Below are 60,948 nucleotides of genomic sequence, written 5' to 3' on the forward strand. Positions count from 1 at the left end.
AAAGGGATTCTGGGAGTTGTAGTTCCTGACCTCTCTAGCCGGAGAAAGACACCTCAGTGGCATTGGAGGTGACGCCAAGGTGATTCAGACGGCCGGGCACAGTCCGCCTGGGTCCACACATATCCTTTTTACCCGTGTTTCACTTCCAAAAACAGGCAGTGAGGACGTCATGCCTCCACGTACCAGGAGCCAACGGGTCTGTCGATCCAACGGAGCCGCGCTCACTCTCTCCCCCAAAGTCCCATTTATCCCGGATCCTTTCTTAGCTCAGTCACAACTCCCTTAAATATCCAATCACATAAATGTGGGATCAAAAATACTTTGTGTTAGACAGAGAGGAGCGGAAAAAGGAAAGATTTTTTTTTAAAGAGAAAAACACTTCCAAGAGCAAGGCAACAGTGTTTTAAGAGCCGCCTCCCCCTGAAAGAGGCAAGTGTTTCGTTGGAACTGAAGCTGTCTCTGGGGAATCCCTTAAAAAGAAATGCATGTCAATCAAAACTGACTTGCATTTGTGCCTGCAGGTGCGTCAGAACACTGTCTTAGTATTTCCATGAGCAATAAAATGAAGTATCGTTTCCTTTAAAAAGGGGGGAGGGGGGACTGAAAAACGGCTGCACAGTCCTCCTTTCTGCAACTGGCCATGTGAGCATAACGGGAATTAGTAATGTCTGTTTGCTTTTCCATCACCCATTCTGTGTTTTCCTTGCTCTCGGCCAGCCCTTTGGGCACACGGTTCTTCACCTAGCAGGGTGACCCCAAGCCATTCTCTCTCTCTTTTTTTTTTAAATTTTTTAACGTTTATTTGTTATTGAGAGACAGAGAGAGACAGAGCGTGAGCAGGGAGGGGCAGAGAGAAGGGGAGACACAGAATCCGAAGCAGGCTCCAGGCTCCGAGCCATCAGCCCAGAGCCCGACGCGGGGCTCGAACTCACGGACCGTGAGATCGTGACCTGAGCCGAAGTCGGACACTTAACCGACTGAGCCACCCTGGGCGTGTAACATTGAGGGGCATTGCGGACAATACCCTGGGTCCCTCCTCTTCCGGTCTGCATTGTGTGATAACAATCTTCTTCCCCCTGATATCACCACCAATCACTCCGAAGGGACAGTGCCTGCCTTCTTGCCTGTGGGTTCAGTTGGTATGAGATTCCCCCCGCAAGGCCAGGTGGCAGTCTCCGCTTCCGGGTCGACAGAACCCCTGTTTGATTTCCTGTTAGAACCATTCTTCTCTTGGGAACCACGATCTCTAAGCCAGCAAAGCCCGACGTTGCAGGGACAGGAACGGAATTTGGGGGCCAGTACGACAGGGCAGCCCCAACTGTAGCCTTGTTTCTGGAGCAGGTAACCTTCAGAATGTCTGGGTACCTCCCTTTCCCCAGAGCACAGTGCCTGTGGAGAAGGCAAGGAAAAGCTCTCACCATATGCGTTTTTGGCAATGTAGCAGTGTCCTTCCTCGAGGGGCTCTGGGTCCGTGAGCTGGCTCGCTTCTAGGAACTGGTCAAAGGAGCAGGACCTCCTAGAGACGTGGCCCACGTGCCATCTCTGTCCGCTAAGAATTTTGTCACTTATGCAGACGAAAACCCTGAGAGTCGCCCAGCTGTATCAGTCCTAAGTGCCCCGTGACCCATTAACTCCTGCTAAAGATCGCTTAGGCCACGCCATGCTCTTTTCATGTTTGATCTCCGCTTCCCATCGTGCTGACCACAGCCACCTTTCAAGTTCTTTCTCTCGGCCTCCACTGCACCTGAGTCCCACCGTCCCTCCCCGCCCCCACCTCTACTGAATGCAGGGAGCGTATCTCCAAGACGGCATCTTCCACTGTGGTCCCCGGCCTGCAGAGAAGAACCACTACAGAGCCTTTCAAGGAGGCTGGGGTCCCTCTCACCACCGAAGCAGGAATGACGTTTCCAGGGGTCTCTACAGCATGTGGTTTGTTTGATGGAAAATGACAGAGACAGACGAAAGAGAACAAGGGGTTCTGGGGCTGCTGATGCCAAGCGTCTCGTAGCTTCTGTCCTCCAACGGTGAATTGCACCTGCCCCTGCCCCCCCCTCCCCGAGCGTTGCGGGGGGGGGGCGGGGGGGAGGGGTCACCTGAAAGCTCCAGCTGGTGTTGTCATTTCCCAAGCCCGGCACATCATCGCAAATTACGTCCTGTTAGGAACTTGTTCTAAAGACGTCTCCTCTCTGAGCACTCTGCGTGCTCATGAGATAATATTTTCGTCTTGTGCAGCTGCACATCCGCGCTACAGCTCCGTGCCCCCAGATGACTGCCGGGAGCGGGCTTTTCCATCCTCAGGAAGCCTCGCCGCGTCTCATCACACCAACGTCTGCGTCCTGCCCCAGCTTTATTAACCTGTGACTGACAAATAAGAAACGCGCCAAATCAGCTTGCACACGGTGGTCTTTAAGGTGTGCAAATACGGATGCTTCACTATGTGTGCCCATGATGGAAAGATCACCACAATCGGGTTCGTTAACACATCCGTGGCCTCGTGTAGTTTCTGTGTGTGGGTGCGCCCGCCTGTGGTGAGAACACTGTGATTTACGCTCTTAGCGAATTTCAGGTCTACAAGAAAGTGTTACTAACTACAATCACCATGCTATTCACTGGGTGCCCAGACCTTAGTCCTCTTCTAACTGAAAGTTTGTACTCTTTGACAAGTTTGTATCTCTCTTCGTTCCCCCCCCCCACTCCCCACCCTGACCCCTCAGCTCCTGGCCACCGCTCTCCCCTCTGGTTCTAGAAGTTCCGCTCTTGTAGACTCCACATATGAACAAGATCATAGAATACTTGTCTTTCTGCGTCTTCTGGCTTATGTCGCATAGCATAATGTCCTCCTGGCAGCATAATCCCTGCTGTCAAAAATGGCAGAATCTCCTTCTTTTTGTTTCCTTCTTTTTCCTTTTCACACACACTCACATGTATAATTACTTAGTGGAACATATATGGAGTGAAATCTATATATTGGTTTTTGTTATTTATATTGGGTTATTTGGGGGGGGGGGAGGGTGTTTTGGTTTTTTGTTTGTTGGACTTTGCTCCCGAGTTGTAACAGTTCCTTATATATGTTGGATATTAGTCCCTTATCAGCTACAAAATTTGCAAACATCCTCTCCCATTTGTGGGTTGTGTTTTCATTCTGTTGATGGTTTCCTTTGCTGTGCAGAAGCTTTTCAGTGTGATGTAGTCCCACCTGTTTATTTTTATTTATTTCATTTTGCGTTTATTTTATTTTAGAGAGAGTGCACGAGAGGGGGAGAGGGAGAGAAGCAGAGAGAGAGAGAGGGAATCTGAAGCAGCCTCTATGCTCAGTGGGGTGAGATCATGACCTGAGTCAGGCTCTCAACCAACTGAGCCCCCCAGGCACCCCCCCCCTGTTTAGTTTTGCTTCTGTTTCCTGTGCTTCTGGTATCAGATCCAAAAATGATCGCCACAACCGACGTCAAGCGCTTTTCCTTTATGTTTTCTTCCAGTTTTCTAATTTCAGGTCTCACATTTAAATCTTCAGTCTGTTTCAAGTTGACTCTCGTATATGATACCATCTCGTTCCCCCAAATGTAGACAGAGAGATATCAAGGATCCCACATCCGAAAAGAGTCACCAGCGATGGCGGCCAGATGTCCTCTCTGGGTTCTGCAACTCCTAATCATCCGCGACGCGACGCACTCTGGCATCCCTCCCCCGCCTGCCGCCCTCATCCCAGAAACGCGGAGCGGGGGGGGGGGGGGGGGGGGGGGGGGGGGGGGGGGGGGGGGGGGGGGGGGGGGGGGGGGGGGGGGGGGGGGGGGGGGGGGGGGGGGGGGGGGGGGGGGGAGAGATGGAAAGATCGTCATGGGGCGAGTGCTTGGCCACCTGGAAAAGCTGTGGTTCTTCCCCCCTCTCTCCCTGTGGGGAAGGGGGGTTGCTCCCCACCACCGCAAGCCGGCTGAGGATGCCTCCAGGAGAGCCACTGGTTGAGGCTGGGGGTGCCTGCGGGACAGGGAGACTGACGTGTTGCACCCCAGTTAGATGGCGGGGACCTTGCAGCTCTGCCTTCTGAACCGCCAACAAGGAGGAAAGAGAACCAGAGATGGTGGTGTGTGCAGTGGGGCTGTCTGTACCCCCCGTCTGGTGGATAACGTCCACCTAGACTCTAGGAAGGGATTGAGGTGGCCACCCAGAACCCACCCACGGGGACAGACCACTGGGTGAGGACGCCCCAGCAGGCAGAGGCCCTGGGGTATTCTAAGAGAGAGGACGGGACCAGAGGTGGGATGGGGACTCACTGAGTCCCTTGCATCCTCTCGGCGGGACCCCGTGTCGTGGAGATGTACCCACAGAGCATGCACCCCTTCTCCAAGAGAGGGCCCCGACAGCGGGTCAGAGCCGGCCCGAGAAGCAGCCACGAGTCCCAGAGACCAACCATCCGTCTGTGTACCCCAGACACCGGTAATGAGGTACACCCTTCTCTGGCCCTCCCACCCTAAGAGGTCAGAGAAGCTGGAAGCGTGAGGAGAGCAGTGAGAGGAACCAAGGGACCAAGACCCTCCCTGTCTGGTTCTCCCTGCAAGGGTTCGAGCCTTCAGGGAGCAAGAATAAGACTGGGCAGATGTGGCCTTTAAATAACAGACAGCGCGGGGCGCCTGGGTGGCTCAGTCGGCTGGGCGTCCGACTTTGGCTCAGGTCATGATCTCGCGGTCCGTGAGTTCAAGCCCCGCGTCGGGCCCTGTGCTGACAGCTCGGAGCCTGGAGCCTGTTTCAGATTCTGTGTCTCCCTCTCTCTCTGCCCCTCCCCTGCTCGTGCTCTGTCTCTCTCCCTGTCTCAAAAATAAATAAATGTTAAAAGATTTTTTTAAATGACAGAGGTCTAGAGAATTTGCCCAAGACATCATTAAGGGATGTGAAGGGGAGAGACCACATAGCTCATGAGGATGTCACCATGGGAGAAAATAAATCCGCCTCATGGGGCCCCCCGGTGGCTCAGTGGGTTAAGGGTCCGACTCATGCTTTCGGCTCAGGCCACGATCTCACAGGTTATGAGTTATTGTCACTTCCTTTCACAGCCTTAAAACAGGAGGAACCAAAGGTTTCAGGCTATGTGTGATGTTTGCTTTTGCGTGTGTGTTATTTTCTGTAATAAAACGTGTTGCATTTGTAATCAGAAAGTTTTGAGGGACCACAAAAAAGAAAAAAATCTTTACAATCAAGGGGAAGACGTGAATTGGATGAAAATATGGGTTGCTTCGGGAACCGTCCGTGCTCTCTGGAGAAGGGCAGATGCTGGGAGCGTCCCCAGGGACACCCCGCTCCCTTGCTGTCCCCACCACCCCCACGCAGACACCTCTTCCTTCCTGACAGCTCGGTGCTGCCACCCTGAGGCCAATGACGGACATCACTTCAACCCAGATCTGCGGGGACGGCCCCTCCAGCTTCAGTGTTCGGGTTTCATTTTATGACAACTGGTTTCGGGGCTGAGGATGAAACTTTGCGGGAAATTCCTGTGAAAAGACCAGACCGGAGGACGGAGCAAGACCGAACGCCTGTGTGTGCATTGGTAAAGCGTTTCAAAACCAGACCTGTGGAGCCCTACCCCAGGGGTGGGGCCCTTCCGATTCTAGGTTGTGTCCCCAAGAAGCCACCCCTGCTTGCACACTTGTATTTGGATGTGCGCATGTTAGCGATGCTTTCATACGCCGTGCATTTGCGTGTGTGTGTGCACAACTATGTGCATTTGCACTATGCGTCGTGTTGATGGGTACCTGCCTGTACAAGCGTGTGTGTGATGCAAGTACGTGTTTTCTTAGGTGATTCTGTGTATGTTTGAGCATGGTGTGTGTGTGTGTGTGTGTGTGTGTGTGTGTGTGACAGAGAGAGAGAGAGAGAGAGAGCAGGATTTTGTGTTCTGGGTCACGAGAGCCTCAGGTCTCCAGCTGAGGCTGCCGGGGGAATATGGCAAATGGCATCCATGACACGACCCCTAACAGGTGTTCTAGAACGGAAAGAACTCGCAGCATATAACAACTCCATCCAAACCCCTGCACTAGGAGACCTGACCAAGCTCTCACGTGGCTAATAGCAGCATCAGTCCGTGTCCCCAGGATGAGCCCAGGCTCCCACCGAAATGCCAGCCCGGGCAAGCTCAGGGCCGCCAGAACTTACTGTTCTAGCCAACACCTGACCATAGGGCCCTCCGCTCATTTTCTCGGAGCATTCACTAAAAAGAACTTGGACTTGTAGGTCTTTCTGTGGCCCCTTGGATACCTCTCTGGATCTCTTATGGCCCAAGAGTGTCTTTCTCTGGGACCTGAAAGCCATTCCTTTGAAATGCAGTCATCTGGGGGCGCCTGGGTGGCTCAGTCGGTTAAGCGTCCGACTTCAGCTCGGGTCACGATCTCGCGGTCCGTGAGTTCGAGCCCCGCGTCAGGCTCTGGGCTGATGGCTCAGAGCCTGGAGCCTGTTTCCGATTCTGTGTCTCCCTCTCTCTCTGCCCCTCCCCCGTTCATGCTCTGTCTCTCTCTGTCTCAAAAATAAATAAACATTAAAAAAAAAGAAAAAGGGGCGCCTGGGTGGCGCAGTCGGTTAAGCGTCCGACTTCAGCCAGGTCACGATCTCGCGGTCCGGGAGTTCGAGCCCCGCGTCAGGCTCTGGACTGATGGCTCAGAGCCTGGAGCCTGTTTCCGATTCTGTGTCTCCCTCTCTCTCTGCCCCTCCCCCGTTCATGCTCTGTCTCTCTCTGTCCCAAAAATAAATAAACGTTGAAAAAAAAATTTTTTTTAAAAAAAAGAAAAAGAAAAAGAAATGCGGTCATCTGGAAGGAGAAGCCTCTGTCCCCCGAGTCTCTGTGGGAGGACCGGATCCCACCTTCCCAGCAGACAAGCTGGCCCGGTGGCATTTACGCTGACCAGCCCTTTGTAACTTGTCATTTGAGCTCTTCCCTACACCCCCGATCTCCCTTTCAAAGTCTGTGTTTTCGCCTGTTAACTGATGTCTGGCGTTGTTCACCTCTGACACCACACCCCCGCCCCCTTTCCCATTCCGGGCCCTTGACCTGACTTCCGCCCCCAGGTCTGCGTGGCCTCCCAGGGACCTGCCGAAGGCTGCAAGTGCCAGGGAGCCTGCGCCCTGGGAAGGGCTCCCATCCCACGACCTCTGGTGGGATGATTCTGACGTCCGGGGTCCACACGGCATCCAGAGCTCCTTGGGGAGAACGAAGCTCCTTCCAGTCGTCGGAGCCGTAACTTACCAGATAACATACACTTCGTTCATTGGCTTCCTTCTCTCTCCCTTCCCCACCGGCCTCTCCCGGGAAGGGGCTTCGTAAGATCCTCGCCCCAAACTCTGAGGCCGCCTCCAAGGCTCATGCCCGCCATCAGGGCTCTGCTCCCAGGGACTGTTCTTGAGGTGTTTTGTGTTGGGTTTTTTGTTTGTTTCCAATGTCTCTCTGCTCGGCCAGCTGACGACGGATGAGGACTGCCCGGTATGTGGGTAATGTGTTTATGTGTCTCCTGCAGGCAAAGCCTGGCTCACACGCCAGACAAAGGGGGCCTGGGGATCCGATTTCTGACCTTACGGGCATCCTTCCCGTCCTCTCTCTTGGCTTTTCTGCTTCCCAACTGAAAGGGTTTCTTCCTTTTCTCCTTTCTTTGCTTCTTTCTTTTAAAAAAAAAAATTTTAATGTTTCTTTATTTTTGAGAGAGAGAGAGACATACACAGAGGGCGAGCAGGGGAGGGGCAGAGAGAGAGAGAGGAAGTCACGGAATCTGGAACAGGCTCCAGGTTCCGAGCTGTCAGCACAGGGCCCGACGCGGGGCTCGAAGCCACGGACCGCGGGATCATGACCTGAGCCGGAGTCAGACGCCTAACCGACCGAGCCACCCAGGGGCCCCGCTTCTTTCGTCTTTAATGATTTCTGGGAAGCAAGGGCATGTGGGCAAGAATAAGACAACAGCATTTATCGGGCGCCTCCTCTGTGCCAGGCGCGACCACAGGGAGCCACACTCAGGGACACTTCTGGCCCTTACAGCCGCCCTGGGCGGGAGGCTCTCTGTCCCATCACAGATGAGGACCCCAAGGCCGGGAGCAGGTTTAAGTAGCTTGCCCAGCACCTCACAGCCATTCTGTGGCTGAGCCGGCACCTGGAGGGAGACCCCTGAGACCTGGATCCCAGCGCTGCCAGACCCGAGCCGAGCGGGCAAGAGTCACGAGGTCACTGAGATACCACTTCACTGGCTATTGTGTGCCTCAGTTTCCCCATGCGTTAAATAAGAAGGCACGGGGTCCCTCGACGGCTTCCAGACTTCGTGCCCCGTGCTCTTGTTTAGGGAGGGAGCCCGTGATCTAGAGACTCCCAGTTCACAGTCTGGTCGCCCCCAAACGCCCCCCCCCCGGGGTGAGTTTTCTTCGCAGACACTGCCTGGCGCTCACTCAAACCAAAGGCTCTTCAGGTTTTCCTCCTCCTTCCCCAGCTTTAAAACATCGCTGGCGCGTCACCGTCGGGAAGAATTTAGAGACCAGCAGCAAATACTGAAAATCTCTGCGTGAGCTTCCTCGTCTGGATTCCTTATACGCACACTCCGGAAGCCTCGTACTCATCCTGAGAAAGCCACTGTTTACCCTTGCTCAGAGCACTGAGTCGGGCCCTGTGCCCTAGTGGCCAAGGGCATCGACTTCAGGCTTAGACCACCCAGATTCAAATCTCAGCGCTGGCACTTACTCGCTGTGTGACCTGGGGCGAATCACTGGCCCTCTCTGTGCCTCCACTTCTGGATCTGTAAAGTGGGGACAGTAAAGGCCCCTACGTAGGCTGCAGGGGTGCCGTGAGGGAGTCAACACAAGGAAAGCCATCAGTGCTGGTTACTATTCCCAGTGGAGCCACCTGCGGTGTGAGTCTCCAGTCGGGGGAGGTACGGTCTCCCCAGCGACTCAACTTCTCTGTGCTGGACATCTGCAACGGGGCCGGGGAATGGGGAGTTACCCTGGGTACTGGGGTGAAACAGACCCAACTGAAAGGCAAAACAGAACCTAGGGGAAATCCGTTAGGAGCCAGAGGTGGAGAGAAAGCGAAGGAAGAACCGTACAATCACAAGGGCTTGAGAGCCTAGAGAACCAGAGGGAACGAGCTGGGGCCCGTTAAAAAACAAAATGAGGGGCGCCTGGACGGCTCAGCCAGGTAAGCGTCCGAAGAGGTCATGCTCTCACGGTTCGTGAGTTCAAGCCCCGCGTCAGACTCTGTGCTGACAGCCCGGAGCCCGCTTCAGATCCTCTGTCTCCCTCTCTCTCTCTGCCCCTCCCCCGCTCTCTCTCTCTCTCTCTCTCTCTCGTCCTATCTCTCAAAAATAAATAAAGAAACCTCACAAAATTTCAGCTGAGTAAATCTCAAGATCTCATTGGCTTTATTCACAGATCAGCCGGCATCCCGGATGGAGGGGAGCTCTGGCGAGCTGTACAAAACGGAAGGGCTTTATAGGCGGAAACAGGGCGGGGGCAATTGGCAAAAGAGAAAGAAAAGTTCAGACAAGGTCACCTTCCCTGAGGGAGCAGAGCAGGTGCGCAGATGACATCTTCCTTCCGGGGGATGGAGAGGCCCTGTGACTGATGACCTCATCAGTGCTGACCAGAAGAGCCCCCCGGGGGAGGCTGGAACGGCGTTAAGTGAAGTATGAAGCGTCCCCCCGCCCCCCTTGGTGACTTGGCGTAAGTGACTCCATTTTGGGCCTGGGGTTTTCTTTTTAACAGGGGCAAATAAGCAGCAGTGGAACGCTTCACTTCGGACCTCCGCAAGGCCGGCAGTCACAAATCCCCTTCCCTCAGATCTGGAATGTTCTGCCCCACCAGGACCCTCACCCCCTCCTCCAGGGCTCCAGCGATATTCACCCTAAGTGTCCTGTGGCCTGGAGCAGGACATCACAGCTCCTGGGGGGCCTGCTCGTGCTGCGCCTTCTCCCCTCGTCCTGTCCTGACCCTCTCCCTCCCTGCTGATAGGTTCATCTGTGTCCCCCATTATCACACCTCAGCCTGGGAGCCCTCTGCACAAAAGACAACTCATAGCCATTTCTCCCATGGTGCCACACACCTGGCACATAGTAGGTGTTCAGCAAATACCAGCCCACTGGAAGGAGATTGGGAATAGGAGAGGCCCAAGCCTGCCTCCCGGCCATTGCCTGCGGTGGACCATCCTTTTGCTTGTAAACCAGGGAAGGTAGCAATACAGACCAGTGAGCAGAAGGCTGGGATAGCCCTCACTCAGCCGCCTTGTGCAGCACCGGTCGCAAAACTCGTCCCCCTTGTCCCGAGGACAGGCTCACTCTGATTACCTGATGACAGGTCGGATGCCTGCAAGGTTGGCCAGACGGAACAGGCGGCCAGGCCCTTCGGCGGCCACAGTTCTCCAGGAACCTTGACAATGAGCGTCTCGGTTCACACATCGGTCCATTTACCGCCACCACCCCCCCAAAACAGGGTTACTCTTTCCGGGCTGACTTCCCGGGTTTCTGAACCTGCAATTTTAATAAAATCGTTATTATCGTCACAGGTGTCGGTGGCTTGCTCCTTCTGTGCCAGGCACCAGGGGGAACAGGGAACCCTGCCTGCAGTAATTTGGAGCGATGCAATGAATTCTAGAGCATTCCAGGTTCTGAGAAGTCTTGCACAAAAGAAACCTGTTTAGCGTTATTTAAACCAGCATAACCCAAACTCATGTGACAAGGGGACACTTTTTACAGAACACCTATCAGCATGGTGCTGTGTTCCCCAAAACCTGAACCTGATGGAAAGAAAAGAGCGAGCATTGATTACATGCCACGTCCTGGGCGTGCATTTTCTCGGGTGATCTTTACACAGACCTCGGCTGCAAAGTCTCTTGTCGCCTCTGGACTACAAACCCGCATTTGGATTTTCCTCTGCATTTGCCGCAGTCCCTGCTGGCTCCTCCTTTACCGCAGAGGCCGTGAATCCTGGAGGGAGAAAGGGAAAGGTTCTGTCTGCCAGCCCGCGCCGCCTCTGACGGTTTGGATTTGCAAAGCTGGCCAAATGGACGGTTCGCTTTCAGATTGGACATATATCCACTCAACGGGGCCTCAGTTTCCTCATCTGCGAATGGAGCTGTGGGTAGGGGCAAAAGAGGCGTGGTTAGAAAGATGGAAGGAGCCTGATGATCTCTAGGTTCCTGGATTTATGAAGCCTAGGGGCTCGGCTTGCAATTTAGAGAAACTGCCACCAGGGGGCGGGCGGGACTAAGAAAATAGCTCTAGGAGGTCTTGGACTGGCTCTGGAGTGAAGAGCCTCAGAATTTGCTTTTTTAGGTCCTCCTTCTGGTTGTACTTGGATAGAACAGAAATTATGAAGATGGTTCTGAATCCCTCTGAGCAAATGAGACCGCAAGGATTAGAGAATGGATAACTTTTCCACCATGTGAATTAATGCAACGTAAGTCCTGGTCCCCGTACCTCCTTGAAACTTAAGAATCATTGTGAATGGGGGGCGCTGGGTGGCTCAGTCGGTTAAGCATCCGACTTCGCTCCGGTCATGATCTCACAGTTCATGGGTTCGAGCCCCGTGTCGGGCTCTGTGCTGAGAGCTTAGAGCTGGAGCCTGCTTTGGATTCTGTGTCTCCCTCTCTCTCTGCCCCTCCCCCGCTCACGCTCCGTCTCTCTCTCTCTCTCAAAAAATAAATACACATTTTAGGGGCGCCTGGGTGGCGCAGTCGGTTAAGCGTCCGACTTCAGCCAGGTCACGATCTCGCGGTCCGTGAGTTCGAGCCCCACGTCAGGCTATGGGCTGATGGCTCAGAGCCTGGAGCCTGTTTCCGATTCTGTGTCTCCCTGTCTCTCTACCCCTCCCCCGTTCATGCTGTCTCTCTCTGTCCCAAAAAATAAAATAAACGTTGAAAAAAAAATTTTTTTTTAAATAAATAAATAAATACACATTTTAAAAAATTCTTTTTTAAAGAATCACTGTGAATTCCACCGTCTAGGGGCCTCAGAAGCACAAAGAGCAGTGTTGGAAACAGCACCAGTGGGATAAATGCCTTAAGTAAAAAATAAATTTTTAAAAAATTAAGAAAACCCATGCATGTCTTATCTTGCCGGTATTACAGCTTCTCTGTCTCCAGAATATTCCATGTTTAATTTCAAAGAGTTCCTCTTCCTGATCTGAGGTGAAATCTTTAACTGAGGCTAAGTCATGAAATCTGTTACAATGTCTCGCTTGTGTCCAAACTGAAATTGCCAGCTTGCCTTTAAATCAGCTCCCCAGCATTCAGTTACTCCGCCACCCTTTCTAGCCTGTGCGTTCTCTTGGAGGGTGTCTCTTGCAATTACAGAAGGCAAAACTGGGCGCCTGGCCGACTCAGTTGGAAGGGCACCCGACCCTTGATCTCAGGGTTGTGAGTTCGAGCCCCATCTCAGGTGTCGAGATTACTGAAAAATAAGCTTAAAAAATGTTAAGCTATCCAGAAAGCGAAGCATCTGAAAAGCGCTGAATCAATACCATGTGAAGCTAAAGTCGCAGCATCTTTCCAACCCACCTCCCCTGCTCTTTGCTGAGTCCGTCAGCAAGGACTCACACGGTTCTGTGTGTACCTTTTGAAGGTCGCACAAATGATGTATGTCATACTGAAGGGCTCGTCCTGCAGACCGTCGTTTCCAAAACCCACGGAGACATACTGGGAGATCTTTCCACGCTGGCGTATGACGACCTGGGTCATGTCTTTCCCCTGCTATAGATCCCCCCATCTGTCCATTTCTCCTGCTGGCGGACGTGTAATGTGCACACAACGCAGCAATGGGTGTCTTTGTGTGGGGCTCCTTGTGTGCATGTAAGAGCTTCTCCAGGCTACACAGAAATGGGAGTTTCTAGGCTGTAAGATAGAACTTCAATGTTGCTAAATTCTTCCTTGCTGTTCTGTGCTCACAATTCATTGCGTGTATGAGGGGTCCCACCTCACCTACACTTGCTTTTTATTTTATTTTATTTTATTTTATTTATTTATTTATGGGAGAGAAAGAGAGAGAGAGAGAGAGAAAGGGTGCAAGCAGGGGAGAAAGGCAGAGGGGGAGAGAGAGAGAGAGAGAGAGAGAGAGAGAGAGAGAGAGAGAATCTTAAGCAGGCTCCACACTCAGTGTGGCACCCAATGCGGGGCTCAATCCCACAACCCTGGGATCATGACCTGGGCCCAAATCAAGAGTCAGTCAGTCACTCAACCAACCGAGACACCCAGGCGCCCCTACACTTGCTTTTTAATATTTGCCAACCCAAGGACTTTTTGTGCGTGTCTCTCTGATCCCTGGCGATATTCTTCTGTCTGGTGTCTTCAGTCATTATTAACCCTTCTGATCTGGCTAGACTGTGAGCTAATGGAGGAAGGGGCTGGGTCTCACATCTGAGCCCCCCTCCCCCCAGGGCGCAACCCCATCCGGGCACAGATTTCTCCGTCTGCCTTTCCCATCTGGCCTCTGTGCCCCACCTTGGGAGCCCTACCGTCCAAGGTTAATAAGACACCCAGGGTGTGTGGGCGACCCAGTACACCGTGCTGGGTTTCTATTCACACTGTGCCCTCCGTCTCGAACCCTGTGGTTCTTCCAGTCCACCTTTTTTTATTTAAAAAAAATTTTTTAATGTTTATTTTTGAGAGAGACAGACGGACAAAACATGAGTGGGGGAGGGGCAGAGAGAGAGAGAGGGAGACACAGAATCCGAAGCGGGCTCCAGGCTCCGAGCTGTCAGCACAGAGCCCAACGCCGGGCTCAAGCTCACAAACCACGAGATCATGACCTGAGCGGAAGTCAGCCGCCCAACTGACTGAGCCACCCAGGCGCCCCTCTTCCAGTCCACCTTAACGTACCTGTTCATGTGCCAAGACTCAAGAGCTACCTCCTCTGTGAAGCCCTCCGTGACCACCAGCCCCATCCCATCCCAAGCTCTCCTTTGTGCTTCCTCTGCCCCGTATGGACTTCTTGCTGCCCTGTGTAAAACTGCTAAGCATCCATATACTAACGTGTCTGTCTCCAGCTTCCTGTTGAGCTCAGACAATTTACTTGGCCTCTCCAAGCCTCATTTTTTCATAAAGATGATCGCTCTGAGGACTGGTGTCGGGATGAAAAAGATCGTGTGTGTAAAACACTTGACATATAATCATAGGCACCTGGCACGTCATAATTTCTCTGTCAAAATCGTATGGGGTCCGCTATCGTCGCAACACTCGGGATGGCTCGTATTTTTCAGCTGTCACATGTGGTGGGCAGATAGTCGCGACTCAGTAAAAACGAAGTCTGGTTTTCCAGCACGAGAGCAGTGCCTTGTAGAAATTCGGTACCCGGCAAAGAGGTTGAGCCGAACCCAGCACCGCGCACATCATTAGGTACCCAATCGATAAAATCAAGTCAAGTTCACTTCCGGTACAACACCTTGGTCCAATCTGATCTTGAAGAAGTCTCTCCCTTTTGCGGCCCCGCTCCTCCTGGCAGGGATCTGCTTTGCATTCGTCCAAAGCATGATGATCACTGAGGCAGTCTGGTATCGTGGTGAATCCCCCTGAACCTCTCCTGTCTATACCAATACTCCTGCACAGTCTCCTACTACGAGTCTGGGCTGGACCATATGTCCTTTTGACCACAGGGACCTTAACAAGCCTGTGCAAGACACGATAAGCTCTTACACATCAGGGTCTTGTCTTCTTGGAAGGCTGCTGCTTGGAACGCAGTCACCATGTCAAGAGGAAGCCGAAGCTGGCCACAAGGAGGGTGGCCCCCAGCGACGGCGCCCATCCCTGCTGAGGCCCCAGGCTCGTGAGAGAAACCGCCATCTCGCAGCAGGTGCCACGCGGAGCAGAAATGAGCCAAACTGCACAATCCCAAGCAAACAGATGAGCCTTGTCGTTTTAAGCCTCTAGGTTTGAGGGTGGTCTGGAACACAGCAAGTAATGGCCCAGTGGGACAGGTGTAGAGAGTGCACGTCAGTGGCATGCGGGGTGGGGTGAGCTGCTGGCTTGGGGACACACCAGGTAAAAAAAAAAAACAAAAACAAAAAACAAACAAACAAACAAAAACTTCAGGATCAGCTGGTAGACGTGCCTGTCTAACCTGCAACCCCATCTCGGGGGGGACTCTTCCTTGGGAACCCAATTCCCAGGTCCTCCGGGGATGGTGACTGGTTAAGGATGACTTTGGCTTAAACAATGCAAAGCTGCCCAGGCTCCAACGATAAGAAGCCCAGAGGCGGTGGCTTCCGGCCAGGGGGATGGGGCAGCTCAACGAGGTCGCGGACAACCCACATTGTGCCGCGGCGTCTTCGATTCCCCCCCACCCCGCTCCCAGACTGCCAGCTGCGGTCTGCCCTGCGTCTTCCTCCCTCTACGCGGAGGCGCCAGAGAGAGATGCTCCCCCAGCTCTCCCGGGGCGGAGAAAAGAATTTCCCAGAAGGCTCCGCGCGCTCCCACCTCTCCTTGCTTCTCATTGGCCCAAACTGAGTCATACGCCCATTTCTGAACCAATCAGTTTGTGCGTGTAGGGGGAGGGGTAAAACGTACCCTGAGACCAATCAAACCCACCCCTGCCTTGGAGGAGGGGCATGTCTGATTCTTCTCAAGTCCAGGGGCTCCCGGGGGAGGAATGGGTGTCTGGAAGTAATTGGGGTTCAGCTAGGGAAGGCATCCAAGGTTCAGTTCCCGCAGGGACCACTGTGAGGCCCCTCCCACAGGGTATGGGTGCCTACCGCTCGGCTCCCACATCCTGCCCGGGAATTATGAGGGAAGGGGTGCGTGTCTAAGGGGAAGGTCTGGGGTGAGTTTGGGCCCTCCGGGCTTCTCTCCTCCCTCAGCTGGCCTCTCCAGCACCGCACATCAGCCCCCACCCCAACATGAAACGGAGGCATCACAAAGAGAACATTCAGACGGGTGCCTTTCTTTATTCTTTGCCATTTCTTGGAGCGGAAGGCACCTCTTCTCGGTCGTATCTAGTACTTTGAGCTTCTGCTTTTGCCCTTCTCTCCGTATTTCTCATCCAGTGCTTTCTGTAAATTCATATTCATAGCATTTTTCTGGTGCCACCGGCCTGCAGAGAGCAGGGAAGGAGCCAGCTCAGATCATCCGGAGGATCTCTGGAGTGCCCCGGGGCCCCAGGGGTGATCCATGCCTCTTCCAGGCCCGACCCAGAGTTCTACCTGTTGCTGTGGCTTCTCTCCCAACCTTGGGGCCAACACACCCTGCCCAGGTAGGGGAGCGCCCGCCTCCCTCACCGCAGTCCTGCACATACCCAGATCATCCGTCTTCCTTCCATGCCAGTGATCTATGTCCCTCACTGATTTCTCAATCACCTCTGGGGTGTAGGAGGCCTTCATAAGGCTCGTCGTCTCCTCGGAGGCCCCTGTGGAACCCCATAAAGAAATCCCCAGAAGCCTCAAGTCAACGGAGGTCAGACACTCAGGGTTTCATACCTGGATGTCAGTTTCCCCAATGGATGGTGGACTGTGGAAGGTAGGGGTGTGAGGAGGCGGGCCTGGGTTCAAACACCAGCTCTGCCATTCATGGAGCGTGACTTCAGGCCAGTGTTTAACCTCTCAGAGCTCTGGCCTCTTCCTCTATCCAAAGGAATAACATTTTCCTGCAAGATTGGGAAGATCACATTACTGGAGATTCATTGGAGCATCTGGCATGGGGCAATCAATATGTCCATTTTTCAGAAAATGTATTTCTATGCGTACAGTTAAACCACACACACACACACACAAAAGAAATAAGTTACCATGATCAAAAGTCAGCAGAAACACCAAACAGAGGACCAAATCCCCAAAGATAGCAAGGATTCAAATGATCGGTCACAGGATGGGAAATACATGAATTTAATGTTTCAAGTCACGAGAGACAAAAAGAATAAGCAAAGAATAAGAAACTACCCAGAAAGAATAGATTAGGAAAAGAAGCAAATGGGACCTCAGAAAATGAAACATATAGTAATTGAAAATTAAGTTCAGGGGCGCCTGGGTAGCTCAGTCGGTTAAGTGGCTGACATCAGCTCAAGTCATGATCTCGCGGCCCGTGAGTTCGAGCCCCACGTCAGGCTCTGTGCTGACCGCTCAGAGCCTGGAGCCTGTTTCAGATTCTGTGTCTCCCTCTCCCTCTGATCCTCCCCCATTCATGCTCTGTCTCTCTCTGTCTCAAAAATAAATAAGCGTTAAAAAAAATTTAATAAAAAAAAATTAAGTTCAGTGGATGACAAGAGGTCTGGGATTATCTTTGAAATAACGCAGGGCAGGCTGATGGGTGGGTGGGAGAAACAATGGAACAAGATTGGCCACGTGTTAAGAATTGTCAAAGCTGGGTTATGAGTGTGACAGGTAGCCATTTCATTGTTCTCTCTTCTTCTAAGTTTGAAAATTAGCATCTGAATGTCTAAAGGCACATTCAGGGGACAGGGAAAATAGTAGATTAAATGCAGCTAAGACAAAATGGCCAGCGGGAAGATATAGACAAGGAAATTAACTAGAATGCAGCACAGAGAGGGGGAACCTTATCATAAAGCAGATGATTGCCCCTAATTTGAGGCTATAGATTTGACATACTTCCAGCTAAGATCTCAAAAGGGCTTTTGTTTTGTTTGTTTTTTGTAGAAATAGACAAGCTGCTTCTAAAATCTCTGTGGAGGAATCAAGGACCTAGACTAGCCAAGGCTTTAATGCTGGTAGTCGTGATGGAGAGGGGGGCTGATACCTGCCCAACCAGATACCGGACTACCTCTCATCGTTGGTCATTAAAAGCATAACATTGGACAGTGGGCAGGACGGAGGGCCTGGAAACTGACCCCTGCACATGTGGAAGCTTGGTGGACACCAGTGGAACCACTGTGGGTCACTGGGGGGGGAAAGGCGGGACTATTCAGTAAAAGGTATTGGGAGAGTTGGTAATCCACATAAAGGAAGAATTAAACAGGAATCCCTACTTCTCACTGACAACAGAAATCAACTCCAGGGGGATTAGGGACCCAAGTGTGAAAAGCAAAACTAAATATTTTAGAAGACTCTGTAAGAGATTTTCTTTAAGACTCACACGGGGTAGGATGTCTTCAACCCAGTCTTTCTGGAACTCTATCTCTCAGGAAATAGTAATTCCATCCTCCCAGCTTTTCAGATCAAAAACCTTGGAATCCACCTTCATTCCTCTCTCCTACACCCCAAATCCATTTATTGACATATTCCGCGTGCTCTAGCTTGCACAGATACCCAGGCACCTACTACATCAGGCCACCTTCAGCCTGGCCTCCCTGGGCCGCCATATTGCACAATGGTGCCTCCCAAGTTGTGCAGGGTCCCAGCCCTACTCCCTCGACCAAGCCACCATCATCTGCCCCACCTGGATCTTTATAGTCAATTCCTCACCAGTCTCCCTGTTTCTGCCCCAGCAACCCTGCCACAGTTCTCAACAGCAACTAGAATGGTCCTTCAACCCAAGTCAAAAACATGCCATTCTCCTGCTTGAGACCTTCCCAACCCCTCAAGAGGAAAGACTTTCTGGCGGCCTTCCCCACCCAGCTCTTTGCCTTTCTGACGTCCTCTCTCTCTCTCTCTCTCTGTCTCTTGAGTTTATTTATTTTGAGAGAGAAAGCATGAGTGGTGGAGGGACAGAGAGAGAGAATCCCAAGCAGGCTCCTCACGGTCGGCACAGAGCTCGATGCGGGGCTCGAACCCACGAACCGTGAGATCATGACCTGAGCTGAAATCAAGAGCCGGGCGCTTCACTGAACGAGCCAGCCGGGCGCCCCCTCCTCTCCCTCGCTCTTGTTCAACCACAACCTGGAACAGCTGGCGTAAGGCAGACAGAGTGAGTGGAAACGAAAGGGACACACGGGCAAAGCTCACCGGGAGTTGGTGCTGAAGGTGAAGCCCAACTGGACGGCCCTAGCCAATTTCCGGAGTATAGATAAATAAAATAGTAAAATAGCACTGCGATGCCAATCAGTTAAGGGAAATTTAACAAGGGACTCTTGTGAGCTGGTGCAAGCTGGTGGGAGCGGCTCTAGCACAAGCCCTGCCAAGGCTGTGTCTCTCAGGCTGGTGATGGGCGCCCGGAGGCTTTTGATACTATTCTTTTCCCTTTGTGTGGACATTACCCCACAAGGGTGTGTGTGCCGATGGGTGATTATTGTTACAGTGACGAATGGAAGGCAGGGACCCTGAGATCTGGAGCAGAGGACAAGCTGAGCTGTATTCTCTCTCCCTCCCCCAGCACCACCCCTCCTCCAGGCTCAAAGAAAAAGCCAGGAAGGCTTCCAGTGGCTGTCTGGTTCCTTGGGTGACGGGGATCGGAGCCAAGTGAGGAGGTCTGCCAGGCCCTGGGGACGCTGGAGAGGGCCTGGCGTGACAGAGGGAGGAAAGAAGAGGGCCAGACAGAGGTCATATGTGGCAGCGAGGCCGAACTCGAACGTGGGGGCAGAGAGAAGCCCCCTGCACGATGGCCGCGGAGCGGACCCTCGTCTGAGCAATCCATTAGCCCTTGGGAACAGGGTCCCGGTGGGGAGGGGACCTGAAAGACTGGGGCTTTGGAGGCAGAAGAAAACCGTGGGTGTGAGCTCTGATCTACCTCCTGTTACTGAGAGGTCTTGGGCAAACTTTCCGATGCACCTGTGAAATGAGCTAATAGTTCTTGCCCCCAAACAGACATGACTGTGGCTGTCCCTTAGCAGCCCTGTAAGATGTCCGGATCTCCAACCGGCCCTGTCCCCCTGGTGCTGCCACCACCCGCGCTGGAAGGAAAACTAATGGCCTGCCAGCTACTCACTTGGAGCCCCAGGCCAAGCGGCTTCACGCGGCACTTCAGAATCCTGTCACTGACCCACTGAGGGCCACAGCATCATTATTATCCCCACGGTGCCAAAGAGGTGACCGAGGCCGAGAGAGGTGAAGGATCTTGGCTGAGGCCACACCCAGGGAGTGGCAGAGCTGAGCTTTGAACCTAGGAAGCCCGATATTGTCGGCACTGTGACCAGATTAGGACACAGGAGGCGTCAGAGGGAGTGAGGGACTGTTTGCCAACTGGGATGGGTCGTCTGCATGGGGAGGACAGATGTGCCTGGAGCCTGGACATTCCCAGCACGCGGCACGGGGCCTGGCCTGGAGAGGGCCCTTGGTGGCTGTGAAATGAATGTCCCTGGGAATGAGTCCTAGGTCTCAGAGCCCATAGGCGTCCGGGAAGGGGTGAATAGCCCAAAGGTGAATACCCCTGCCACTATGCCTGGCATCCTCCACCCTTGCCCTTTGGCCTGACCTTGAAACAAGTTGGACCGCATGTTGTAGCCCAGATCATAGTAGTCTGAGAAGATGGCGTTGATTCCCATGGGACTCTGGGTCCTGCTGGGCCACGAGCTGGCCCTCTTCTGGCCCTCAGAGCCTTCACCGATGGCCCTTTGAACCTGCGCGGCGAGTGAGGAAAAGACCAGGGAAGCAGGGTCAGCCCCCTAGCTCCCCTCCAACTCCTCCTCCCTCTCACCCTGCCCTCGCCACCTCCTACCCCACCCCTACCCTGCAGCCTTCAACCAGGCCCGGGGCCAGGGACTGGGAGACCTGAAGGCCCTCCACCACTCACACGTCCCCGCGTGCCACACGGGCATCGGAGACGGTAATGATCACAGAGCCTCTTCCCTGCTTTGAGCACCTAGTGTATACATCGTCAGGAGAGGTCTTCATAAGGTAATGTTCTTCCTGCCTTTTTATACATGAGGAACTCGAGCCTCGGGGCAGGACTCGCCCTGCTGTCACAGTTGGCGAACCACAGAGCCCCCAGAACCGAGGCATCACCCAGGTCAGCTCTGGGTGGCCCCTTAGATTTCATCAGGGCCAGCCCCCTCCTGTAGTGTGGAACCGAGGCTCAGACTGGCTAAGGAACCAGGAGACCGGGGTGGGAGTCCCAGTTCTGCCATAACCCAGCTGCTGACATCGGGCAAGTCTCTGCCCCTCTCCGGGCCTCAGTTTCCCTACTTGTAAAAAATGGGGGTGGGGGCCAAACTGGATGGTCATCGAAGTAGCTTCCAGCTCTGATATTTGCTGGCTCAGTGACATCTGTGTTGTGTCAAAGCTAGACAGAAAAGCCAGGTCCCTATTCAGGCCCAGGACAATGATGACCAAAGGGCGAAGTGACGCCTTTCCGAGGCCGAGAGGGGCAGTGACAGGTAGTGATCATAGAGCCAACCTCAGGTGGGGGCAAGGTCCTCAAGACGCTTGGGATTGTGACTTCCCAGACTAGCAGGTGGGTGTGGGTACCACACCTTGTGATGACAAAGCAGAGGGGGGCCCGGCCCACAGCCTTTGTGATCCTTGTAACTCTGCTTGCTGATTGTGACCCCAAGTGGCTCACGGCACCTCCCTGAACTTCTCTTGTACCATCTGTTCAAAAAAGAAGCCATAACTCGCACCATATGAGGGTCGAGATGATGGCTTTGAAAAATATCTCTCAAGGGACACCCGGGTGGCTCAGTCGGTGAGGCGTCCGACTTCGGCTCAGGTCATGATCTCACGGTCCATGAATTCGAGCCCGGCCTTGGGCTCTGTGCTGATGGCTCAGAGCCTGGAGCCTGCTTTGGATTCTGTGTCTCCCTCTCTCTCTGACCCTCCCCCCTTCATGCTCCGTCTCTCTCTCTCTCTGTCTCAAAAATAAACGTTAAAAAAAGAAAAGAAAATATCTCTCAAAACGCCAGACCAGGAGAGCTCTTAGCGTTTGACCAGAAAGAGCAGTTTTATGTCAACTTTTCAGTTGATCAGTAGGGACTCCACTGAATGACGTGTCAGGTGGGGAACAGTGCCGGCATCGACTAACGATGTCTGCCGTGTGCAGGATAGGAACGATGTGGTATGCGTGTCACGTGTTTGCCAGCCCGATGTCGTCCAGCTGCCTCCCTTTACAGATGTAGGGACCGGAGCCCCGAGAGGGGAAGTAACTTGTCCAAAGTCACCCAGGAAGTAACCTTGTCCAAAGTCACCCAGCATTCAGGGGCAGAGCCAGGGCTCAAGCCCAAATCTTCTGAGTCCCAGCCAGTGCTCTCCATCCACTCAACGCGGTCTCCTTCAGGAGACTGGTCCCAGTTAAAAGCATCTAATCCGAACACCAGACTTAATGCTGAAAAGTCTGTAAGGGCCAGAACAGGCAAGTGCACAGCCAGCACTTGTTAATGATATTATTGTAGAGACTCTGTACTTGAGGGCAGGCTCCTCGGGGGTCCCCCTAAGTCTCCATGCTGAACCCACCTGCCGCCCTCAGCCTCTTGTGCCCGCTCTGATACCTGCTCCTCAGAGACCAGCTCGTCCACCATGTTGCTCCCAAACTTGTGACGGATGTTGTCAGGAATGACGCTGCTCTTCTGGTCCTGGGCTCCCGCGTTGGGACCTTCCTTCAGTCCCTGGCACAGCGGAGCCCCCTCTCGGATAGAAGCCCTGCTCTCCCTCGAGGAGGGTCTGTAATCTGCCTTCCTCGGAGACCCACACTGTGGGTCCCACCCCGAAGACAGAGAGTCCCTACTGATGGCCGTTGGGGGTGGAGGCCGGACCTCCTCCAAGTGGATCTGCCTTAGGGGGCTGCCTCCCCGGTACAGGCTCTGCTGTGGGGAGACTGGGGCCTGGTACTTGAACTTGGAGGTGCCCACAGGGCTGCAGGCAGTTCTCCAGGGGTCCGTGTCCTGCTGGCCTCCCTCGCTGTTCAGATGGGCCCTGGTCAAAGTGGTGGTACCTGAACAGGGGGAGAGAGGGAGGGGAGGGAGGGAAGGAGACAGATAAATGCAGAGTGGGGGACAGGGAGGAAGACAGTGATGGGGCAACAATGCTCCCTCTCCTCTCCTTTCCGAGCCTCCCAGACACTGTGTCTGCCTCTGCATCTCTCTCTGCATCTTCAATAAACTCTGGTCTCACTTCCTCTCGGCTTGGGTTTCATTTCCATCCTGTGCAGAGCCAAGGGCCCTCTTGGCTGGCCCGGCGGGACCTCTCCGGGTCCTCGGACCTAGCCAGCCCGTGTCAAAGGGACGGTCAAAGGGACGGGGACAGAGAGCGGTCACAGCAACCAGCAGAAGCACAGGTGAGAAATCAGGAGAGACCAAGGAAGACAGTGGCTCCATTGGCCAGGCCTCCCACGGGACAGGATCAACCCACACTGGTTTTGACAACAGGAGCTGCAGCCCTGAGGCCTGGCCGCGTGTGACCTTGACCTCTCCGCGCTTTGGTGAACCTAGCTCTGTTTGATCAGTTCTCTTCCCGGCTTTGAACCCCACAGCGATCCAGTGAAGAAAGCCAGCAGCTTGTCAGAGGGCTTCCTTGGCTTGGCCCAGTCATGGAGCTGGAGGGGCCAGGTCCTTGCTCCCCATTCAGAGCGGCCCCCCCCAACCCCCACTTCCTTCTGCTGTTTTCACTCTGCAGGTGGCATCACCCCAGCCATTTCAGGCTCTCCCACCAGCAGCCGCGCATTCTGGCCCGGACTTCTAGTCCCAGCCCGCCGGCCCGCATTCTCTTCACCCACCCCTGGCTCCCACCAAACGGCGGCCCCTGCCCCACCCCCACCTTGTGATACCCCACCGCCCAGACCCCGCCCCTCCTCGGGCTGGTTCCGCCACCTGGAAGGCCTGCCCTTCCTTCTCCCGGAGTCAAAACCCTACCCTTCGGTTCCTTCAAATGCTGTCTCACCAAGAATCCTCCCTGACACCCACCCCAGGCTGGCCTGGCCGCAGGCTGCACACACGTCTCACCACCCTGGGCTTTTCCCTTTCTCCACACAGCCTCAGCCTCACCCCTGCTCCCCAGTCTTCAATCCCAGGTTAAGGCTGCAAATGCGTGCGGGGAGCTTCCCTCCAAAGCATTCTAGACGGCTCCTCCAGCCCTCCTAAGGATACATAGTTTTGCTTCGCTTTTGTTTACAAAGGAGACCATATTCTCCCTGTTGCTTTGTAACTTGCTGGTAAAAAACGCACCACTCTGGCACAAAAACAGACACATAGACCAATGGAATAGAATAGAAACCCCAGAACTAGACCCACAAACGTATGGCCAACTCATCTTTGACAAAGCAGGAAAGAACATCCAATGGAAAAAAGACAGCCTCTTTAACAAATGGTGCTGGGAGAACTGGACAGCAACATGCAGAAGGTTGAAACTAGACCACTTTCTCACACCATTCACAAAAATAAACTCAAAATGGATAAAGGACCTAAATGTGAGACAGGAAACCATCAAAACCTTAGAGGAGAAAGCAGGAAAAGACCTCTCTGACCTCAGCCGTAGCAATCTCTTACTCGACACATCCCCAAAGGCAAGGGAATTAAAAGCAAAAGTGAATTACTGGGACCTTATGAAGATAAAAAGCTTCTGCACAGCAAAGGAAACAACCAACAAAACTAAAAGGCAACCAACGGAATGGGAAAAGATATTCGCAAATGACATATCGGACAAAGGGCTAGTATCCAAAATCTATAAAGAGCTCACCAAACTCCACACCCGAAAAACAAATAACCCAGTGAAGAAATGGGCAGAAAACATGAATAGACACTTCTCTAAAGAAGACATCCGGATGGCCAACAGGCACATGAAAAGATGTTCAGCGTCGCTCCTCATCAGGGAAATACAAATCAAAACCACACTCAGGTATCACCTCACGCCAGTCAGAGTGGCCAAAATGAACAAATCAGGAGACTATAGATGCTGGAGAGGATGTGGAGAAACGGGAACCCTCTTGCACTGTTGGTGGGAATGCAAATTGGTGCAGCCGCTCTGGAAAGCAGTGTGGAGGTTCCTCAGAAAATTAAAAATAGACCTACCCTATGACCCAGCAATAGCACTGCTAGGAATTGACCCAAGGGCTACAGGAGTACTGATGCATAGGGCCACTTGTACCCCAATGTTCATAGCAGCACTCTCAACAATAGCCAAATTATGGAAAGAGCCTAAATGTCCATCAACTGATGAATGGATAAAGAAATTGTGGTTTATATACACAATGGAATATTACGTGGCAATGAGAAAAAATGAAATATGGCCTTTTGTAGCAACGTGGATGGAACTGAAGAGTGTGATGCTAAGTGAAATAAGCCATACAGAGAAAGACAGATACCATATGGTTTCACTCTTATGTGGATCCTGAGAAACTTAACAGGAATCCATGGGGGAGGGAAAGGAAAAAAAAAAAAAAAAAAAAAGAGGTTAGAGTGGGAGAGAGCCAAAGCATAAGAGACTGTTAAAAACTGAGAACAAACTGAGGGTTGATGGGGGGTGGGAGGGAGGGGAGGGTGGGTGATGGGTATTGAGGAGGGCACCTTTTGGGATGAGCACTGGGTGTTGTATGGAAACCAATTGGTCAATAAATTTCATATATATAAATAAATAAATAAATAAATATTGACCTTATATTCAGCCACTGGCAAAAAAATAAAAAAATAAATAAAATAAAATAAAATAAAAACGCACCACTGTGCCTCGGGGATTGACTTACGGTGGCAGACACAGACCTAACTGGGCAGGACTTCGCAGCTGCCCCACGGGTGGGCATTCAGAATGTTCCAGGCTTCTTTTCCAGAGAAGGCCGCTGGACAGCAGCGGGTTTTGACCCCTGGTCACTGGGGGGTTTCATTTCACTCTCGCGGGGCGCCGTCACCAAGGGGTGGTGGTGCTCTGTGTAAGCCCCTCTTGCCCCCACCATGAGGAGCTGTAGACCCTTCTCTGGGGCCACAGCGCCTTTAGAGAAAGCTTGCCTTCCTTCCTGCCCCCCACCGGTGAAATCAGATGCCCTTCCATTCTTGCTCTTTTGTCATCCACACAAAAGGCAGAGGGAGAACCTATTCCTGAGGCCGGACCAGATGGCCTTCCCTCCATCCTGTCCCGCTTCCTCCCCAGCCAACAAATGGGCGCGTCTCTGGGGACCGGCTGAGGATGGGGACCGGCACCCTTCTCAACAGAGCGGAGGCAGAGTATGGGGTGCGCTCAGCGCCCACCTCATCAACCACGGCCCCTCCTCCTGCCCGTGGGGGGGCCTGGGGCTGAGCACAGGATGCTGAGCTCAGGACTCAAGGGGCAGGGCTCCCCGTTTCTCCCAGGATGAGCCCCTGACTGCCTCATCTATCCGCAAGTTACAGCGGAACTGCCCGCCCACCCTCTGCCAGCCCTTTGGGGTGACGAGAGCTTGACTCGCCGGACCCTGGTTCAGAGAGCCGGTATTCACTAACCATCCACCGAGGGAGCACGGACCGCGTCAGGTGCTGGGTCAGGCGCTGGGGACACAGCAGTGAACTAAAGGGCCAACCCTTGTCCTCTTGGAGTTACATATTTGTGGAATGAATGAATGAATGAACGAATGAATGAATGAACAAACGAACGAAGGAACAAATGAATGAATGAATGAATGAATGAATGTTGCTGGCATTTCAGGAACCTCACTGCAACTCTACCAGCCTTCCATCCCTTCAGCTATAAAATGGGCAGAGTAAGGGTCAAATGGTCAGCGGTTTCCCAAGCTTGGCCCTCGATCAGAATCGCGCCCCCGCTTGTTACACATCTGCGGATTCCAGGGCCCTCCCGGCGCCTGCATCAGAACCTCGCTGGGAGAGGCTGGAATCCGAGCCAGACTGAACAAGGCCGGGGTCCTTGGATTTTTGGAGACAGCTTCCAGCAGGCGGGGCCTCCCCGATCTCACTGGAAGGCCACTCAGCATGGGGCGCCTCTCAGAGCTGACCCGACCCAGTCACGCCTGCATTGAAAGCCCTCCTCTTGTCCTGAGGGCGGAGCCCCCAGTGCAGGGGTCAGGCCCCCACTCTGCCTCTCCAGCCATATCGACTTCTCTAGGTTCCACCAAAGCACCAGCCCTCTGACCTCTAGACTTTTGCCCACACTGTTCGCCATGCCTGGATACTCCCTTCTCGCCTCCTTGGGCCACACCACTCCCTGGACGGGGCTCGCTCAGGACCTCCATGTACTTTCCGGACACCCGACCAGGCCCCTGCTGGGTTGTCCCTCAGCCCTGCCCTCGGGCTCACGCTCCCCACCCCCCCTCCCCCCAGCCCTGCAGACAGGACACGGCAGAGGGGTGGATGGGAGGGGCCAGTGATATTCCTCCCCCTGCCTTCAATTTCTGTCTTCAAACAGAATGCAGAGGGAGTCAGGGCCCCACAGGGGGTCTGGAGACCCAAGCAAGACCGAGGGGGAGAAGGGGCTGTTCCCTGCTGCCCCCGGGGTGCCCGAGCGGAACTCATCCCAGGCCAGCCTGTCCTACCTGCTCGGCGGCTCAGGTCCATGGACTCTTGTTCTGGGACAAGTAATTCCAAGCTTCGTCCTGTTGACCAAGAAACACATGTGGTCGTCTCAGATGACACACAGTCTCTGCAGAGGTGGGTGAGCTGGAGCTGAACACGAAGGCCCGCGGCCGTCTGTCCGGCCCCCACCCAGGGACCCCTCCATGCTGTTTCCAATGCTCTCTGGTACTCAGCGAGCCCCCCATCCCTGCTGGCCTGCCTCCTGGACCCCTGCCCACTCTGCCCTCTCTGGAAAGCCCGGTCACTTCCAATGCCGGGGCCCCAAAGACGTTTCTCAAAGAGCCTGGAGGCCCCGAGCCTCGCTCTTGCCTTTTGCTGCCCTTTCCTTCACTTCTCGCCGATCTGCAGCACCCTGTGCTCCCCTGGGAGCCCCCAGCGGGCCCCTGGTTGCAGGGTGCCTTGCCCCAGGCCCCCCCATCCTGGTGACCATCTGCCTCCCTCTAACGCGTCCATTTTAACAGCCGGTCGCTCAAGCCTGAGCGAAGGGAACCGGCTTGGCCAACACAGGAGAGCTGAGAGCAGGTGTTAGATTAATGCCTTCTGTCTTTTATTTTTTTAATGTTTATTTATTTTGACAGAGAGAGAGAGAGAGAGAGAGACAGAGCATGAGTGGGGGAGGGACAGAGACAGAGGGAGACACAGAATCCGAAGCAGGCCCCAGGCTCCAAGCCATCCGCACAGAGCCCGAGGCGGGGCTCGAACTCACGGACTGTGAGATCGTGACCTGAGCCAAAGTCGGACCCTCAACAGACTGGGCCACCCAGGGGCCCCTAGTGCTTTCTGTCTCATTCACACTCTCTCTCTATGGCTCTTCTCAGCTTCCTTGCTCTGCCGCAAACAGCTGCTATGTTTTGAGCTGCCCCGGGGAGAGGCCAACAGCTCGTGAGGAACGGAGACCCTTGGTCCTATGGTCCTCAAAGAACCACCTGACCCTTCACCCGAATGAGCATGGCCGTGAATCCTTCCCTGGTTGAGCCTTCATATGAGAACACAGCCCAGCGGACACGTCCATTATAGCTCGTGGGAGACCCTGAGCCAGAGGCCCCAGCCCGGCCACACTCAGGATCCAGACCCCCAGAAGCTGTGAGAGAATAAATTTGTACTTTTGTCAAGCACATAGTCTTAAGTGACTACGCCTTGTGGTCATTTGTCACGCAGCAATAGATAGCCAGCATGGATTCCGGTACCGAGAATGGGCCGCTGCTGTAACAAATAACCTAAAACTGTGGGAGTGGCTTCGGAACCAAGCGGTGGTTGGGGCGTGGGTAGAGTTTGAGGAACGGGATGGAAAAAGGCCTCAATTGCCTGAAACGGATAATGAGTAGAAACCTGGGCTTGGAGGATGTACGAAAGGATGTGAGGAACGTGTTCTTCGAACCTGGAGGAAGACGTGTCCCCGTTAGGTAGCGAAGGAAACTTAGGGACACTGTCCTTGACAGTTAGGTGGGAGGCGGGACATGTGACTGACGCACCAGGAGAGGTAGCAAGGGAGATTTCCAAGCAAAGGCACGGAAGGTGCCTCCCGGTTTCTTCCTGTTGCTTCCAGTGAAGTATCACAGGGGGAAGAAACACTGAAGGAACCACCGTTAAACACAAAAGAGGCAGAACTTGATGGTTTTGCAAAACCTCATCCTCTTCAGGTGCCAAAATTCAGAAGACACCTGGGTGGCTCAGCCGGTGAAGCGTCCGACTTCGGCTCAGGTCACGACCTCGCGGTCCGTGGGTTCGAGCCCACGCGTCGGGCTCTGTGCGGACAGCTCGGAGCCCGGAGCCTGCTTCGGATTCTGGGTCTCCCTCTCTGTCTGCCCCTCCCCTACTCGCACTCTGTCTCTCTCTGTCTCAAAAATAAACAAACATTAAAAAGAAAATTTTTTGGGGGGCGCCTGGGTGGCGCAGTCGGTTAAGCGTCCGACTTCAGCCAGGTCGCGATCTCGCGGTCCGTGAGTTCGAGCCCCGCGTCAGGCTCTGGGCTGATGGCTCGGAGCCTGGAGCCTGTTTCCGATTCTGTGTCTCCCTCTCTCTCTGCCCCTCCCCCGTTCATGCTCTGTCTCTCTCTGTCCCAAAAATAAATAAAACGTTGGAAAAAAAAAATTAAAAAAAAAAAAAAAAAAGAAAAATTTTTTAAAAGAAGGCATGTATATTATTGGGGCCTGGAGGGGCCACTGAGGTAGGCAGTCCACATGGCTCCGGGGGACCCTGTCCCTGGGTATTCACACTCTTGTATAATCCCTCCCCTGGCACGTGGGCTGGGCCTGTTGACCCGCTTCTAACCAAAAGAATAGTGGATGGGATGCCACTCGGAGAGTGAACGTAGAAGATTGGGACTCCATCTTGTCCACACTCTGTCAGGCTCTTGGCTCGCTCACTCTGACAGAAGCAGCGGCCATGTTGTGAGCTAACCTCAGGAGAGGCCCCCCTGGCAGGGATCTGAGGGAGGCCTGTTCAAGAATCCGTGAGCAACTGAGCCCTACCATATGAGTAGCTCTGGAAAGGGGTCCTCCTCTAGTTGAACTTTGATTATATACCGTGAATGACCTTGAGAGATGGCCGCCATGGGAGTGCATCTGCATTTCCGACCCAAAGGAGTTGTGAAATAAAAAAAAAATGTTCTTGGGGCACCTGGGTGGTTCAGTCCGTTAAGCATCTGATCTCACAGCTCGTGATGATCAGGTCATGATCTCACAGCTCGTGAGTTCGAGCCCCGCGTCGGGCTCTGTGCTGACGGCTCAGAGCCTGGAGCCTGCTTCGGATTCTGTGTCTCCCTCTCTCTCTGCCCCTCCCCTGCTCGTGCTCTGTCCCTCTCTGTCTCTCAACAATAAATAAATGTTAAAAAAAAAAGTTTTGTAAAAAAAAATGTTCTTAAGCCACTAAGTTTTGGGGTGATTTGTTACACAGCAAGGGATAACTAATACAGCTCATCTATTACGCACTCTTACATTTAGTAGATTAATCTGTCTTCATAAGGAAGCAGGTGTTCAGAGAAAGTATTAACTCACCCTCTTTCACAGATGGAGACACTGAGGCTCAGAAAAGAAATAGGACCTCAGCCAAGTGGGACGGAACCCAAGCCCGACCTCTTCTGCCTCCTTCCAGTGAGCCGTCTGCTCCCGTCCCCACCCCCACATCCCAGTCCTCCCCCGCCCATGTGCCCACAGCAGTGTCCTGTCTGCCCCAGGGACACCCCCAGTCCATAGCAGCCTGGACCGGCTGGAATAGAAGTGTGGACTCCCTGCCAGTTTCTGATCTGGAAAGAAAGGTCCCAAGAGACGTCAGTCAAGGAGGACGGGGAAGGAGGTCTGGTTGGGCCCGGGGAACTCTTCCCTCACGAGCGGCCCTGAATAGAGAGAGGGACGGCGAAATCCTGGGTCCCGGGAGACCCCCGGCCCACCTCACAGGCCCCTGCCTCACCTCTCCGCTCTCTCTCATGTCAGCTGAAGTCCAGGAGCACAGATCCACACAGCAGACCCGCTCCTGAAGACCACTGGCTGGGTGCCAGGGCGCCCCCCTCCCCCACTGTTCACTGGAGTCGCCATGGTGACCGCTATACATAGGGCTCTGTTACCTCAGAGGGCCTGCACCCCCCACCCCCCCTGCATCCCCACAGGGGAACAGAGGCCGGGGGGAAGCCAGTACTGAAGGGGAAGGAGGGGTCTTCAAGCATTGCTCTGTCTCCACTCAAAATGTTTCCCGAGCCCCGCACATGTGACACACGGAGGGCTCGGATGCCATCAGGTGGAAAGAAAGTTCTCAGAGCCACAGTGGATTAAGTAGAGAGATCAGTGTGGTCTGGAGAAAGGTGTCAGGGCTCTCGGAGGGGCCATCTGAGCTGGCCTCTGAGGGATGTATAGGAGTTTGACAGTTTAGAAGGGACTTGAATACTAAAGGCGTGAATGTGGGGCGCCTGGCTGGCTCCGTCGGTTGAGCGTCCGACTTCAGCTCAGATCATGATCTCCGTGAGTTCAAGCCCCGCGTCGGGCTCTGTGTGGACAGCTCCGAGCCTGGAGCCTGCCTCGGATTCTGTGTCTCCCTCTCTCTCTCTCTCTCGGCCCCTCCCCCGCCCATGCTCTGTCTCTCTCTGTCTCTCTCTCAAAAATAAATAATACAGGGGCGCCTGGGTTGCGCAGTCGGTTAAGCGGCCGACTTCAGCCAGGTCACGATCTCGCGGTCCGTGAGTTCGAGCCCCGTGTCGGGCTCTGGGCTGATGGCTCAGAGCCTGGAGCCTGTTTCCGATTCTGTGTCTCCCTCTCTCTCTGCCCCTCCCCCGTTCGTGCTCTGTCTCTCTCTGTCCCAAAAATAAATAAACGTTGAAAAAAAAATTAAAAAAAAAAACATATTAAAAAGAGAAAAAAAGAAGAGCGTGACGTTGGTCAAGTTCTTTGGCTGAACTTTCCTCACGTGTGAAACAGAGACAGCTCACCGCCAAGGGCAAGGTGAGGATTGAGCGAAGTCACTTTCGGGAAATGCTGGCGCATTGCCCGCCACAGAGAGACGTCGCCCGTAGCCTGGTGCTAACCTCATAAGCCACTCATCAGCAAGGCCTTCCAAGTACACCAGACTCGCACGCCCTTAGCCACCTCCACATCTCTCCCTGCCCCAGTCCAGACCTCTTGCCTCCTCCCTCGCCTCCTGGGTTTGCTCTCCTGCCTGTATTAATTTTCTTTTCTTTTCTTTTTTTAATGTTATTTTTGAGAGAGAGAGACAGAGAGCACAGGCAGGGGAGGGGCTGAGAGAGAGAGAGACGCACACAGAATCCGAAGCAGGCTCCAGGCTCTGAGCCTGACCCGGGGCTCGAACTCACGAACGGTGAGATCATGACCTGAGCCGAAGTCGGTGGCTCCACCGACTGAGGCTGCCTAACAGTATTACCACAAACTTAGCCGCTTCGCACACATTTATTATGGCAGCTGCTGTGGGTCAGGGCACCTGCCATGGCTTAGCTGGATTCTCTGGTCACTCAAGGCTCCAATAAAGGACCCAAAGCTAGCATGACAAGGATGACAGCATGGAGGGGGGAGGGGTCAGTCCCAGCCCTCTTCCACGCAGACTCCGTAGGCATCCGGCCTGACCCAGCGTGACACCCCAGTGTCCTCAGCGTGTACTGAGCACCCACCTGCCTCAACGTCAGGCTAGGGCCTGGGGTAGGTCACTGACAGACTCGGTCCCCTGGCCCTCCATGACCCTGTCTTTGCCCAGGAAGGCTGCACAGTGGCGGCAGGGAACCTCCAGGAGGTGAGGCCTAGGCTCATGAGGCTGTGAGGAGAAAACAGACCTCCTGTGGCTTGGTCGGTTAAGTGTCGGACTCTTGATCTCAGCTCAGGTCCTGATCTCAGGGTTGTGAGTTCAAGCCCCACGCTGGGCTCTGCACTGGGTATGAAGCCTACTTTGAAAGAAAGAAAGAAAAAAAGAAAGAAAGAAAGAAAGAGAGGGAAGGAAGAGAGAAAGGAAGAAAGGAAGAAGGGAAGGAAGGAAGGAAGGAAGGAAGGAAGGAAGGAAGGAGGAAACAGCCACCCTGAGGCACTACCAAGACAGTAAGACAGCTGACAATATGACAGCCCTCCTCACAGCCCGAGTCTGGACATTTAGATAAGGACCTGAGCTTAGGATTCCCGTGTCAAATTCCGCCTTTGCCTTTCCCGGGGCACATATTGAAATAACCACTTAGAGCTGAGCCCGTGAAAAGTGAGGACCCTCTGCCCCAACCACCCTGTGAGTTAATGGGAACTCGCTGCCCTGCTCCGTCTCTCCTGCCCACGCAGGACCTGGGACAGAGGACCGCCCTTCCCCTGGCTCATCACCGCCCCCACCCCACCCATGGCTGGGATCTGGAAGTAATCAGTCTTGCGACTTGATTTCCTCTGTGTGGGTGCGCTGAAACCGCCTTTAGTCAAAAGGACCACAGGGTTTTCTTTCACTTTTCCAAGAGGGGGCTCAGACGCCAAGGGGGCTACCGGTTGACCTTGTGGGGGTGGCCTGTGCCCCCCTCGTTCAGCAAGTCTGATTATTCTTTTAATTTTTTTATGTGTATTTACTAGCGTCAGCAGGGGAGGGGCAGAGAGAGAGGGAGACACAGAATCGGAGGCAGGCTCCAGGCTCCGAGCCGTCCGCACAGAGCCCGACGCGGGACTCGAACTCACAAACCGTGAGATCATAACCTGAGCCAAAGTCGGACGCTCAACCCACTGAGCCACCCAGGCGCCGCTGAGCATCGCCTCCTCTGAGAGGCCCCAGGGCCTGTGTTGTGTGACGCCCATTCGATCCCTTCTTTGGAAGGCCAGATGCCCCCTCCACCATTCTTACCCCCACCCCCCGGAGGGCTGGGCCTACACCGGGAAGGGGAGGGGGCGGGTGCCCGGCTGTCCTTGCTTTCACTTCTCTCCACCTCCTGGGGCCCCTTCCCAGTGGGTCCCCGCGTGCTCCACCGGACATGGGAGACAACAGGCGACTTCTTCTGCCAGAACTAAATAATAGAGTGGCACCCTCAGGGCGGCCTCCCCAGCTAGGGGCTGCTCGGGAGGTTTCTTGCCCCGATGGGCTCTAGGGAGTCCGGAGGAGACGGGCATAGGGGGCCGGGGTGGAAGCCAGAGAGAGGCAGGCAAACACGGCTCCTCAGAAAAAGCGGTTTATTCCAGTGTCTGGGAGGAAAGGAGAGCTTTGCCCGGCAGTTCTCAAACCTAGTCGGTCTCCTTTGCCGACGAGGGACGCGCTGTGTGTCAGACTTCGGTCACTGAACAGACGGGAGCTTCTGGCCACTGAGGAGGCCCACCGCTCAGGCCTTCCCGCGCTGCCACTGGGACACGCGGGTCTCCGGGGGGGCCCGGTGGAACCACTCGAACCAGGAGCCGTCGTAGACGGCCACGTCGGGCTTGCCGCAGAGGTAGGCGGCCAGGGCAATGTGGCAGGCGGTGACTCCCTTCCGGCAGGTGGCAATGAGGGGCTGGGCCAGATTCACCTTCTTGGCCTCGAACAGAGCACGCAGCTCCTCTGGGCTCTTCTCGAAGCCGTCCTTGGTCAAGAAGTCCACGAACGGCATGTTGACTGAGCCTCGGATGTGGCCCGGATCCAGTCCTGGGCGCAGCAGAAGGCAAAGGGGGGGAAGGACAGGGTTAAGGGCGGCCTGGGGGCCGAAACCCGCGGAGGCTATAAGGATAGGAGCTACACGAAGGAACGTAAGGCCTTTGCTCTTCTTGGAGCTCAACTTCCTCCCGGCCCAACCTACAGGCAATGCTTGAGACAGAAGCCAAAGGGCACTCTCCCCCCAAACCCTGCCTTGAAGCAGGGATGTCCGAAGTCATACCTGCTTGAGGGGACAGGGGTGAGTCTCACCTCTGCCGCTCACCAACCTTTACACTACCGTTTTACCTCGGACAACGCTTCACTTCTCTGAATCGGTTTGCTCGTCTGTAAAATGGGCCCAATGGCACACAGCTGTCTCGTAGGGTCGCTGAGAAGCGAACGCTACGAGCCGTGCTGATGGCGAAGAACACAGCGGTGGGAGAGATGGGCCGGCTCTCGGGGAGATCACAGCCAGGCGGGGAAGACAGACGCTAAACGGATAACCCCGTGATTCGTTACACGTAATGTCGCTCCATCTTACAGATGAATACGCTGAGGCTTGGCCACGCGCAATGGCTCAGCTGAGGCCACACAGAGAGGCGAAGGCAGACCCGGGGTTCCACCGGGTCCCCTGAGGTTCCCGTTAAGCACCGGTGTGGGAAGCACATGTGACCTGGTGCTAGACGTACACTTGAACCCCAGCTCTGCCACTTACCAGCAGGGTGACCCCCTTAAGTGTCACTTCTCTGGGCCCCAGTTTCCCCCAGGGCTTGAACGGGAATGAGAGTACTCACGGGCAGGGGCTGTTGTCAGGGGTAAGGCCCCGACTACTGAGGCCGGCCCACCCACCCTCAGAGGCCGATGCTCTCGCCACCTCACCGCCTCCCTTGGGGGCAGGTGAGGACAGCGAGGGGTGGTCCCTGCAAGGCCGTCCTAGCAACCCTGAGAGGCTTGGCTAGGAGCAGAGTGGGAGGTTTGAGCTGGTCGAGGTCCCTTCCGGAAGAGTCTCCCCTCCCAGTGAGTCTGAGACCAAATGTGGTTTCAGAATAGCCAGCAAGTGGGGCAAAGGGGTCTGGGCGGAGGCCTTGGTCCCACCCTTAGCGTGCCAAAGGTCACTCCTCTCTTCCTCAAGCACCCCACACCCTGGCAGTCTTTGGATGCTGGGAGCGGGGCCCAAGGCAGGTCTGGGCGCCTCTTGGAGCTCCCTTTCCTCCAAAATCCCCCACCCCACCCCCTTACCCTGGACCGTGGGACAGAGCAGGACCAAGGTGGGCAGCAGGGGGAGGGAGGGGACTGGAGGAAGACACACACTGGGGCAGGGTGCAGCCAGGAGGCCCTGCATCCCTAAGCCTCAGCCTCCCCACCCGTGAAATGGAGAGATAACCCCGCCTACGTCACAGGCCTATGGGGAAGATTAGCCACTGTAGGCAGAAGCCCCTAGTGACCCCGGGCACACAGTAGGTGCACAGTCATGCCAGCAATGCCCCAACCCCCATCCCCTGAAGCCAAAGAAGATTCCAAAAATTCACCGGCATGAGTCAGGGGTTCCTTTGACCGCACAGAGGTCTCCACTTATACATTCCGGGGAGTCTTTCCTGTGGGAATTTTATCTCTTCGTCTGGAAATTTTCATCGGAGGCTGGCCGCCTGCCGCCCCTACCAGGGAGAAGCCAATGGATCTGTTGGCTTCAAGGGCCTCCCGTGCCAAGAAATCCAACTTAGAAATCTCTGGGCATCCAGGCAGTGGGCTGAATGGAAGTGTATTTCAAAGCGCGAGTGTCTGTGGAGTTCTGAATGCCGTCTTGTTTCTTTCCTCTGGTCCCCGATGCCAACAGCGCCCCTGCTTTCTTGGTTGCATAAAAGGCACCTCTTGGGAGTAGAGAAGTCTGGGGGGTTCCGTGACTCTGGCTTCCCAAACTGGGCCAGCCCCAGGAGGCGGGGGTCCCCCTCGTCTCTGCCAGCGAGGGCTCAGGGCCTGTCCGAGGAATTTAAATGAGCAGGTGCTGACCGCCTGTGCATGGCAAGGGCCGGGACGAACCCAGCCCAGAGAGCCTTGGAGAACAGCCGGCAGAAGGACCCAGAAGCAGGGGCCTTTTCTCCTCAGCCTAGCTTCCACTGCAGGCCCGTGGCTTTCCTCCCCCCAGCGGGCCTGCCGCCAGGCCGACACCTCTGGCCCCAGGCGTCAGGCAGTGGGTTCGCTCCAGAACTTCCCGAATCCTCACAAAGCCAGGAGATGATGGGGAGCCCAGGCTCAGAGAGGTGAGGTGGCTTACCTCAGGACACACAGGCCTGTGGAGTCAGGCGTGTCCGACCCTAAAAACCTGTGTTCTTGGACCACCCTGAACCTTTCTAGGAAAGGGAGAGGAGGCAGGGGGAAAGATGAGATGACCCCTCATATTCCTCAGCTGCTCAGAGGCCTGGGACTGTGGGTTCCACCTTTGGCCAGGAGGAGGCCAGTCACTGGGGGAGGCCATCGAGAGGGTGTGACCGCTGGTTGCCCCACGAGCTGGACCCTGGCCCTCGGACGCCCCTCGTCCCCACCCCTGTGCTGGGAATGTGCATTCTGCCTCCTTTCCCTGCTCCCAGAAGCTGCCCCAAAGACATGGCCTGGAGATAGTCATGTGGCGTTGAGACCAGCTGCATGACGTGTATGGGACTCAACCCAGTCAAGGCCTCCGTATAAACTTTTAAGGCTTGGCAGGTGCATGCAGAAATCTACTCATCTTGCCGCCGGTCAAGACAAGCCTTGTAAGTAAGTTCCCTTGCTTCTTAAACCTGCCACCCACATATCTGGAGCCGTCTGCCCCTTTCTTCAGTCTCCCCCTGCTCTCTGCATCTGGGGCTGGTTTCGGATTACCCCGGGACCCGGCCAGGAAACTGAAGAAAGGGGCCTTGGGAAAAGGCAATGGGAAAGAGGCATCGGCGGGGGCGACCCTACGTTGGGCCGTGACCTCTATGGGGGGAGGGGGTGGCCCAAACGTTGGGTACCCGCGGACCTCGGCACGGGTACAGGGAGGTCCCGAAAACACCTGCTGCCTTAATGCGCTCGCTTGAGGGGCTATGCGCAGAGAAATGAAACGGATGGCTGTCACAGTGCGCTGGCCTCCACTGCGGCCAGTTCGTCCGGACACTGAGGCCCAGCTAGAGGCTGAAAGTCAAGTTGGAAAGTGGGAAGAGCTGAGGTTTGAGAAGGACGAGCGGACGTCTCCTACCCTGCCGGCTTCGGGGCCGGCAGCCAAGGTGGGAGAGCAGGGCAGTCCGTCGGAGGTGTTAGCGTGCCCTTGTGCAAGGTGAGGAAGGCACGAGATGCTGTGGATTGAGATTCAGGAGCCTGTGACAAAGCCTGATTAGGGCGCTGAGAGGGGAATCCTTGAGCAAGCGACCAGAATCGAGGATGTTGCGGTGGAGGAGAAAGTGGAAATGCCCCCATGCCTTCCCACCCCGAATGCAAAGCAGAATCTTAAATAGCAGTTGTGGGGCGCCTGGGTGGCTCAGTCGGTTAAGCGTCTGACTCTTGACTTCGGCTCAGGTCACGATCTCCAGGTTCATGAGTTCAAGCCCCACGTCTGGCTCTGTGCTGACAGCACGGAGCCTGCTTGGGATTCTCTCTCTCCCTCTCTCCCGGCCCCTCCCCTGCTTGCTCTCTCTCTCTCAAAAATAGAGAAATAAGCATTTTTAAATAAATAAATAAATAAATAAATAAATAAATAGCAATTGCCCCCAAACCTGGGGGATAATCCACATTCTTTCTCTGGAAAGTCACAGTTGCAAATTTTATCACGTCTTTGATACGTAAACACCCCAGGAGTTAACCAAAACGCTATCCACAGAGACTGAAGGAAAAAATCTGGGGGAGGGCGAGGGGAAGCGTACAGATTGCTCTAGAAGTTCCCTCGTCCAAAGCCTGGCCCACAGCCTTCCTAAGATTACTCATCAAAGGCTAAGTTGCAGGGTCTCTGTCTGTTTCTACGTTTACATATGTCTATGGATATGGGCTAAGTATACATGTTTTTCTACCTTCTGAAGGTATTACCAAAATTAATTTGTACAAGAGCTCTATTTAATCAGCTTAAAAATAAGCTATATATCAAAGTGCACTTAGGTGAAATTGAAATTTCATTTGCTCTCACCGCCATAAAGGATAACAGTTTCTTGAACTATCAGTCCGTTCTTGACGGGATGGTCAAACAAAGATACTGTGTTTTATCGAAATAATTTCAGGGCATCTGGGTAGCTGAGTTGGTGAAGTGTCCGACTTCGGCTCAAGTCATGATCTCACAGTTCATGAGTTCGAGCCCTGCGTCGGGGTCTACGCGGACAGCTCAGAGCCTGGCGCCTGCTTTGGATTCTGTGTCTCCCTCTTTCTCTGCCCCTCCCCTGCTCTGCCTCTCTCTCTCTCTCTCTCTCTCTCTCTCTCTCAAAAATAAACATTTAAAAAATAATAAAATAATAATTTCCTATACTTCATATAGTCTTGATCAGGTCTTTGATTACTTAAGAAAAAAGCAGAGTCTTCCCTATTAAAAGAGCTATGTTTTTGGTTTTTAGTTTTGTTTCTGTTTTTGTTTTTGTTTTTCTACAAGCATGCAATTTCTATACTTGCCTTTGAGGCCTTTAATTGTCATTTTGGTTAAGTGGATAACTGAATATTGTTTCACGACGACCCGCGATCCTATGCGACCGTGTATTTTAAAACCTTTTGACTGAAGTCTCTATTTTATTCACATTTCCTTACTTTTTATGAAATGCCTTTTCTGTTCCAGGACCCCGTCTAGGAGACCACATTATATTTCATCTTCCTGTCTCCTTAGAATTCTCTTGGCTCTGACATTTTTTTTTATATTAAGTGAATGGATGTACTGTACCTATAGTCATTAACTACAACAAATGCACCATACTAATTAATATAAGACGTTAATAACACGGGAAACTGGGTGTGGGGGTATATGGGAACTGTCCTTTCTTTGCAATTCTTTCTGCGAATCTAAAACTGTTCTATATAAATCTACAACCTGATATAAATAAATAAATAAAACCTTTTGATATTTTAGGCAAAACTCCCCTAAGTCAAATTCGCAATGAAACCTTACCTACCCTGAACTAACTTGGGGATTTTCCTGGACCATCTCAAAAGACTTGGGTTTTTTTCCTCCTTGTAAAAGAGAAGTATGAAACTAATTAGACTCATTTCCCATGTTAAATTACATGGGAAGCCAAGTAGGATGGTTATTACTTTAAAATATATACCCCCAAAATAACCGAACCCCCTTGTCAATTGCATTAGCATGAACTCTTACCCAGATTTACTGCTTCACTTCGGATGCTTTTGCAAAAGCGTTCCGTCCCCCTCAGGTGTTCCACCTTCGGGGAGATTCATGGAAAAGACGGAGAAATAGAGGTTTCTGATAACTAAGATCGTACCACTGACCTGAATGAGAATTAATTACAGAGAGAGGCCCCCTAGGATTTTAGTCGCAGCTCTGGAAAGGGGGCAAACCTCTGGTCACCCCCACAGAGCACCAGCTCCTGGCAGTGGGTGCACAGGGCTCCTCCGGATGGAGACTCTCGGGGAGGAGTAAGCCACGGCAGCCAGTGGGCTGAACTCAGAGGGCGGAGAGTCCCCCCCTGCACCCTGGACTTTTGCCCTTTTTGCACGGACAGCTGGCCTATTTTAAAGGGATCAACCCTACTGGGGTTGCGGAGGGGTGGATGACCATGAGTGGGCCCTCATGGGGTCAGGGCATATGAGGGAATATTTGGGCTCGCCTGCAAGAGTCTGAGGCAGTCCTCCCCTTCTCCATATCCCGGCTCACGAGGCACTGACACCCGCCTGGCAATCAGGAGACTGAGGCCCTAGCCCGGGTACAACCTTCGGCAGATACAGCAGATCGGATGCATGGAGAGAGCGGCCGCCAGCGTGCCCGGGGAAGGCTGGCCTATTGCCAAGGATGCTCGATTGCCCCTGAAATACAGTGATTTGGTTAATCCACCAACAGCATGCCCCGTGTATTGTAAGCAGCACCCAAGGTGACTGGCAAAGGGGCCTGGGGTCATCACGAGAATTCCCCCATTGACGACAGAGGGGCAAATTGGGTATATTGCCTCCTCTCTCCCTCAGTGCAGGTTTTCGCTATGCTTGCTTTGTGTAGACACCGTGTCTGGCCTAGCCCAAGCTTTCCCCGATCACCAAACCAGGCTGCCACCATTAGGGTATTAGAGAAACGAAATGCCATGTTTAGACACCCTCATCAACCAAACAGTGATTGGGGGTCATACTGCAAAAGGGGACAACAGAGGGGCGCCTGGGTGGCTCAGTCAGTTGAGTAGCCAGCTCTTGATTTCGGCTCAGGTGATGATCTCATGGTTCACGAGCTCGAGCCCGGCCCCCATCGGGTTCCATGCTAACAGGGCCAGACTTGCTTGGGATTCTCTCTCCCCCTCCCCTACTTATGCATGCTCTCTCCTCCCACCTGAAAGCGCTGTCCCCCCCCCCCCCCCGCCCCCGTCCCCTACACGTGGTGCGCACAACCAGACAGAGGTCCTAAAGCTGACAATCTCTGTCTCCTTGAGGCCAGGTGGGCACATGTCATTTCCTGATGGTACATCACTGGGCTGCTGTCTCGCTCCCCATCCTGGCGGATGTTCTAGCACACGCACCAGCCCTTACTAAATTCAACCAGCGAGCCTTGAATGATAGTCACCAAAACCTGTCCTTGCTGAACCCTGAAACGTCTTTAACGAGAAAAGCTACCCCCCGAAACAGGATGGACTTAGACGGTGGCGCTGCCTTAAAAGGAGGCCATCATCCAGACAGAATGCTGTGTGTTCATATCTGGTGAGTCTATTAGGCATCACCTTCACTGCATCACGTGAGAATACAAGTAAATGCCCTGAATTATCTGAACCCCAGCCCAGGGGACTTAATAAACCAATGGTTCAGATGACGGCGCTCTTGATGGAAAATGCCATCCCTGACTTGGGGATTCATTGTCTTAATTCCGTATTTTCTCTTGCATGTGCCTGTGTATTGTCGCTATGGCGCCTGCCTCCAATGCAGCCGCATAGCCTCCAAAGGAGCCACCACCAGGCCCCGTGAAACCCCTTGCTGACGCCTCAGGGCACAGTGCAGAAGAGGGGGCATGCGTGTGAGGTGGTGAGAGCTGATGTGAGGGGTAGAAAGTCGGGGGAGGTCATGGAGAGCACCAGTTGACCCATGAGCTGGACTGGGACAGCTAGAGATGCCTCTCCCCCTCCCGGCCTTGGGATGTGCGTTCTGCTTGACTTCCCGGCTCCCAGAGGCCGCTCCAAGGACATGGCATTGAGATAGCGATGCGGTGTCGAGACCCAGCTGGACCGTGTGTATGTGACTCAACCCAGTTAATGCCTCTGTATAAACTTTCAAGATTTGGCAGGCGGGTGCGGAAATCTACCCGTCTTGCGGCCGGCCACCCAAGACAAGCCTTGTAAGTAAGTTCCCCTGCTTATGAAAACGGCTACCTACCCATCTGAAGTGGCCTGATCTTTCTTAGGCTTTGCCCTGCCCTCTGCATCTGGGGGTAGGTTTCAGATTACCCCGGGGGGTGGGTGGGAGGCTCCCAGCTCCTGAGGAGGCTGTGAACTAACACAGGATCCCATGAAGCAACACTATACCGTGAGGCTGTGACTTCCCCTCCCCCGGCCTCCCCTCTCCCCCAGTCCCTGTTTGTTGACACAGCAGTGGCCTTGGGAAACAGCTCCACCCTGAGGCCTGCAGACTGGGGTCAAACCTTGGCCACTCTGCCTCCTTAGAGAACCCACTTCTCCCTTTCCCACCTGTAAACTGGGATCAGTCCTAACCCCCACCTTCCACCAGGAGAGAACATGTATGAAACACTGGGCTGATAAAAATGCCTACTAGGGGGTCGATACCCTCTTCACCCTCACTGCCCTCAAGGTTTATGAAGATAACTGGGCTGGATCGACCGTCCCCTCCTTCGCTGGCTTTCCCCGGCGCTCTATAAGGTGAGCCCATTCCTTTCATTAAGGAGGGAAGGGTTCAGAGGCCAAGGACTCGCGAGGCTGCATAGGGTATGATGCAAGCTCATGGGGTGTCTCAAGGCGCTGCTCCCAGCTCCTGCTTCAGGACCCTCCTTCTGGGTGTTGCATCTGGACCCCGGAGCTCACGGGCTGCCTCCCTGAGCCCACCCCAAGCTGGGGACCGTGAACTCAGGGAGCCTCATATGCCTTTGTGCCCCCAAACTATGTTGCCTGGGAGGCCAGCAACGCCTCTTAGGGAATGAGGGAGGGGAGTGCCACTCCATGCTTTCTGGGTGGCCCAGGGCTTTGCAGAGCTCCTCCCCCTTCTCAAAATACCCTTCCAGCCAGGTGGGGAGGGCTGGGCTTTCCTCTTTTCATTTTATAACGAGGGAACCCAGAGAGGCCAAGACAGCGGATTGAGATCCCCCCCACACAGGGGGGGGCTGACCTCTCCTGTGGATCCTTGCTCCCTGGGATCTGGAGGCGGTGGGAGGAGGGAGAATGGGGAGGGACTCTCCTCTGAGCCTCAGTGTCCTCATCTCTAAAATGGGAGTGAGGAGATTGGATCTGACACCTCTTCGCTTATTTCCAGCTTGCTTCAGGGCAAGCCCCGAGGCAGCAAGGGAATCAACTCTACCATTCATCTCCCAAGGGGCACTGAAAGTTCTAAGGAGACAAGACGTGTGAAACTGAGGCAAGGGTGGGGCTGCTGGAAGGGCCGGGCCAGAAGTCTCTGCATCTTCAACTCCAGACCTTCAGAGAGCAAGGGGGGGGGGGGGGGGGGTGTACATGGGACCTGGAAGAAGTCCAGGACTTTGCCACTAACTGGCCATGTGGCCTTGACCTGCCCCTGCCTCTGTGTGCCTCAGTCTCCCCTCTGTCCCATGAGGTGATCTTTCAGGACCTCCAGCCCGGAGAGTGTCCGAAACTGTTGTCACAGAGTCCTCTCCCCTCAGAGGCACAGAAAATTAGGAAAAATGTTGCACGGGAGTTAAGAGTCTGCAGACCCTGCCCGAGGACAGAGCCCAGAGCCAGGAGGTGCCGACCATTCTGAGGGCTCAGGCCAGCCGGGGCCACCAGAGACCCCCAAAGCAGTGAGGTCCCGGCCACCAGAGGTGCCCAGGCAGGGGCCGGAGGAAACCTAGCAGGGTGATGGTGAGACTGCTATGGTTCTCTGTTAGGAGGTTCTAGAACTCAGCATGTCCTCTCCTGAGACTCCCCCACCTCCAGCAATGTAGAACCCCCCAGGCCTGCCCTTTGTCCGCAGCAGAGGATTCGCGAGCCACCTCCCTGTGGATGCCTGGCTTAGAGCACTGGTTTCAAACCAGTCGGCACTGGGCGGAATTCCCGACTCTGCCATTTAACAGAGCCAGTAACTTAATGTCCTCACTTCTCAGTTTCCCCCTCTCTAAAATGGGGATATTAGGCCTTCTCGGATGAAGGACAGGATGAGATAATGCAATGTGAACTACTCAGCACGAAATGGCAGCTACTCTTAATAGCTCTGCAAACAGGCTGCAGCTCTTTGGAAAGGTCAGGGGGTCCGGGAGGGCTGGAAGGAGGGAGGGGGTGCTGCGGGAAGGGCAGGGTTGATGTCCGTGGGGGTTTCCGGGGAACCGGAGCGGCCCCAACAAGCTAGGTGTCCTTGGGAGCTTTGCACAGAGATGCACGTGTTGGCTCATGGGCATACTTTTGGGCATGTGGGGGAGGAGTGCCTGGGCAGGGACGTGGGTGGAGATGTCACCAGTCACCTCTGCTGATGCCACCCCATGCGGATACCAGGTCGCTAGTTAGCACGTGGCTATGGGAACACGTATGTAGGTCCAAAGCTTTTGGTTTTGGCTCTATTCTCTCATTTCACAGATGCAGACTGGGGCCCACGTATGGGAGAACTGAACGCAAAAGCTGGGAGAGGGTCCCTGACATCCCTGCTCTCCATCATTTCATTGGGCAGTACCCCCCCACCCCCACCCAGGGATCACCCACCCAGCAGGACACGTACCTACTGCATCTGGCTCTGGCTCGGTGCCCAGGTACCGTCCTTGGGACCGGGCATCCACCAACTGGAACCTCTTAGACTCAAGGTTCTCCAGCACCTGCTCGTAGGTCTTGAGCAGGGAGCGGTCCAGTGTGGCTTCGAAGTTAGCCGGCTCTGGGCGTGAGGGCTCAGATGTCACCGGGTGGCCCTCCTTCAGCCAGTTCCGGAAGCCGCCGTTGAGCACCGACACGGTGCGGTGGCCGAACACACGGAACATCCACCAGACCCGCGGCGCATAGAAGGAGCCCAGGTGGTCACCATCGTAAACCACCACGTGGGTCTGGTTGCTGATGCCCAGGCGGCCCACGTAGTGGGCGAAGTCGGCCTCGCTGGGCAGCATCATCTCGTAGGGCGACGCCGCGTCCCGGCACTCCTCCATATCAAAGAAGGAGGCGCCGGGCACATGGCGCTCTAGGTACTCCTTGCGGGCCTCGCGGGTGCCCGGCGAGTACCAGGACGCGTCCAGCACCCGCAGGCCAGGCCCCAGCTTGCCAGCCCGAACCGACTCCGCCAGCCACTTGGTGGAGACCAGCGCCCGGTAGAGCACCTGATGGACCATGGTTTCAGCTCTGCGCATCACCTGGCGCGGGTGGAAACCAGGAAAAGAGAGCAGCGTGTGAGGGCCGTGCGTGCAGGGGAGCGGGACCTGGGAGGAGCTTTTTCCCACCGCGCTCCCCGCAGGGCGGCGTGTTTGCAGAGGCCCAGCCACCCGGCAGGGCCCGGGCACCCAGTGGGAAGGTTTGCATTCCCTAAGGAAGGGCTGCTCCGCCCCTCCCTGGGGCCCCCGCGCCGAAGGGGGCGGGGCGAGAGCTCCCCGGAGCCCCACTGGGGGAGCTGGCCCGGAGGGCATCTGGCTCCGGAAGCTACCATACAGGCGTTGGAGATCCTGCCAGAAGAGAGAGGCGAAAAGATGGCCAGGAGGAGGAAGGAGATGACATGTGGAGCGGAGAAGCCCCCTTTGGTGGGAGGGTAGGGGAGTGGGCGCCTGGGGGGAGGGGTCGCTGGAACCCGCAGAGGCCCTCGCTCGCGCCCCCGGCAAGCGCGCCCGCGGCAAATCTCGGCAGCCTGGGCGGACTCGCCCGCCTCCAGACTGGCCCGGGCTCGGTACCCTAGCTGGGTCGGAGGCTCCCAGGGCACCCCGTCCCGCTTTCGCCAGGGGGACCCTCCCCTGGGTTGCCGGGGCCAGATCGGAGGCCCAATCCCGAGCGGCCGGGGTGCCTGGCCGCCGCCCCACCCGGCCGCACTCACTCGCCCTCGCCGCCGCCCTGGCGCTCGCCCCCGACCGCTGGAGAAGTTGGCCGGTTCAAACCCAGAGCTCACAACTCCCCGGCCGGCCCGCACCATCGCGCCGCCGCCGGAGGGGGGTACGGCGCGCCGCCCGCCACGCCCCCGCCTCGTGCAGGCCCGCCGCGGCCGCCCCCCCCGCGCCGTCCCACCCAGCGCAGCGCCACTCGGACCCCGGGGACCCGCCGGGAGGGCGCGGGGGGCGCGGGGGCGGCGCGGGGCGGGACGCGGCGGCGCGGGTGTCCCCCTGGCCCAGAGAGTGGAAGGCGCGAGCAGCCGCGGCTCCGAGTGGCCGCGGCGGTGGGCAGTGCTCCAGTCTCCTCCCTTCGGCCGGCGTCAGGTTGGTGGCGGGAGGGGGGGACGACTTCGGGCGCGGGGAGGGGGCGCCCTGCTCTGGGGCCATGACCGAGCCCGGAAGCGCAGAGCCCGAGACCGGGGTAACTGTTGCGGCATCGCGCTTGCCTTTCTCTGGGGGGAGGTCGATCATCGGGGTGCGCGGCGCGGGGCTCCCCCGCGGGGCCAGAGCGGAGTAGGGGGCTGCAGTCTAGGAGGGAAGACGCGCCCCGGAGTTCGCCCTAAGGATGGCTGTCCGCCGCCGCTCGGGGCGGCCTGCTGGGTGACGTCCGAGTGAGTGGCGGGTGGGGAGGTGGGGGGGTAGGGGGGGGTAGGGGGGGGTGTCACCTGGTGCCACCATAGAGGGTAAGAGGGAGGGAAGAGGACCAATGAAACCCCACAGAGAGGCCAGGGAGACAAGGCCGAGGCTCCAAGAGGAGAAACTGGCAAAGAACTTGCCGGAGCAAAACGAAACTAACATTGGCCAAGGCCTGCTCGGTGAGATACTGCGCTCCTAGGGCCTTACTGACTTCTCACAACAACCCTACGGAGTAGGCCAGAAACTTTACATTTCGAGAGCAGACAGACAGGCCTAGCTGGTCACCCCACGGGCACACCAAGCAATTGAAGCCCATCGGATCTGCCTCGGTTTACCTGGCTCCACCCCAAAGCCTCATGCTTTTCAAAATAATTGCCTTTGTTTTTAATTAACCTATTTAATTATAAGGTTACAGCGTTTGGTTTTTAACAATGGGCCGTGTTTAACAACCAGGCGACATCATTCCTGAAAAATCTTAACAACTGGTCCTTGAAAGCTGGTGGCTCACCCCTGCTCCTAAGCCGCTTTTGCATTCGTGTTACATATGTCCCGAATGCTTTTTCTCCTCTCCCTTGGAAAGGCTCTTTTTTATTCTGAAATAATGCTAGTCTCACAGGAAGTTGAGACATTCATACTTTGACAAGCATTTGGCCTCCAGAATCTTCTGAACTTTGTGCTTGGCCCTGACGTGCGGGGGGGGGGGGGAGGGGCGGGGTACCAGGAAGGAGCAGACTAGGGGGAAGTCCTCGAGGATAGCCCAGTCTGCCTGGAGCCCCTCTTCTTCCAGGGCCCCCCCCCCCCCAGATGGCAGCCTGGGGCTCACACTTCCCCTAGTGGGTATAGACACTTGCGAGATACAGCTAGGGCTGTCCTGTGGGTCCTGGAGTCCTTCACTCCCAGAGCACCCCCACCCAGAGCACCCCCACCTGAGGTGGTCCAGGCTTGGCGAGCGGGGCCAGGACCTGGGCCCCGCCCTTCGGTGACACACAGCCTGCTCCCCGGACCCTCCCCTGCCTCCTGCAGTCCTTTGTGAGAACTGACCATAAAGTGGGGGACGGGGGAGGCCAGGCCGGGTGACCCCAGACCTCCCAAGTCCCACCCAATCCTGAAATTCTTAAGATTCTAGATGTGTTGTTGTTGTTGTTGTTGAAAGGCCACCTATGGGAATAACTTTTCAGAAATCATTGGGTTTTTATTAAGCTGTTTTTAATGATTATTGACACCGGCCATTTGTAGTGCATTGTGATGGCCCCTCGACAGTCATTAACTGTTCATTAATCTCCACCATAAGAGCTGAAGGTTGGAAGCTCCATTATAAGAAGTGAAAATGGCCGGGGAGCCTACCATGCCCGCCCTCGCACGGCTAGTTAAGGAGCCGAGTGATTCGCACTGACTTGAGGCCGGGGCTCTGATTCCCAGTCCAGGGTTCTTTCTACTCTAAATGGATCCTTGGATAGAAAACCAGGAGCCCCAAGAATCCCAGGGGGCAGGAGCCACTGTGGTTCCCAGATGGGTTCTTTAAGAAGGGACCCACAGCACCCGCCAACACTATTCAGCTGTGGTAGGACCCACGGGCACTGAGATGGCCCCTTAGCCAAAAAAAAAGCCACCTCGGGGCAGCCTCCTCATCCTGAAGGTCAAGCCGCAGTTTCCTGGGCCCCTGGAAAAGTCAAATCAGTTTGCGCGCACTTCCTCCTCCTCCAGGAAGACTTCCCACTTCCTCTGCTCCCACCCTAGGCTGAGGTATCGGTCCCTGGTGTTTGCACTGAACCCCAGACTTTCTTCAATGATGCTGTCCTTTGGGCAGGCCCGTGGCCTGTCTTTACCCGCCACAGCCCCCCGTCCCCCGGGGCCTGGCAACGTTAAGAGTTTCTCAGTGTCCAGCACAAGGCCTGGCCGCGTGGGTGGAGTTGAGTTCCTAAAAGCCAGACTGGGAGAGGCTGGGTACAAGGGGTAACACTGTGGACTGATTAGGCCCTGGTCATCACCGACCCGAGGCTGGGGAAGAGGTCCAGCCTCCAGAATTGACCAGCTGTGTGAGCAAGGCCAAAGCACATCTCTAGTTGCCTCGCGCAGAAGGCAGACATTGTCATAGGCCCACCACTAAAGGCCACGGGGCTTAGCGTGTGGCCTGGCCCACGAAGCACCTGTTCTCTCCCCACCCCTTCTCTGTGGCAGGACGGCCTGGTATGGATGGTAAGGCTGTGCCCTGCCAACGGGGTATGGGGGTTGACCTGTGGCTCAGGCTCCACCCACCCAGTCACGTGCCCTGACGGAAGGGGCACCTTTCCCTAACCCGCGCGGAGGCACCTGACGAACTAGGGGCTGTCTGTACAGGTGCCCAACACATTCAGGGCATCCTGGCCCTGGCAGGCTGTGGCCTGCGTGTCATGTCATGGGCTGTGTGTACTCTCAGTGGCTGGCCCACAGGGGAGTGGAAGGGACGGTGGGGGGGGAGGCGCTGTCACTGTTGCTGCTGCTGCCCCGAGTTTCAGAGACTCAGTTCAGGCCCAAGGGACAAAATCTGACCTGGCTGGACCCCCAGGGCCTGCACAGCACTGGCCAGCGAGAGTCAGGATTCTGGTGTCGCCGCCACTTTAGCTGTTGACCTTGGCCACTGGAGCCTTTAAACTTCAGCGCCGCCCTCCGTGATAGTGAGAATATCCCCTACCAACCTTCCGGAGGCTACTTGTCCGGCGAATAATTGAGAGCCTACTCTGTGTCCTGCAGGGTTCCGAGGTATTGTGAGATGAAATGATACATAGCAAGGAGTCAGTAAATTCAGCTACTGTTTCCCGTGAGGCTGCTTATATAAACGTTTGATGAAGAAGTTTACGAATTCCACCAGGGACCTTGGGGAGGGACTGAGACTTTGCCCCCTGCTTGCCTTCCTGTGGTTGAACCTGTCCCTACCGCCCCCCCCCCCCCCGACCCCGGCAAGCAGCGATGAAGGGTCCGCCTGGCCCCCTCCCAGGGGTCAGGGTCATTCCGTTGCTCTTCCCCGTGTAGGTGTCCTGGGTGGGAGGGGGGGGGGAGGGGAGGCCCCGGTGACCGAAGTCTGCCCCTGGGGTTGCCTCTGCCGGTTTTGTGCTCCCTGGACTCTGCCCTCCCGGGGCTCCACCGCCCCTGCGGGCTAGTGCCAGACCCAGCGGTGCGGGCATGTGCAGCGACCTGGCCGGCCTCTTCCTCGATTCCCTCCTGACATCCTCCCTGTCGCCCAGGCTTGCAGCCGCGGTGTCGCCGCCACCGCCACCATGCCCCCACAGCAGCTCTTCCGCGCGCTCGTGTCGGCGCAGTGGGTGGCCGAGGCGCTGCGGACCCCGCGCGCGGGACAGCCCCTGCAGCTGCTAGACGCCTCCTGGTACCTGCCCAAGCTGGGCCGCGACGCGCGCCGCGAGTTCGAGGAGCGCCACATCCCCGGCGCCGCCTTCTTCGACATCGACCAGTGCAGCGACCGCACGTCCCCCTACGACCACATGATGCCCAGCGCGGCGCACTTCGCGGAGTACGCGGGCCACCTGGGCGTGGGCGCCGCCACCCACGTCGTGATCTACGACGCCAGCGACCAGGGCCTCTACTCTGCGCCGCGCGTCTGGTGGATGTTCCGCGCCTTCGGCCACCGCACCGTGTCGCTGCTCGACGGCGGCTTGCGCCACTGGCTCCGCCTGGGTCTCCCGCTGAGCTCGGGGAAGAGCCGCCCGGCGCCCGCCGAGTTCCGAGCCTCGCTTGACCCCGCCTTCGTCAAGACGTACGAGGACATGAAGGAGAACCTTGAATCCCGGCGCTTCCAGGTGGTGGACGCCCGCGCCGCCGGCCGGTTCCGCGGCACCGAGCCCGAGCCCCGAGACGGTAACAAACACGCGCGAAGGGGCGGGAGGTCACCTGGGGCGCGGGGCCAGGGGCGCGCTGAGCCCTGCCTCGGCCTCGCCTTTGAAGGACGCCGCATGGGGCGGGGGCGTGAGATGTGGTTTCCAGTCGTCTCGCTCTCTGAGCCTCCCTGGCTTTATTCCTTAAAAGTGGACACGAATACTTGCTTTGCCCCCAGACTCATTGGGAACCCAGGGCGCCCTGTATCAGGGTGAGAAGCCAAACAGCCCCGCCCCAATTCTGCGGATGTAGGGCGGTCTCTGCGGAACAGGAGGGGCGGCAGGAGAAGCCCCCAAAGGGATGGGGCCTGATCGGGTGTACCCACCCCCCGGCTGTTGATGGAGGCAGACTGGGGGAGGAGGAGGGGGAGGAGTCTGGGGTAGGGGAGTGGATGTAAGGCCCCTAAGGGGTCAAGGCTTGCAGAGGGCAGAGAGAGGGGCCCTGCGCGCGCGTGCGCGCGCGCGCGCGGGATCACCGGCCCCAGGTTGGAGAGAAACTGAATAGAGGTGGCTGCTGGCCTGGGTTGGAGCAGAGCCCTGTGTCTGGGAGCTGAATTCTCCAGGCAAGGAGACCACAGGGAAGCCCTGGACGACGTGGGCAGGGCTCCCCGCAAACGGATAGGCCAATGGCCACGGTCGTGTGAGCCTTTCAATGACCCCGACAGATGGGTGGTGTCATTGTACCCAGGAGGAAATGGAGTCTCAGAATGGCTACCTCGCTGGAGGTCAGGAAGCAGCCCGGCCAGGCGCTGGGGCGGTACATTTAACTGCAGTGAGCAAGCAGTCATTACCCAGCCTTTTGTCTCTCGTGCCTTTTTCAGGGGGGATGCAAGGAAGTTGCTACTTGGTCTTGGGAGTCTGTCCCTGAATGGCATCCGCCTCCCTACCGCCCCTGAATGAGGGTGGGGCTTCTGCTCAGTGCTTACAAAGCAGCTTGGGCCCGACCTCTTACTGTTTCACATGGCCCCAGGGTAAGGGTCGGCCCTGCTCCCCGGGCATCCCCAAGGACTGACCCAACAGCTGGCATGGGATCAACGTCCCAGAGAGATCTGGGGACTCGAGAAGGACCCCGCTACATGGAACCATGCAGAGCAGTGTTGACCTGAGATCCAACCGTAGGGCACTGCTGATAGCCAGCCATTTTGGAACCCGCACAGGTGACAATTTTATGTGGTTCCACCTTGAACCTGTTAGGTCCTTCAGCTCAGCCCTTTGGGGGAGCGGGTGGGGGCAGTGAGCCACTTGGCCGGTCACCTAATCTCTGAACTGCAGCGTTTGCAAGTGCAAAATAAGAGGAGAAAACAGGGCTTGGTAAGGATGTGGTGAGCGGCAAATGTCAAAGGAGAAGACAGGTATAGAGCGCTCAGCACACATAAGGTGCCCTCAAGGAGGGTGACGTAATTCCTGTGTGCTTCGTCCGTGCTTATGGCTCTTTACAGAGGCGCTTAAATGCTCACCTCTCCTGCTTGCTCACCTGTAAAGGAAGAGATGATGGCACACACCTAGCAGGCTTGTTGTAGAGACCGACCGAGCCCAGTGCGCATAAAAGCTGGGTCTAGATCAGTGGAGGGCATCACATCGTTGCCGTTGTTCAGCGGGGTGGGGGAAGCCTGCTTTGCTTGGTGGGGTTCGAGGCGCGGGGACAGCCCTGCTCGGACAGCGGCCAACCCGGGTCGAGAGCTTGCTCTCCTTCCTTGCTCCAGTTCGGTCTCTACGTGATGTCTCTCAGTGAGCCTTTGCTGCAGCTAAGTGGGGGTGCAGGGCGCATTCCAACCTCACCACGGGCTCAGAGCGCTGGCTGGGTGCTAAGGTCTAGCAATAACTGTCGACACGGGTCCGCAGCTCTCTGTAGGAGTGTCACCCGCTGCAGGGGGAAATCGAGGCAGAAGCCACGAGGCTAGAGCCTCACCCTGGAGTCTGAATGGCCGGGATTTTTGAATCATGGGCTGTGAGGGTTTATTTTGTTGCGAGTCTCAGTCCTTGGCGTGAAAATGGGAATATTACTAACACCTGCCTCGCAGAGGGTGGTGAAACCAAATGACCGGGTTTAGGGGAATGACCCTCTTCATGAACAGCGTTCTAGCCTTGCCCTCTAGGGGTCTTGTGCTAGGATCAAAATGATCTTTTGAAAACGGAAGTCTGGTGTCCCCTTGCAGTCAGGTCAAAGCCCTACATCTTTTTTTTTTTTTTAATGTTTATTTATTTTTGAGAGAGAGAGAAAGAGACAGAATGTGAGTGGGAGAGGGGCAGAGAGCAGAGACAAAGAATCTGAAGCAGGCTCCAGGCTCTGAGCTGTCAGCACAGAGCCCGACATGGGGCTCGAACCCATGAACTGAGAGATCATGACCTGAGCTGAAGTTAAACGCTCAACCCACTGAGCCACTCGGGTGCCCCAAAGCCCTACATCTTAATCCAGGCCTGCTATGGTGTTCCCGTGCCTCCTGGTTCCTCTTGGGCCTCGACCTCCCCCCATGTCTGGGCTTTGGCCCAATGACTTTTACCCCCTCTAAAGATTCCCCTTCCCCAGCCTGGCGTGCCCTCAGCCCCCACTGCCCAGACCTCTCTACCTGATAGAACCCTGCTCACCCTCAGCGCCTTCTTAGAGAAGCTTCCCTGTCCTCGCAGCCTGGTGGTTAACAGCCCCAGCTCTGGGGCCCCTCTGACTCGGGCAAGTTAGTCTGTGTGCCTCACGCTCCTCGTCTGTGTAAAAGGGAGGATGATCATTTCTGTCCCGTAGAGTCTGGGGGGAGAAAATACAGCAGAGGGGCTCCTCACAGTGCCCGGCACAAAGTAAGCGCTCAGTAACACCAGCTATCATGATTACTGTTTTTTGTTTTGTTTTTTTTTTTAACGTTTTTATTTATTTTTGAGACAGAGAGAGACAGAGCATGAACGGGGGAGGGTCAGAGAGAGAGGGAGACACAGAATCGGAAACAGGCTCCAGGCTCTGAGCTGTCAGCACAGAGCCTGACGCGGGGCTCGAACTCACGGACCGCGAGCTCGTGACCTGAGCCGAAGTCGGCCGCTTAACCGACTGAGCCACCCAGGCGCCCCTCATGATTACTGTTAATACCTCTCATAATATGCCCCCATAACCCCCCGCAGGGTGTAACACCCTCATACTCGTAATGGCTCAGTTATTGCCTGTCGGCCCTGCCAGATCGATTTCTGTAGGGCAAGTGCAATGACCCCTGGCCAGGCGGAGGGAGGGCTTACTTATCTTTGTTGCCCCCAGGGCGCATAGGCGATCGGGAAACTGGGGGCAGAGCGAGGCTCTGGTGGGGTCTGAGTCTTGGGTTCCAATTCTAGCCAGCAATTTGCTGGATGCGGGACCTTGGGCAGTACGGAACCTCAGCATCTCTGTCCGTAAAATAGGAATGCCTGTGAATAGCGCCTGGGTTGCCTGGCTGTGAGGACTACACGAGATGAGGCACATAGAGGGTTAGCGCCGTGGGCGCATGGGAGGCTCTCAGTACCCGGGGGCCATTCATACCCCCTTTGTGTGTGTTCCCTCCTTCCTGCCCTCCTGCTGCAGGCATCGAACCTGGCCACATCCCCGGCACTGTGAACATCCCCTTCACGGACTTCCTGACCCAGGAGGGCCTGGAGAAGAGCCCCGAGGAGATCCGCCGTCTGTTCCAGGACAAGAAGGTGGATTTGTCCCAGCCACTGGTGGCCACGTGCGGCTCCGGCGTCACAGCCTGCCACGTGGCACTGGGGGCCTACGTCTGCGGCAAGCCCGACGTGGCCATCTATGATGGCTCCTGGGTAGAGTGGTACATGCGTGCCCAGCCAGAGGACGTCATCTCCGAGGGCCGGGGGAAGACCCACTGAGGGCAGGGTCAGGACACGGGAGGCAGCGCCCAGCCTGGTTGTTCTGACTCTGCCTCGACCGAGAGAGTGTTTCTTCCTGCAAGTCAGGTGGCGCAGAGGACGACATCCCAGAGGCCAGGAGTTCTGTCGACCTGCGGGCTCCCAGCCGAGGCCGGAGAGAAGGTGGTGGTGGGACAGAGGGAGGCAGTGCCCCATGTGCTGAGCGGGGGTCCTGCCTCCCTTCTGTTTTCCCTGTTGAGGAAATAAAACAGCACAGTGCCAAATGCTTCCAACTGTGGGGCTGCCTGGTTTTCCTAAGGAGCCGGTGGTCCAGAATGCCCAGCGAAGGGAGCTCGGTGGAGCCTGAGGGTCTGGGGGCTCCTGCCCCTGCCTTCCGAGCAGGGCTGGAGCCCCAGAGCCCTTCTAGTCCTGTGAGCAGAATGCCCCCAGCCAACCATCCTCCACCCCATAATGCTGGGGGTCTCCCCTTCTGGCTTCTGGGCTACTGAGAGGTGAATCTTGCTGTGCTAAGGAAAATCTCTGCCTACCCCCCAACCCCCCCACCCCAGGCCCAAGGGTCGAGGCTCTATCTTCTTCCTTCTGTATTTGTCCTTTGTGCAGAGATGGAAATGGTGTCTGAGAAGGCCCCAGATGGCCCCTGCCTGCAGCCAGGTCACCCCTCCCCGTCTCCAAGCCTCCAAAGAACCCCTTAGTAGTAGACAGGCCGCATCCGTCGGTACTGGGGAAAACCCTAGAAGAATGAAACCAGAGGGGGCACTGACTTACCCAAGGTCACACGATGGATTACAACAGAGCTGGACCAGACCCAGATTTCCTGAACTCCGAACTTACTCTTCTTTGTACCTGCGACCCCCCCCTCCCCCGCCGCCGCCCATCACATTTCCTCTGACACTGAGTCACCTCCCAAGTCCACGGGCAAGAGGGAGCCGATAGGATAGTATCGGGGTTTCTGAATGAGAGCTCTAAATTAAGTCCCAACCTCTCGGAGTCTGTTTCCTCACCTGTAAAAGGAAAATAATGCGTACCTCAGGAGGAGGATGTCAGACAAAGGTTTCGGCATTGCGGAGTCCCATTTCTCGAGCTCAGGGTTTCACAACCTCAGCGCTCCTGACGTTCGGGCGGGATAATTCTTTTTTTTTTTTTTTTTTTTTCAACGTTTTTTTGTTTATTTTTGGGACAGAGAGAGACAGAGCGAGGGAGACACAGAATCGGAAGCGGGCTCCAGGCTCTGAGCCATCAGCCCAGAGCCCGACGCGGGGCTCGAACTCAGGGACCGCGAGATCGTGACCCGGCTGAAGTCGGACGCTTAACCGACTGCGCCACCCAGGCGCCCCGGGGCGGGATAATTCTTTGTTGCCGAGGCTGTCCTGTGCAATGTAGGACGATTAGCAGCATGTCTGGCCCCCAGCCAGTAGTACGGACCAGTTGTGACAACCAACAAACGTCTCCAGGCATCACCAAGTATCCCCCGGGAGGCAAAAATCACCCTCGATTGAGAACCACTGCTTTAGGAGCAAATAACAGTTGAGCACAGCAGTCAGAAACAGTGTAGACCAGGACTCCCAACGTGGAGGGGATCCTTCATCACGCCCCCTCCCCCTGGAGGCTGAGTTTAGCCATCCAGAAAGCTCCTTCCTTTTATACTTCCTTTTTAGGCTTCCAAGCCTCATTTTCTCTCCTGGAAACGTCCCCGCCTCTTTGCTTCAGGGAGGGGGCTTCGTCTACAGATGCATGTGAGTTCGGATCTGGCTTCTGTCTCAGCTGCCCCCTACAAGGCTGCCTGACCTGGGACACTGCTGAGCCTCTCCGGGCCTCAGTTTCTTCATCGTTAAAAAGGGAGTCATCATACTTTCCTTGAGAAATACGGGGATTAAATGAGAGAATGCACTGAAACCGCTTAGCTTGGTGCTGGGCACGGAGTAAATATCAAGTGTTCCTGTTATTTTTTTATTTTATTTTATTATTTTTAAATTTTTTTTAAATTTATTTTGAGAGAGCGAGAGCAGGGGAGGGGCAGAGAGAGATGTTGGCAAGGCATCCCACGCAGGCCCCACACCGTCAGCGCAGAGCCCAGCTTGGGGCTCGAACTCACGAACCATAAGATCATGACCCGAGGCAAAATCAAGAGTAGGACGCTTAACTGACTGAGCCACCCAGGTGCCCCCCTGTTTTTTTTTTTTTTAACGTTTATTTTTTTTTATTTTTTTTTATTTTTTTTTAATGTTTATTTATTTTTGAGACAGGGAGAGACAGAGCATGAACAGGGGAGGGTCAGAGAGAGAGGGAGACACAGAATCTGAAACAGGCTCCAGGCTCTTAGCGGTCAGCACAGAGCCCGACGCGGGGCTTGAACTCACGGAGTGCGAGATCATGACCTGAGCCGAAGTCGGACGCTTAACCGACTGAGCCACCCAGGCGCCCCTAACGTTTATTTTTGAGAGAGCGGCAGCAAGGCAGAGAGAGAGGGAGACACAGAATCTGAAGCAGGCTCCAGGATCTGAGCCGTGAGCACAGAGCCCGACTCGGGGCTCGAACTCACAAACCCCGAGATCTCGACCTGAGCTGAGCCACCCAGGTGCCCTGCCCCCTGTTGTTGTTTTTTAAAGGACTTTTACTTTCGAGGCATGTTGAGTGCCTCCTGTATGTCTGCGTTCAGGGAGAGAGGACAGTGAATAGGAGAATTATGTTCCTGCCCTGGTAAAGCTTCCCAACCAGGGAGTAAAACTGGCCCGTGCTACCATATTTCCAGAAGGAAGGGAGTAGTACCGTGAAGTGATGACAGAGTCCTGTTAGAAGTGAGAAAAACAAGATCGGAGAGGTTGAGCGATTTGCCCAAGGGCACACAGCTAGTTTGAGAGCGGGGCCTCACCTGCAGTTAGAAGTTGCAGGGGAGACGCCCGCCCAGTGGGTCTTGCCCCGGGTGGTTTTCCAGATTTCACGATTAAGGGAGAATGGAGTGTAACGCAGGGTTTGGACACACCAGTGACAAGCTCAGGGAGGACAGCCACGTGTCTCCCAGCTCCGCGAGGAGACCCTCTGAGCTGTGGGGTTCTGAGCCAGGGGTTCAGCTAGGCTCCCCTTCCCTTCCCTGGGTCCTCCTCCCAGCAAGGAACCCAGGGTGATCTGAGCTGAAGCTTTTCCTCCTGGGAAGGTCCTGGATGGGTCTGGACAGGTTCAGAGAAGGGCCCAGAGGCGGGAGAAAGGAAATTGAGCCTCACCTTTCTAGGATTCCCAGAGCCGCCTTTTTGAGGAGTTGGCCGGGCTCCGCCCTCAGTCCCTTCAAGTCTGAACTCCCAGAATAATTAACCACTCACTGCAGGGTCCTGGCCTCTGCCAGAGCCCATCCTACCCACCGGCTGTGTTCCCGGCAGGAACTTGCCGCCCTGGATAACAAGGATGATGAAATTTTCGTCCGCTTGGCAAATATTTGCCGGAACACCCCTCCTGTGTCAGGGACAGTCAGAAGTTTCCCAGCCTCGTCTAACCGGCTGCACTGGGACGTGTTCACTCCTTGGATCGTTGCCACGAGGGATCAGGGCCCGAAGCCCCCACCCCGCACACGGCGGACTGAATAATGAATCGGTCCCGGGGCCGTGGAAGCAGGGCTGCGCGTGGCCCCCGAGAGGTCTGCCTTCCAGATCCGTCAGGCCGGGGCGGGGCTCAAGGCGCCCAGGCTGAGAAATGAGAGCAAATTCTAGATGTGATGTCAGGTAAGGTAAAGTTCACAACAATATCAGGTGTCACTCCCACTGGAATCACCCAGCTATACGAGCACAATAGAGGTTTATTCTTAACTCGTGGGGAATGAGTCATTCAGGAAGAGATGAGATTTTTAGGTTACCGAAGCTTTATCATTTTAAGCACCGAAAGGTTTAACATATTTACCTGTTGGAGGGGGAGCATGCTGTACTGGGGGCATCTGAGCACTCAGCGGCTACTGATACCTTCTGGGGGCGCTTTGCCCCTAAACTAAATGGCCCCAACTGCCGTGTGACTCTCCAGGTCCTTGCAAGTCTGGATTATTCTTGCTGACTGTCCTTCCCGGTTACTGCCATGTTCTCCAGAGTCTCCGCCTGCTTCTAGGTGGGCCCACGCTCTCTGGGTAACGGATAAGCCATTTTGGTGGCTTAACCCACTTTGCTCAACCAGTCGCTCTCAAATCTGGGCCCCCAGCAGCTCGCTGGGCCCGGATCCCTATTTATTTCAGACCCCCGTGTCCGCTGCCTGCTGGTACCCTAACCCTGCTCCCCTGTCCATGTTCCCCGTCTCAGGATGCGAGGCCACCACCCCGGGGTCGCCCGTGCCCAGACCTGGCAGTGAGTCACCAGATTCCACCTCCGTGGGTCTGACCCAGTACCTGCCTCACAGGATCAGATTTATACAAAGAACTGGGAACAAAGCCCAGCCCAGGAAGCACCACATAGATGCGTTATTACTGTAACTGACACGCTGTCCTGCCCCTCACTCCTGCCTCCCTGTGATGGCCTATACACCCTCGACGGTGCCTATGTTATCTATGGTTCTCCTCCTAGCCCTAGCACCGTGACTGACGTGCACAGGTCTTCGTGAATGTTTGCCATCCACATCCATACCCTGGCGGGGCTGAGAGAGACCCTAATAATCCCTCCTATTTACCCAGCACCTTCCTTGCCAGGGAGGATGCTGTTTTTGTATTCATTGGATCCGTAACCCTGAGAACTCGTGTTCTTCTCCCCCATTTTACAGAGAAGGAGCGTCGGGCCTTAGAGAGGGGGCAGGACGGTTAGGGCGAGGATCGGAGTCCTGGAGGCAATGAGTACACGGCCCTAATATTTCGCCGAAGGCACGAGCCACGCTCCAGAATGTGTGGCCCAGAACGAGGCAGGAGGGGCCCGCAGGAGTCCCCAGGCCAGGGTATCAGCGAGGCTTCCCGGGGCTGGTGCGTGGGGATTTATTCCCCCACCGAGGCTGGCTGTGTCTGCTCTTTCCTCTTCCCCTGCCAGCTTCTGCTTCCTGGCACAGACTTTCCCCATTTCTGAACCGTGAAAGGTTTGAAACGCAGTTACAAGCCCATGAAGAGAGCAAATCAAGTAGAGTTCGGTACTAGACCCATGACGGCTCTTCGGACAGCCCGCGGCTACAAACGCGGTGCCTGTGGCTTCACACGATTCTGGGAGAGGTGAGGTGCGGGATGTGATGGGCAGGGACAGACAGAAACAGCTAGAGACCGCCGTGGGCCAGGCAAGAACTTCCGGCCACCAGGAGCTGCTCTGGGCACCACTGGGAGCAGAGCTGGAGACGTCCCCTGGGGAGGTATGTGACCTCTGGCTTGCCCACCCTCACTCCCCTCTGGCTCCTCGCTCCCCTGGCCCTGAGCAACTCCTCAGGTTGCCCTTCATGGGCCTGGTACTCATGTCCGGCCTCCGCCATCTTGATTCGGCCCTTGGCCTGACTCGTTGTGGGGTCTGCTCTGGCAGCTCCCATCTGACAAGAGAATGCCACTAAGAAATGCAGAAGAGGGGCGCCTGGGTGGTTCAGCTGGTTGGGCGTTCGACTTCAGCTGGGGTCACGATCCCGCGCTTCGTGGGTTCGAGCCCCGTGTCGGGCTCTGTGCTGACCGCTCAGAGCCTGAAGCCTGCTTCGGATTCTGTGTGTGTCTCTCTCTCTCTCTGCCCCTCCCCTGCTTGTACTCTGTCTCTCTCTCTCAAGAATAAATAAAACATCAAAAAAAATTTTTGAGAATATAGAGGAAATGACGGAATTAGAAAAAAAAATCACAATTCGGCAATCGCCATAGTACTTATTATAGCAAGAATCATCAATGGGGGCCCCTGGGTGGCTCAGTCGTTTAAGCGTCCAACTCTTGATTTTGGTACAGGTCATGATCTTGGGTTCGAGGCCTGCATGTCGGGCTCTGGGCTGACAGCGCAGAGCCTGCTTGGGATTCTCTCTCTCTCTCTCTCTCTCTCTCTCTCTCTGTCCCTCTCTGCCCCTCCCCTGCTTGTGCGCTCTCTCTCTCCAAATAAATAAGTAAACCTAAAAGAAAAAAAGAACCATCCACGAATATTAAAATTAAGGATGAGATAAATGTGTTTACTGGAAAATAGGATATTAAGAGAGCCTCAGCGTATCTCCCCACCAAGATACTGAGACACTCAAAGCTCGAGAGAGGAACTGTATTGATCAGCGGCTTGACTGACACCGCGTTAAGTGATCAGTTCACCTTACCAGTGATGGCATAAACTGACAGGTGTACCTCGTGCGGGGGGACCCTGAGCGCACAGCCTCGCCGCTCTGATATTCCTGCCAAACACGCACACAATGAGGGTAATCGTCAGGAAATCTCAGACAAACCCAAACTGAAGGCATTCTATGAAATACACAGCGTCTTCCCCCCAAAAATGGGAGACGGAGCAAGACCGACGAATCATTCCACATCAGAAGACTAAAGCGACAGGCCAGCGGGACGGAACCCTTTCTGGAGGGGAGCCTCAAGTACTCCCCGCCTCCCTTTGGCCGCAAAGGACATTGGCAGGACAACTCGTTTCCTGACGCGGGTAATTGTACCTCGGTCACCTAAGAGAGAACGTCCCGATTTGTAGATCACCCTGAAGAGTTGAAGAGCGAAAGGCCACTAACGCCATGACTTCCTCGCCAACGGTTCAGAAAAACGAGAAAAGGAGGGACAGAGAATGAAAGAGCACATGTAGTAAAAAAAATAAATAAATAAAATGTGAACGTTTGGTGACTCTTGAGTGAAGCCTCCGCCAGTCTGGTATTATTTTTGCGGCTTTGCTCAAAGTCGGAGAGTGCTGCAAAATAAAATGCTATTTTTTCAACGCAGGCTCTTCTGATCCGGTTCCAGCCAGGGCTGCCAACGGCACCCACATTCTAAAACGAGGTGCTAGACATTCTAAAGCAGCGCTTCCAACCCAGGTGGCTGGGAACTAGTTTTAGAAGCCTCGGGAGACCGTGCCTCCCACCTACG

The 60,948-nt window shown here is 55.3% G+C and overlaps 3 protein-coding genes and 1 long non-coding RNA gene across 7 annotated transcripts; 1 reads left to right on the top strand and 3 right to left on the bottom strand.

Moving 5' to 3' along the window:
- Positions 1-10,623: 10,623 nt before the first annotated feature.
- Positions 10,624-15,359, bottom strand: LOC122472698. The gene is made up of 2 exons (XR_006294505.1): positions 14,016-15,359; positions 10,624-11,082 (listed from the first exon to the last, which is right to left on the bottom strand). It is a non-coding gene; the product is annotated as an uncharacterized LOC122472698 (long non-coding RNA).
- Positions 15,360-15,858: 499 nt separating this feature from the next.
- Positions 15,859-30,760, bottom strand: TEX33 (testis expressed 33). The gene is made up of 6 exons (XM_043562479.1): positions 30,648-30,760; positions 27,200-27,259; positions 22,242-22,684; positions 20,234-20,378; positions 16,230-16,340; positions 15,859-16,028 (listed from the first exon to the last, which is right to left on the bottom strand). Exons 2-6 carry the CDS (start codon positions 27,219-27,221, stop codon positions 15,931-15,933), a joined length of 819 nt encoding a protein of 272 aa, XP_043418414.1. The 5' UTR covers positions 27,222-27,259; positions 30,648-30,760; the 3' UTR covers positions 15,859-15,930.
- A 3,082-nt stretch (positions 30,761-33,842) lies between these two features.
- Positions 33,843-45,715, bottom strand: TST (thiosulfate sulfurtransferase). 2 transcript variants are annotated; one of them, XM_043562482.1, is made up of 3 exons: positions 45,594-45,715; positions 44,310-44,925; positions 33,843-34,304 (listed from the first exon to the last, which is right to left on the bottom strand). In XM_043562482.1, the coding sequence occupies exons 1-3, from the start codon at positions 45,687-45,689 to the stop codon at positions 34,006-34,008; spliced, it is 1,011 nt and encodes a 336-aa protein (XP_043418417.1). In that variant the 5' UTR covers positions 45,690-45,715; the 3' UTR covers positions 33,843-34,005. The 2 variants fall into 2 exon arrangements, with proteins under 2 accessions (XP_043418417.1, XP_043418416.1); XM_043562481.1 differs by having other exon boundaries at positions 44,310-45,636.
- A 156-nt stretch (positions 45,716-45,871) lies between these two features.
- Positions 45,872-54,253, top strand: MPST (mercaptopyruvate sulfurtransferase). 3 transcript variants are annotated; one of them, XM_043562483.1, is made up of 3 exons: positions 45,872-45,969; positions 49,503-50,130; positions 53,683-54,253. In XM_043562483.1, exons 2-3 carry the CDS (start codon positions 49,536-49,538, stop codon positions 53,979-53,981), a joined length of 894 nt encoding a protein of 297 aa, XP_043418418.1. In that variant the 5' UTR covers positions 45,872-45,969; positions 49,503-49,535; the 3' UTR covers positions 53,982-54,253. The 3 variants fall into 3 exon arrangements, with proteins under 3 accessions (XP_043418418.1, XP_043418419.1, XP_043418420.1); XM_043562484.1 differs by having other exon boundaries at positions 45,883-46,066; XM_043562485.1 differs by lacking the exon at positions 45,872-45,969 and adding an exon at positions 45,991-46,256.
- The last annotated feature ends 6,695 nt before the right edge of the window (positions 54,254-60,948 follow it).

The sequence above is a fragment of the Prionailurus bengalensis genome, chromosome B4, assembly GCF_016509475.1.
Source record: "Prionailurus bengalensis isolate Pbe53 chromosome B4, Fcat_Pben_1.1_paternal_pri, whole genome shotgun sequence".
Classification (NCBI taxonomy): Eukaryota; Metazoa; Chordata; class Mammalia; order Carnivora; family Felidae; genus Prionailurus; species Prionailurus bengalensis.

Bases quoted from the DNA above. Each gene is read 5' to 3' on its own strand.
- TEX33 (XM_043562479.1), bottom strand. From the start codon at position 27,221: ATGGACCTGAGCCGCCGAGCAG. The intron at 20,379-22,241 runs GTATCAGAGCGG...CTCGCCGCGCAG, and splicing joins AGCTGGTCTCTGAGGAGCAG to GTTCAAAGGGCCATCGGTGA. The intron at 16,341-20,233 runs GTCAGGCCAAAG...GGGGTTCCACAG, and splicing joins GCGGTCCAACTTGTTTCAAG to GGGCCTCCGAGGAGACGACG.
- TST (XM_043562481.1), bottom strand. From the start codon at position 45,195: ATGCCCTCCGGGCCAGCTCCCCCAGTGGGGCTCCGGGGAGCTCTCGCC. The intron at 34,305-44,309 runs GTACGTGTCCTG...TGCTGCGCCCAG, and splicing joins GCCAGAGCCAGATGCAGTAG to GACTGGATCCGGGCCACATC.
- MPST (XM_043562484.1), top strand. From the start codon at position 46,031: ATGACCGAGCCCGGAAGCGCAGAGCCCGAGACCGGG. The intron at 46,067-49,502 runs GTAACTGTTGCG...CCTGTCGCCCAG, and splicing joins GCGCAGAGCCCGAGACCGGG to GCTTGCAGCCGCGGTGTCGC. The intron at 50,131-53,682 runs GTAACAAACACG...CTCCTGCTGCAG, and splicing joins CGAGCCCGAGCCCCGAGACG to GCATCGAACCTGGCCACATC.